The sequence below is a fragment of the Numenius arquata genome, chromosome 5 (assembly GCF_964106895.1).
Source record: "Numenius arquata chromosome 5, bNumArq3.hap1.1, whole genome shotgun sequence".
Taxonomy (NCBI): domain Eukaryota; kingdom Metazoa; phylum Chordata; class Aves; order Charadriiformes; family Scolopacidae; genus Numenius; species Numenius arquata.
This window is the reverse complement of record NC_133580.1, coordinates 14,366,066-14,438,154: the sequence shown is the minus strand read 5'-3', so window position 1 is coordinate 14,438,154 and position 72,089 is coordinate 14,366,066. Positions and strand designations below refer to the sequence as shown.

Here is a 72,089-nt window from a genome sequence, read left to right as displayed (position 1 = left end):
TCTTTCTTTCTGGATTAAAAAAAGGAACAGGTAGCACCAGAGCTGCCTTAACTCAAGGAGGGTATTTGGATTACTTAATGCTGCAGAAGATGGATGTTCCAGGTACAGCAGTCACCTGAAAAGGTTGTGAAAAGGACAGAAATTAAAAGGCAAGCTACTGGAAGGAGAGAAACATAACAAAAGTGGGGAAAACCCAGTCAATTTAGGACTACTACTGTGAAGTAAGGAAGGGATAGATACTCCCAGTGCAATGCAAGTTAGAATCAAGCATGCTTACCTGGAGCTAAGGATGGTCAGGCCAGATGCAGAAGACCTCAGAGACTCTATTTTTGTCCATAGCGTGAGCTGCTCAGCCAAATGGAAAGCTCTTTCCTTGTTCCTGAGAGGATTCAAAGAAAGAAATCATGGCCTTTCAATTGAAATAACTGTCCAGTTTAGAAAAGAAAAACCTGCCTTCATGTGGCTGGTCAGTTAAGTATTGAACATTTGGGAACAAAGAGTTAGATCTGCTTTCTAAGGAGGGTATGATCTCAAAGTCATTTCTGGCCTGCACAGGTTAGAACCAGGGATCTGGAAGCTAAAATGAGTAGTGCAGTAATTTGTAATGTAGAGCTCTCATTTCAGTAGACGCAAAGTCATTAACTCAGACTGGTAGCGTTGATTTAACTCCTGATTTAACAATAGACATGATTTAAATGTAGGTATTTAAAGGTTATCGTGTCTGTTACATGAGATCATTCTGTTGTGTTCTGCTAAGGCTTCTTATTCCCTAGGGAACCGGGTGAACAATATAGAAATGAAGACAGTAAAGCGGCAGGACACACAGTCCTGAATGCTGTACAGAGTAGGGTGGTTCAGGAGTGTGTAACTTGCTGTGATGTGCAAAGATGACTGCTGCAGGTGAAAGGGTGATAGAACCTTTCACATACCACCCACTGAAAAAGATTAAGTACTAAAGTACATTAAGTACTGAAGTGCTGCGGGTAGAACACGGTCCTGTTTCCCAGCTACATCATCTCCCCCGAATGGCAGCAGTTCGTCCAGTGCCTTAAGTTTTCTTACAAAGGCCTTTTACATATTCTTTTTAGGGAAGCGCCTTTTTTCAGTCTTGCCTTCACAGCAGCCTGGGTGTCTCTCAAGAAGTTCTTCTGTAAGGTAACTAGAGAAACAGGAATTACTAAAGTGTGTCAGACCATGACCCATGTAGCCTAGAGCTGTATCGGTGGTTGTAACTAGTACCAAGTGCTAAAGCAGGAAGAAACCCTGCACTTAGCTTGTATTACAGTACATTCCTAAAAAAACGTTTCTTCTCACCTCTTAAGACATGCACGTGACTTTAATTGTACATCAGCCATGCTTCCATACCTTCAGAAACAAAATGAAACTGATCTATATTGTTTAATACAATGTTGATGTTGTTAGCCGTGTGCTACAAGTCAGGTTTTAATGCCTCCCTTTTTTAGATGTTGTCTTGTTACTTGATTAAAAAGGTGAAACAGTTGTAGTCCACCATTGATCATTACTTTCCATACTTCTGTCTGGTATTTAAGGTGAACAGTTACAGTGTTTTCACATAAGCCTTTTTTTCTGGCCCCTAGCAATTCTCATATGATGTGGGGCTTGAAATCTGGTCACAGCTTTCCAGCTGCCGGTGTACAAGAGGTCTGTCATTTTCAGTATTATTATTTTTCTCTCATTTGTACGCACTATTGTTTTCTGCTGTCCTTCTCCCCTCAAAAAACAGGCATAACTGACTAAGGGTGTTCAGTGAACTGTGCATAAAAACATCTGTGTCTCTCTGCAAGGACAGAGTAGTTAATTTAAAGCCTAGTAATCTGTATTAATAATGCATAGTATTCACTCTAAGCGCGTATTGCTTTGCAGTCAAAACCACAGTCGTGACTTTGTTGGGTTTGTCTTACCACCCATTAAAGAAATATGGCTAAATTTTCTGAAAGGCCATAGTCTGGTCTGGAGGAACCTTGATGTGCCACCTACACAATTTGGTAATTCCCTTTCTAAAAAATCTGTATACACACCACAGATGGAAATAGTAATTCTTTCAAAAATCTTAACAAAATCAATTTATATTATTGTAGGGTCTTGGGGGTTATTTTTTGCAGTTTGGGGATTGGGGTTTTTTTTGAGCATTGCCTTTCTGCTTAATGTCAAAGTAGCAGAAAGTTATGGATATCCTGTTATTACCAGAAAGAAGGAAAAAACAAAACCAGTGTTTTTATTAATATGTTATTAACGCAAGGAAAGAAATTAGATTAGGCTGACACTCTTTGAAAATTCAGGCTTTTAACATGGCATACGTACACAGTATGTAGCAGGAGGAAGTGAGCTTGTTCTGCCTTCTGGATGGGCCAAAAGCCATACAGTCACATGAGCAAAGAGTTTCACCCAAGCTAATAAAATGGCAGAGAGGTGTTTCCATGGGAATACTCGTTAATCCCTGCTAATTTTAGTCTCAGATTCACTAATCTCGTCACACTATGAATGAATTCCAGATAAGATACAATATATATCCTGCTTATCAGGTGTGTGAACTCAGTCTCAGGGCTTGGGATCTGCATTGTCCTTGTTCCATGGTTTCTGATTGACCCAAGAACGTGCAAAGCAAAGTGCTCTTACTTAGAGCTGTAGGGAATGTACCAGGTTGGTGCGCATCTTAGCTTGTGAGGTGTTTTGGAGCTGAGCTGGAACAGTAGTACAATGGAAAACCTACAGAATATCATCCTTATGTTTTCATGCTTTAATTGCTACTGGTACAGTGCAGCAACGTTGCCAGTAGTAAGAGGCAAACCCCTGCCTTAGCTCACTGCATCTCAAATCTTTGCCACCAAGCAGAAAACCCATGAAGCAGAATCTCTGTGGGATAAATTTTGTATATGGTAGCGGAGGCTTTTCTCTGAACTGCCTTTAGAATATATTGTCCTTGAATTAATATTATATTTAAGCAGTGTTCCTAAAATTATTCCCCAATTTAAAATATAAATTATTACCTTTTTCAGGAAATCCAGTAGAGGAGACTTCGTATTTTCTGCTGATCGTTTGGTAGGTGAAGAATTTCTTCTTCTTGGTATTGTACTTTGCAACCCTTCCATAAAATGGGTCTTTCAGGCTAGGATAATGGTGGTGTGAGGGCAACTTTTCTACACAAAGGAAATTGCAGTTTGACAGCAACTTTCCATATAGGGACATCTGTGCTCTGTTACAGACTGCTTTCATCTCAAAGAGTTCCAGAAACCACGTTATTATCAAACACAGCTACTTCAGGACAGAGAGCAGCATTAATAAGGGAATACTGTTCAAAAACAGATGCACAGAGGCTAGAGATAATTCAGTTTTACATTGAAACAGTACTTTTGATCTTGTGAAGAGAGCTGTACTATTTTTTACAGCCTCGATGTTAACAATTGCTTGCATGCAGTGTCTCCTGGCACTTGTTGTATATTAGACTAGTAGCTCTGGGGGCGTCCAGACTGGGAATTTGTTGTTAGCCATACAGTAGTTACTAGCAGGGACAATGCAATTTGAAGTTTTCACACATTTTAGTAAGTCAGAACAAAGACTGTTGGGAATGCAACATTTATCTCATTTAAATTACATGCTTAAAGAAAACCAAGTACTCACGCCCACACATATACTTCCTTATATTCATGAGGGTGTTTGCTGTTTGCAAATCCACATTCATTAACAAGGAAAGTCTGTCTTTCCTTCTCTAGAAGCAATGAGTCCAGAGGCCATTCAGTTACCAGCACCATTTGCACAGCAGGCAGGTTTCCTGTGATAAAAACAATCTTAATCCCTGCCTGATCCAGGTTTGCTTAGGGCTTAGATGTGACCACAACCTAAGATTGTGACTGCAGTGCTTTTTATCTTTGCAGCTTTTCCACTTTCCCCCTTCTTTTCCCTTCTTGAGGATGTTTCTTGCATTCTGATTCACCAAGAACAGTCAAGGCTCAAGCCGACAAATTCCTTCACTTGTAACTCGTAGATCAAGCGACTGACTGGAGTGCCTTCTTTGCCAATAGTACTTCATAATGGACAGGCAGAAAGTTGCAGCCCCAACTTCATTCTGTGCCAGCAGTTCTCAGCAGATACCATTTAAATAGGCACATGTCCTTTAGAGTTCATTGGACGAGTACGAACAGCCCGGGAAACATCCACCATCTGTGAAAGACTAGCTCAACTACATCCTTCTTCCTAGGTTTTGTGGTTTCGCGTTCTTCACATGCTTAAATGTGCAAATGAGATTCAGGAAGCCAACAAAGGTCAACACCAGCAATCCCACACTTTTACAGGGTAGAGGTCTGCAGTCCAGGGGTCAGGCTGCTTCCCCACCAGCACTCCTTTCACAGGAAGGGTTTCTGGTTAACATTTTCATCTTACCTTCTATTAGGTTCCCATCATGTTGCACCCTTTAAGGAGCATTCATTTCTGCCAATTTATTTGAATTAAAAAGAAACACTACCTTCCTAATCTGTATTTTAAAAAAGAGATAAACAATGGCTATTCCAATACTGACAGGAAAACCCTTAACAGTCTTGACTGTACCTTGTGCGAAGGACCTCTCCCACCTACCTTCTCACTTTACTCGGACATCCTGCCATTCTGAGGAAAGCACTGATTTTTCCCTCTCCTTGCTAGAAACCGCATGTTCCAGGTGGTCAGTTAAGTTCAGGCCATTGCACCAGCATTAAAATAACTAAAAATATGTTCAAGGAGGGATTGTAAATTTAAGGGACCGTTTCTGATTCCTGGTGGAGGTTGTCTGTGTGCTGGAAACTAGGGCAGAATGGAAGAACAGAAAAAATTTTCCAGTCTGCTCTGTCCTGTTTCTGGAGTAAGAAATGTCTGAAGGGAGCAGTGTACTTGCTCAGTCCCAGGAGCAATCACCTCATTTCTGCCATTGTACAGTGACTTTTGCTTAATGGGTTTCATCTTTGGCTTGGCAGTAGCTTTCCTTGAGCAGTTGTGGCCCATGACTCTTTAACTCACTAGTAGAGAGAATTTTTACATCTTTAATACCCAGAGCATCTTTCATGGGCAATCATTCTGGGTCCAGATGAATACGTTTGGTAACTTTGCCTGGGGTACAGCTGCAGGGCCAGCACCCGGGGAGAGCTGGAGGTTTGCTGGCCACTGAAGGCTGGAGGGATGTGTGGCTTGCTACCCTGCACCACCAGTGGAGATGTCTCTGCTGGACTGGGCCATCTGTACTGTGTGAAAGCACAGGTGCTTGGCAGAGCATCCCATCATCACCACAGCTGGCAGGTGCCAGAAGGTGGTGATAAGAGATTTCTAGGTCTGCTGACTTGTCTTTGGGTACTCGGTGGTGCATTTACATTGCTGCAGCTCCTGTGGCTCTTTGGCAGCCCCACTGCAGTTTAGTCATAGAAATACGGATGTGAAAGTAGATCTCAGAGCTGAGCTGATGGGGAACTGAGAGAGGGTGAATTTGCCCTTTTTCTCACTAGTATTTTCTGTCAGCAAAATGAAGCTACATTGATGCTTTACTCATTTGTTGAGAAAAATTTGTCTGTGATGCTTATGCCTGCCAGATATAAAGTAAGTCAGTTTTATGATTGCCGATGAACCCTTCCCCTGTTTTTTTTTGGGTAATGCCTTCATTTGATTTGTGGACAAAACACAGGCATCATCCCCACAAGGTCTCTAAAGTGACCCTTTTAGACCCTTCAGGCTGTTAAGTGTTCATCTAGTACTTATAAAAAATACAAACATTTAGTATCTTACCTCTGTAGATAACAAATCTCTTTAAGCTGACCAATGTCTTTCGTTCTACAGATCAGACTCGTGGTTGAAGAGGGACTGAATCAACTGCCCTACACAGAATGTACCGTGACCACTCCAACAGGTATGTGGGAAATCACGCCTTCCCTAGATAGGACTGGAAGTGGAAGCTTAACTAATATAAAAAACCACAAGAATCGCAGAATATCTCGAGTTGCAAGGGACCCATAAGGATCATCAAGTCCAACTCCCTGCTCCTCGCAAGACTACATCAAACTGAGCCACGTGTGTATCTGACTAAGGGTATCCTCCAGCTGCTCCTTGAACTCTGCCAGGCTTGGTGCCCTGACCACTTCCCCAGGGAGCCTGAAGCTCAAACAGTTTAACATTCAGTGTAGAGTTAAGGTCCCTTCTGGTATTTAAAAAGCTAGAAGGTGTGTAACAACACAATTGAGCAAAACATACAGTCATACAGTTGCATTTTACTACGAGTGGAATTAGTCTTGCAAAACTGTTATGAAAATTCACCAGTGTGTGTTCTTCCCAGCAGTGGTGCTGTGCAAGCTCATTACTGGCTTCTGGGGTTAGATCCAAAGAACTATGACTGGGACAATCTTGCTTTGCTGTCTTTATCTTTGAATTAGCAAGAGACCTGAGCTCACGGTACCAGTGATAGTATCCCTGCCATACACATACCATTGCCTACCTTTTTCTTGCAGCGATCAAGAGCACAATGACAGTAGCATTGTAGCATCATTTTGCATTTCTAACTCTGTATTTACCTGGCTTCTTAGGGGACATGCTGTTTATTTTGCGTAGCGTCCTTCATTTAAAATAAGCAGAGAATACCTGCATTATAAAACATGTACTTGGAAAGGATCACTTCTGTGCCACTTATCTGACATGACCTGTGAAAAAAGCACCAGTTCTTTACCAGTTACGGTTCTGTCTCTGTTCCCATTGCTTGTTTGAGGGCTGCAGGGTCTGGTGTGCAGATTGGTTCATGCTACCTGTTGAGAGATGTGGAACTCGCTGTTGTCCCCTAGGTATTAAGGGCTCTTGGTTCCGTTCACACCAGTCACTTAAAACAGCATCCCCCAAAGGGGCCTGAAGGTGGGGCTGAAGGAGCAATCACTGCCACTGACATCTGGTTCCTTTCCTCCCACAGGACACAAGTATGAAGGAGTCAGATTTGAAAAGGGAAACTGCGGAGTCAGCATCATGAGAAGTGGTAGGCGGTTTCTGGTTGTTGAATGAGCACCAATTAAATGGTTTGGAAACCTGTAACCAACTTCCTTTCAAAAATATGCAACCACACTTCTCTACAGTTTTAAAATTTACCCAAACCTGCCAGTTGTTGTTCTTTCTGAGGTAGCATTGATCACAGAATGTCAAGTAATTGCTTTCGTTAACTTTTTAGGAGAGAAATAGCCGGAGCAGATTTCATCTGGCCTCTTCTCTAGCAACGGTTAACTGTGAGTGGCCAGGCCAACTGGTCTTGTTTGCTGCTGAGGACTTCTGCTCAGAGACCAGTCTTCAAACAAATGTTGCTCGGTGGTAGTGGGGTCTCTGTTATTTTGCCCAATGTTACAGAAACCTTTGTATCTGCGATGTAAAATCCAGTGGCTCCACAGCCTCCTGCACCGCAGTGTCTCTGGGCAGAGCTCAAAGATGGTGTTTGTTTTGACGTTTCCAGCTCTCACCTTTTAGAGCTGTGTGGGAACACTCATACCCAGGAACTAAGTGGCACTGAGTAGACTCATTTTTCTGTCTAAGCAGAGAAAAAAGGAAAATTTAGAACTCTTCACCAGTAGAGTATTAGGACTGTCTTTTTAATTGTAGCATCTTCCAGTTGTGCTGTTTCTTAGCGTGTAACAATTTGTTGTTTTTTGCTGCTCTTTTTGAGGAGAGGCAATGGAACAAGGTTTACGGGACTGCTGTAGATCAATCCGCATAGGAAAAATCTTGATACAGAGCGATGAGGAGACTCAAAGAGCGAAAGTGTACTATGCAAAGTTTCCACCAGACATTTACAGGAGAAAAGTTCTTCTCATGTACCCAATACTAAGTAAGTGTCTTTCATCCCTATGTACAGTTCCACTCAGCTGAACAGTGAGTGCACTGCATTTGGAGGAAAATTTCCAAATTTCAGGGGCTTTGATGAGGTTTTTTTGCTGATTTAGGTGACGGAGTAGGGAATTTACCGGGCTGTGCCAGAATACATATTAGTCAGCCCACACCAGCATGAATGCAGAGCAAATCATTTGGGCGTGCCCGCTTTTGTGATAAAGGTTGAAGCGTTAAGACTTGATAGAAATTTAGTTTTTTTTAATTTTTGCCATGAGAAAAGACTTAAACAGTAGTTTTTCTCATGCTATTAAAAGACATTTTGGGATTAATATTATAATCCTAGAAGTAAATTATTGTAAAATTAAATACAGTTCACACTACCCAAAAAAACCCAACTTTTCCAGTCTAAGATTTAATTCTGGTTCTACACATGGAGCTCCTAATTGCCATTTTACTATTTTAGATGAGCTTTCTTGCCTCAGGGCTTTAATAAAATCCACAGACTTCAGTGCTTAAAACCTGGCAGAGTTGGCTGTTTCAGAGTAGGGAGGAAGTTCCTTCATCAGGAGACCAAAGTTTTCTACAATTAATATGTGCAGAGGTGAGAGTTTTCCAGTGGGAAAGGACAGTCTCATCATTCAGCCCCACACCAATGTCAACACAGATATTCTCAGATGGCCTAGAAGTTCTTCTACCAGGGGAAGAAAAAAAAATATAAAAATCTCCCCTTTTCCCCTTTTAGGTACTGGTAATACTGTCATTGAGGCCGTCAAAGTTCTTGTGGAACATGGCGTACAACCAAGTGTCATTATCCTGCTGAGCCTCTTCTCCACACCTCATGGTAAGTTGAAGGGGTACAAGGGGGACAGAGGAGTGACCCCAGGAACGTTCAGTGGGGCAAAGTTACATCAGTCACATGCTTCGGACAGCGAAGAGCTGTTCCTTTGCAATAGCAGCATCGCTTTGCTCAGAAGAGAGGGTTGTTCTTGGGGTTTTTTTGGCTGAATTGTAAAAGTGAGAGTGAACAGCAATGTGTTTGGTGTGGGCAGTGGAGAGGGCTAGCAGGAAGGAAGAGGCCTGTTACACCTAATGGCAGAACTGCAAATGATGAAGTATTCCTAAAATCAGGAATTTGCAGCACTGGCAGGTGCCGAGAATGCTGCAGTGGCAAACCAGTCCAGCTGTCACTGTGGATGGCAGCAGCCCAGGGGTGGTGCTGGGTTCTGCCACCAAAGGAATGTCAGCTCTGTAAGGAGCATGAGGTGAATGAAGCTACTGAACTGTCCTGCCTGCAGGGTAAAGATCTTGTAAAGGGGGAGCCAAAAAAGGAACATCTCTTTGTGTGAAGTTGGAAAATGGATCTTATGCGTTGTTTGAAAAATTGGCTGTGGCAGAAATCACTATCAGAAAAGCCAACTGAACTGCAGAGAGTTATTCCTGGCAGCCTGTAACTGCATTGGTGATTAGACTGGGAGTATACGAGTATGGGACAGAAAAGAAAAATCCAAATAAGAAAACTCAAAATAAGCAGTCCACTAAATTCAGGAAGTTTTTCCTCATAGACAGTCAGCTCAGGCAGAAACATGAAGTGGAGATGGAAGAACAGAGCCTGACTTGCCTACGGAATTCTGCTAATGATGGTTTAACATGTGGTGCTGAAACACAGCTGCAGTGCTGTAGTCATTGTTGCCTTTGCCCTCTCTCTCAAAAGGTGCCAAATCCATCATCCAGGAATTCCCAGAGATCACAATTTTAACTACAGAAGTTCATCCTGTTGCACCAACACACTTTGGACAGAAGTATTTTGGAACTGACTGACACTCGGAACAAACGGAAATGACTATATGATATTACAAGAGGGTGTTTTTTGTTTTGGTTTTTTTTTTCTACATTTTATTATTGTTGAGTTGGTTGAGGGCATGTTTAAAAATCTTTTTGGCCAAAGGGGGAAATACTTGACTTAGATTAGTTGTGGGCAGTTACTGCCTGAACCCTGAATCAGGTACCGTAACAGCACACTCATTGTGGGTCAAGCATCTCAATGTTGGGTTGTACAAATTGCTGCATTCTCTGCTTTAACTTATTTATTCTTCTAGGGCCTGTCTTGTGGCTGCTTGCGAGAGCAAAATAAAACAACTGAATCAGAGGTGTGTACTTCATTTCTAGTGGTAATGGTCACATCGGCCCAGGTCAGCTGGGACAGCCACTCCTAATGCTTCCAAACGATGGGCGCGCAGGGAACTCTGTGTAATTCTTAGCAGCTACACTGAATTTTTGGCAGAATTTTCCGTCTTTGGATGGTGGCCAAGAATTAAAGAGACAACGCTCAATTTTGCTCTGTATTGATTATTTTTCAAATAGTAAAACACCCACAGTTGTCTTGCTCAGTGGTGCTGAATAAAGAAGCTTCCTATGGCAATGCCCATGCCCTGGGAAACAGGGTGGGAGCAGCACGGGATGCAGGAATTCTGCACATATCGCTAACCATTTTAAAGGAAGGAAAGCTGTAACAAAAAGCTGAACTCAATTTCTAGCTCTGCTCATAGAGCAACAGGCCTTAAAGTCAAAAGACAAATACGGCCCTCATGGCTCAGCACCCTTCCAAAACGCTCCCCAGTTACTGCATTGATTGGATTAAACCTAAATCTGTGGCCAAATTCTTCCTTGGGCTTTAAATCCCATGGCACCAAGTACACAGCATCCAATGCTTACACTAGCTACTATCTTATCTTACTATAACTTTGGGAAAACTTACATGTAAAGACAATATAGTTCGTTATCATTTCTTAAATATATCCATATTGCAAAAAGTGCAGGATTACAGACTGCCATCGCAAGCAGAGTGTTTCACACCTCTCTGCAGAGGAGCGGGATGCAAAGGCCTGGGCTGCCCCACGCAGTACCTCGTAAGACACGGGGCAGCATTTCCTGAATCCTTTTTTTGACACAGATAAAGAACATTCCCCACTCCGAGCAGTAATTTCAATTAATTAAAGTTGTGTAAAGCTTCCAAGAGAGAGAATCTTTAGCCTGAGTGGAGGTTAAGTCATAGGAAAAAACCATTCACAAATATAATAAATTAGCCAAAAACGGTTTTAATGCGAACCTTGCCTGCAGCACAGTATAAAGCGCGCAGGCTCTCTAGTATAAACCATAATAGAAAATGACAAAGCAGAATGTACAGGATATTCAGCTGTAGAAACCATACAAACACTTGAAAAATGCTAGTGAAACGTACACAAAGCATTCCTAATAAAGACAGAATGTTTGTCCAACGGTAAAAACAAGTATCCAAAACTTTTTTAAAAACCTATTTGATATCAAAAGTCTCAATGCCGGCAGCGGCATTAAACTGAACCCGACTAAACATCCCACATATTGTCAGCACACCCTTTGTGACATTCACTGGAAAATACTTACTTCCTATTAAATTAAGGGGTGAGAAATCAGTATTAAAACAACACAGCTCTGAGTGGCACGTCCTTACCTGAACCGGACACTGCTGATTGTACGCAAGGTACTTATAATAAATACCAATCTATCTAAAAAGCAGCTGAATGTAGTAACTAATCACTGCAATGAAATTTATGTTACTATTTCGGGTGATTTAGCAGTTATTGGCACAGAGCCCACAACGCCAGCCTTCCTTGATAGGAAAAGGGCGTTCCACTGCGGCAGGGCGTTCTGACCCAGTGGGAGAGGTAGCACGTTGGTTCCCAAACGGAGCCGTCCGAGCCCGGAAGGGCTCTTGCAGTTAGTGTTCTACTCGGTGCAAGTTTCCCTGCCTACTCCAAACACCAGGCAGCGAAACCCACTTCGAAGCAAGGAAAAAACCTCCTTCTAATGCTGAATTCTAACATACGGATAGGTCTGCCATGATCCGATCCTGAGATTTAATTGAGTTTTATCTTTAAAGGAACCCATTTTTACAACAAACATAAATGAGTCACTTTCAGATGAAAAACACCTGGACAGATACAGTAATTTATACAATAACATGATCTTTTCTATTTTGTATGTTGCTAGCAAAAGGGAAGCTGTTCGAAGTTCCCTGCTCCAGCAGCGCAGTTGGGAACGACTGGAATAGCTTAGCCTGTCGGTGAGCACAGCAGGAACCTACACACCCATGTAATGTCTGCAGAAGAAGAACACCCACACGTGGAGCTGATTCCAAACAGCACAAGAGGTCCCACCTACCTCCTCACACAAGCTCTTTATCATAAACCCCAGCCTTCTCCTCAGGGGAGGCCACCTCACACCAGCCCAGGCTGTTCATTACAGCAGGACAACAGGTGCTGTTATGGGGAATTTCGCTCTCCCACACATCCTAGAGGCTCCTGGATCCCCCAGAAAAAGGCAGGATTAAAAATATTACACCAACACTTCAAAGAATCCCTGGTGCTTCGTATCTCTCACAAAGGGAAGGTGCAGCGCACACCTTCCCCAGCTCAGCAAGGAGACAGGAGGAGAGGTTGGCTGGTTTGTTTCCAGGCTTCCCGTGGGATTTAGCCCAAGGTTTAGCTCAAGAAAAGTTCAAGTCTAGTAAGTACTGAAAGAGCAGGAATGCCTTTAGGTAAAGCACCCGCGTGTCGTATGAGCCGTTTGACACTAGCCTTTGATGCAAGCAGGCATTTCTTTTTAAGCACAACTGAAGCATGAAGCAAAGATGATACCCTTTGTCCTTTTTGTTGGCTTTTTTGGTTGGTTTTTTTTCCCCCTCCTTAACAAAACTTTTTTTTTTTTTTTTTAAACATTGGCTGTTACCCACTAAAGTTTTACAAATGCTACCGTAAATCTTAAAACCTCATATACACAAAAAATACTTTAAGCAGCATGAAAGCATTACCAATTTACAGGCTCATGCCTGAAATGTAAACTTATGTTTTATTTCACAAGGTTTACATTCCAAACTGAAGCCAGAAAATTAAGAAATAAGATTTTTAGGAAAGAGAAAATCAGTGCAGGAAGTTGGATCCCAGTGCTGTGAGCAAAGCAAGCTCAGCCCAAGCGATGAGAATCGCAAACTGATACCTGACAAACATTAAGATTAGTTACAAATAAAACACATGGCACAACTGCTTAAAATGACACCTACTCACCTTCTTAGGATCCAAGAACACGGCACAAACAGCTGAAAGCCAATAATATTTTAACTATATATTCAGGAGGAAGAAGAATGACTCTCTCAAAGGGAGACGGAAAAAGGACAAGAACAAAACCGTGTAACAGTGAGTCTGATCTCAATGTTGATTGCCAGAAAAGGAAATAAAGCATTAAGCAGGAGGAGTACATGGTGATGCCAGAGCCCTGCAATGCTCACAGCTGCCAACCTGTTTGACAGACCATTACTTTTCATGAAAAAAGCCACTCTACCATGCAAATGCTTCAGCTGGTGGTTTCAGAACGAGTTTATTTTTGCAAATGTTCTGTAGCAAAACAGAAGCTGATTAAAATTGGAAAAATATCAGCAAAATGAGGGTATTTTCAAGTCAGTTCCAAAAATTTGTACCACAGGAGTCACTGAAATGAAAATGTGACCCTTTGAGCTGGCTTAATAAACAAGGTCAACAGTACCTCCTCAGCCTGCTAGTTCAACGCTTTTGTGAATGAGCCAGCTACACAAACAGCAGATCTGCTCTGCTGGCCTAACGACTGCGCGGGTCCCTCTGAGCACGTCATTCTTTAGATCTGCCTTCAGGGAAGAAAAGGAAGTTCTTTTTTCTTCCCCTGACACTTTACATTCATATTATGTTACAGATTTTATTTGTCAGGTGTGGTAACAAATACTAAGTTGTGCTTTGAGTCCACACCAGCGTATAAACCTAAAAACTACAGCTGGTATGGATTTTGCTGAATCACATTTCTGGTTTCTTCCAGGAAGTAAACATTCATGGCTCTAGGGCTCCGAGGAAGCTTCCTGGTTCCCATCAATGACAGTACAGTACATGCATGAGGTACAGTCTACTAAAAACATACAGTACTGCTTCCTGTTTAAAGGAATACAATCTTATTCTACCCCAAAAAACATACTGTACCAATTCGGCATGAGACAACACAAAATTTCAGTGCAGTGAGGCTTACAGAAGTCCTAATTCCTTGGACAGGAATCGCTGGCCAAGGAGAGGATTTACCACAATGCTATCCATAGAAACATCAATGTGATGTTTTCTCTATTTTATTTTTTTTAAGTACAGTGTACCTGAACGTAGTGGGAGAGAGGGAGGAGAGATGGGGAGGTGGGTGTTGGTGGTCAGTTACTGTGGAGCATTAACCCAGGAGTGCAGGGATGAGACAGAGTAGTGGCAGGTACCACAGTAAGATCCAGCAAGAGCTTTCCTCTTTCACACAATGACATCCACTTGGAAAAGTTGCTTATAGCAGAGAAAGTCCTCACTCACATGAAGGACATGAAATGCATTTGTAAAATGCTGAAATACAAAAAACAAATGTGCCAAAGGCAAGGTAGAACATGCTGTGCCCTGATTCAAGCTAACAAAACCGTGGCTACGTTCAACACTTTCAGACACTCCTGGTGAGTCTCTGACACCTGCAATGCTGGCTGTCACTTAAGCTACATGTATTACTACCTGAGGACTGTTGGCAGAATTACAGTCAGCATCTGACGGTCCCATTCCAGCTTCCATGGTCTCATCAGAATACCCTAGTCTGCTCTACAGAGCAGCCTTGTGGCCATGTGAAGAGCACTCTCCTGCTGGCAGGCACATCCACCTCCCCTGGCTACTTTAAGCTCAGCCAACAAAGTTGTTCTCTAAATACAGGTGTTCCTACACCTCCAGCTCTGCTGGCAGCACGAGATCCACTAAGGACAAGAGCCGTTTCTGACCCTGAGCTGAAAACCACTTCTTTTTTGCTTTATTCTGTACCGTAGATCTGACTCAAAGCCAGAGAAAACGGCCCCCTGGATGGGGTTGAGAGAGTCCACACTGCCCCGGCCCGCAGTTACACAGCTTAATGAGCACCACAGTCACACAACTGAGTTCAGTCAGGGCAGGCAAGGTGTGTCATGCTACAGGTATGGGAGAGGTTTGATTGCACAGTCCTTACAGTTAGTGATGACGGGGAGAGCCCCTGGGTGAGGATTAGAGGGATGGAGCACACGGTAGATGCTGTAGTGGGTGTACTTCTTAAAGAGCTATTTGTGTTTTTAAAAACTCGACTGTGAACTCAGCCGAGTACTTTCTCTCTTTTGTTATCTGTGGCAGTGACTACAGACAGCCTGAGGAATTTCTATTTTCTGGTGCATTTACATGGCATATTTGACAGAACTTTATGCATCCTGCATTTATCACATTATTCCTATGCGACCTTCTTTCAGAAGCTAAGGAAAAAATAAAGTCAATTTAAAAACTAAAGAGCAGCCCAGCATTAAAACCACAGGTAGCAGGGGGTGCACTCAAAATTACTGCTTTTACACTGCCCAGATCTCTAGTTAACAGCCTTTTTAGAAAGGCCTAAAATGCTAATTAGAAAAACCATATTCTCCTTAGTAGGCCACCTGTGATCACGTTTGCAGCATCAGCTGCAATAATGCTCCGAGCAAAGAGATCTCACATCAGTATTTTGAGAAACGCCGAGTCTCCCCACAGGGATCCGACTGTTCATTTACGTGCTGCCTTGAAGAACACAGACACACAATGTCACCAGCAAACGCGAGCCTGGTGCTGTGTCCCCAGACACCTGCCTCTCAGGGCAGCTTCTGCACCCAGCCTGGACCACGGGATGCCAAGGAACCTGCCCGACTTGAGCCGTGGCAGAAACAGAACCAGTGCCAGGCGCAGCGCAGGGATATCGCCCTTAAGGAAGCGGAGCTTGTTCAGTCACTCAGACACGTTTTTTCCACATTTTGTTCTGCCTCATTTTTACACAATTTTTCTATTTGTTTCATGTTTCATTCTGAAGCTTTCAACAATCTGACATGGCAATATTGATATGAAGTGGTTCCAAAGCTACCAAACTATTTATGGTTTCTACTTGGGCAAGAGTTTGTTACAACCAAGTGAGACTGAGCTGCTTTGAAGGAATGGGAAAAATTGGCCATAATGAATTACAAGAAAGCTTACTGAATAAGAGTCAGTTACTTGGAAACCTTTAAAACTGTTTCCAAACCTGAGGTGGATAGCTGTGTTATCATAAAGACAGCTGTTTTAATAATAATTAGAAGACAAAAATTGCTTTTACGCAGTACCTAGTGACCAGTGCTGCAGCTGGACAGCCGGCAGGGCTACGGCCTGCAGAGCCTGCTGGTAGCTCAGCTGCTGCTGGGCAGCAGTGACAGTGAAAGAAGGACAGGGCTGTAAACAGAACCAAATCCAGACAGGATACAAGAACCTGCTCCAAAGACTCCTGTAAATCCACATGGCTCCAGACACAGCTCCGATACTCCCATCTTAAATACACTTCAGTTGACAGAATGGAACAGAAAGTCACCAACTCATCTTCCTGGTTTTCTATACAAGGAATTTAGAGTTTTAAAAGGCACAAACAGCACCTCTGTTGGTGCTAAATTCCCATACATTTCCTATGGTGTTTAGCTGCCAACTTCCTCTCAAGAGCCCCCTCCAGAACAGGTTTTGCTAGCAATGAGATGATTAATTCTACTGCCGTCTTTCACCAAACACAGCTTAAGATCCACCACGAGACTGATACCAGAAATACAGGTTTAGATTGACACGAAAAATAGTCTCAGCACTCAACGGCCATTAGGTGACAGAATCCCCCAACAGACGAAGCTAGGGTGGTTGAAGCAGGAACATTCAGGGTGTTCAGTCCCACTCTGAAGAGAAGAGCGAGTCACCCACACCAAGCCTGGGAGAGCCCACCCTGACTCCTAACAACTGACCTTCAGCAATAAGACATTTTACAGTGGTCACTGTCTGATGTATAAAATACCTGTCTGTAGGGCACCGTTTATACCAGGTAATTAAACGTTTACTCTTACAGACAGAAAATTGCTGCAAGACTCTCTTCTGTCTCACAAACACACTTCCACTGGTAGCAGCAGCAAAGCAAACAGAGGAAAAAAGGATTCAGTATGTAGGCAAAGCCTTTGTCACCAAACAGATACTACCCAGGTCATTTCTCATGACGTGGGCAACTGCTTCTGTAGTCACTGTCAACACAAATGGGGTGATAAACACAAAAATGAGATAGAAAATGGTAACAAATGATCTTAAAGGCAGTATGCTAATGCTTTAAGCGTGCACCCAATTCAGACGTAAGTGATGGAGTTGCCAGGTCTGAACCATGCAGATAAAAAAAACCTCAGGTCTAGAAAAATGCATATAAGCCTGCCAGAAAACTCTCAGTTCCGTTCCACAGGACAAACCCAGTGATACGTCCCTTTGACTGCAAATGGAGCAAAATGAAGAAAAAAATCTGATCGCCTCTTAGTGCTGAAAAAGCTTTAAACCATCAGTCTTTACATTTACTTAAGAAGGAGTCTGAAAAAATTCAACACATGACTCATCTCTTCAGCATTATGGGACTGAAACCACCTTTGTGGAGCATAAACTCCAAACGCTATTGTTGGAGCTAAACTTTCAGTGCACATTTCCAACTTGTGTTTCGGATTTACATCTTCTTTTCTGCCTCCATAAACACACAAATTTCCATCAAACCTGATCCAGGAACGAGTTGATATTGTAGCCCTAGGAATTAATGCAAAGTGTCTAAAGTTCCCTTTCACATTTTAGGTGCCTGCAAGGAGGATTGGCCCCAAAGTGCAGTATAACTCAAACTCTAAAGACGATCACACCCTCCTAAAAAAATTTTAAAAAATAATCTATGGCCCCAATATTCTTGAATCTTGATAGTGGCAATGTGAATATTTTATTCTCATATACAGCTGCACGTTAATGTACGCACGCTCAGCATTTCTTTCAACACACACCCAACTATCAACTTAGTGCCAAATTTAAGAGGGTCTGTCTCTCATCAAGTTGAACCGACTCAGACAGAACTTTAAACACATTAGAAAATCCTACTTGTCAGAGGGTTGGAGAATCAGTCTCAAAATAAACACCATCCCCAAGAATATTATGGCTTGGAAAAATTTCAAGAACTTGAGTCCCTGATGTTTGCAAAATTAAAAGGCCTTTGGAAATGCCCTTGTGTCCTGGTTCTGGTGGGGACAAGGTTAATTTCACATGGAGCTGGGACAGGACACAGCCAGCACCAGTCAAAGGGGTATTCCCTACCATGTGACATCATGCCCAGTATACAGCTGGGGGGGAGGAGGGGGCAGAGAGGGAAATCAGAGGGCTGGGCTTCGGGTTCCAGTGGGTGAGCAATGGTACATTAATTGTGTTTTGTACGTTCCTCTATCAGTGTTATTGTAGTTTTCCTCTTTCCTTTGCCGTTCTGTTAAACCGCCTTTATCTCAACCCACAATTTTTGCCTTTTTCTTACAATTCTCCCCCCATCCTGCCGCTAGGGGGGGGTGGATGGGGGGGGAAATGAACAAAAGACCCATGGTTCTTTGTTGCCAGCTGGGGCTAAACCATAACACCTTGCATCAGTACTTTTTACCTGTTTTCAATAAAAAATATATATTATTTATAAAATAAAGAGAGCAGGCCAAAGAAGATCGGCCAGAATCGCTCTGTAGAACTGTTCTGTTCACTCTGTAACTTAAACTTATAAAGCCCTGAAAAATCTGGATAGCGTGATTTCTGGAGAAGCACTCCAGAATGCAGATTCCAATCAGACGATACTTCATGATGTTTTCTCATCTTGAAGATCCACTTGTTTTCTGCCCCTCAAAAGTGAAGTCCATGCCAAGAGAAGGGATGTTGACTCCTGAGAGGAAAGCTGAAATTTAAATAAAGAAAAACATACAACTATAAGCACTGACCTGATGAGCAGTAGATGGCTGTCTAACTTGACTTTGAGCATCATTTTAAAGCCATGCAGAATGACAGGGCAAATGCTGTTCTCTCTCTCCCTCCATAGAACAGTAAATATGGGTCCTCACTGACTACTGACAGAAAAAATATTCTGAGGTTTTTCCTCTCAGTGGAAGCAAATGGAATCACAACTACAAGAAGCCCATTTATAAAAATCTCAAGCTGCCTTATTTGTGTGCAGAACCAGGCAGTGGATTACAGTGCTTTGCCATACCACAGTTATTCAACACCCACAGGAAATAGAAGGGCAAATTCTACTTGACTATTCCAGCTTCGGCAAGTGGGACAGCAGAGGATATGCCTTGAATCAGGGTCAATCGCACTCCACTGTGAAAATGTTTCACGGAGACTGCAGAGGACATGGCCCGCAGGTTACTGCAAATGTACCTGTGCGGGAGAGCTCCCCGCTGTTAGGAAAGGCAGAACAGATTATACAGCAGTGAACATTCTGGTAGCAGCATCTTCCCCAAACTGTATCATCTGTTGTTGTACCCAAGTTTCTCCAGGGTAGAAAAAAAAAACAGACGAGAGTAGCAGCTGATGTGGGCATTGCAAGTTACTGCCATTTATTCCTAACTGCAACTTGGCTGTTCTCAACTTCAGTTTCTTTTAAGACTGTTTCTGCACCTTCTCACCTTTCACGAATCACTGAACACACTTCCAGTCTCGTAACTACAAGTTCGTGGCGAGAGTCCTTCCTACCACGTTTACCAGAGGAGCTGCAGGGTTTGTATCCTCCCCTACAAACAGCGCTCGGCTCTTGTGTTAACTGCATCAACACCCAGCCCAGGGCTACTAGAGAGTTAGTGCTTTATTTTAGGTTCTCTTAAACAATGTATTTCTGGACAAGATGGAGAAACATTGGTGAAATACTACCGAGCGTTAACACAATTCTCTGGTGAGAGGGTCTCTGCCCTTCAGTGTGCTGTGAGGCCTAGATGGAATGCCCCCATCGCAGCTGCACCAGAGCCAGTGTGAAAGTCTGCACTCCACAGCGCTCAGCACGTTCCATGACGCTGCCCAAGCGCTGTGGAGTACGATGCCGCTGTTAAAGTCAAAACCTGCCCAACAGTACCTGCCAATTTCCCTGCAGAGCAGCTGTTTTGAAGGTAATGAAGAAAGAATACTGACCTTTCTGAACAAGCTTCATACTGCTGCATTTTTCAAACTGCTATGTCTCCCTTTCTATGGCAAAGGATGAAGCTTCACCAGAATCTATACGATGAAAAACAAAGTAGTTAGAGGTAAGTAAATCTGGTTTTCTCACTGCGAATATATTTTTAACTAAGTATAACAGTGTGCTTTTAAGAATAATTCCGAATAAAAATAGGCAACCGCTTGGCAGAGCAAACTGTGTTATATGGTTGGACTCGATCTTAAACATCTTTTCCGATCTAAATGATTCTATGATTACTGAATCAATTGTGATCTGACCTGGTGGTTGTGCAGAGCCACAGAACTTGCAGAATGCAAGATTCAGGCAACCCTGCCTGTTGTGGAGCTTTTTGATGAAAGCTCTGTGCATTGCTCTGTGGATCACTCTGCTCACAAAACCAGACCAGGGGCAGGGCTGAGAGCTGCATCACAAGTGCCAGCCGCTCTCAGTCCTGCAACACTGGCCACAGAAGCATCCAGGGAAGGTGGCAGCTCCTTCCCCTCCCAACCACACACGCTGCCCCCTGTCTCCACGTGGGATTTCATCTTGCAAAATTCAGATGTTCAGACTGACGGCTGAGAGGAGAATTTGCCTGTTTGTAAGAAAAATAAAGGCAATTGGATTTCCCCCAACATTTGCTGTAGCAGCTGATTTCCAGTTCCACATCACTGATTTGCAGATGTACAAAGGACACAATCTCCCTATTCAGGGCGTTCTTCTATTTGTAGGTCCCACCTTTACCTCACAGCCACTGCAAAAACATTAAAACTTCTCCAGTCACAGACCAAGACCCACATACTATCAGCCAGCCATCTACTCACTCTCACTTCTGTCTGTAACTTTGTATAGGCTCCACTTGGCTTTTACATTACAGTAACAGGTTCTAATTTTACCAATATTACAGTTCTACAACTTCTTGGAGTAAGATTCCAAACTATTTTTTCACTGAGAAAGACTAGTAGAATAGAATATTTCAGTTGGAAAGGACCTAGAATGATCATCTAGTCCAACTGCCTGTAAATGTCATTTATTTTATTAGCACTGTAAATTGTGGGATTTCATACAAACTCCAGATTCAGATTCTGGGGTCTGCTCTGGCCAAAAACCATCTCACTGTCAAATGTCTTCATACTTAAGAATTAATTTTTTATTCACAGAATTTATACTTTGTAGAAGTTGGAGGAAGTTCTGACATTCCGAAAGAAGTTATTTTAAGCACCATAAACAATATAGAGAGATGCCTTATTTTGTTATTTTTAAAGCTAATTTGTGTTACCTTGTAACTGCAAAAATGTATAGAACAAAACAGAAAGAACAGGTAGTTTTCTAACACACAAATACGAACTAATTAAAGTAGTTAATCTGAAGAAAAGTCAAAATGAGCCTCTTCAATTCTATTAACAAAATCCTGGACAGTCTACTTCCCCAGCAGTACATGAAATGAGCCTTGGAAAAAAACCAGACTGTTTCTTTTGCAGTGGAATAACTTGAACAAAGAGCTGCAGGAAAGAGCTAACCAGAGATTGAGCAGCAAATACTCCGCTGTCAGGATTAACGAGCTCATTGTGCAGAACATAGCACACATATAAACATGTTCACATGAAAAGTTGTTACCCATTTAACCAAGACTATAGTCTTCCTCACGGGTTCCCAAACACACATTGTGCACGTATGACTAAAACGTATACCCTGAAAGGGAACATGATCAGAAAAGCTTCTGAAAGGTATTCTGAGGCAATAAAGAGCGTGACTGTGGAAATTACAGCTCTGAACAATAAGGCAGTAATATTTGGTTCTCCAAGTATACTTGCTTGATCCCCGAATTATAGTAACCCGAGAATAAATTAACACTTGCACCATTCCTTAAAGGGAAAAGAAGAGTGAGATTATCATATTTCTTTTAAAGGGAATCTGTGAAGGCAATCCTTGCTCCACAGGAAAAAATATGAGCCCTTGTTTAACTTACAGGATTTCTGAACCCTCAGACATGATAAGTGGGGTCTCTGACATGAACCCTGATATTCTGATACATACTGTATTCTCCAAAGACCAAAGCTTGGAGGTAAATACGCAAGGAAAAAAAAAAAAATCAAGTTCAAACAGAGAAATGTAACAGTAAAGAATCATTCAACTAATTCTGGATGCATCCAACAAAAATCAAAGAATGGATATACGTAAAAAGTCTTTTTTCTAATAGAACATCCATAGCATAAAAGGTATGTTCAGATTTCAGAAACTGATCAAATCTATTATACAAACACGCCAGTTCACCCAGAATTGCTTTCAGCACATCTCTTTCTTCTATGGAGATTAGCACATCGCCAGGCAAGCATCAAAACCAAATGAACTTCTGTACTCTTGTAAGAAAGCTGAACAAAGTATAAAGTAGCTTCCTAAACGCATCACTGCTTTCAAGTGTTTGCATGTTTTTTCAAAAATCTTACAGCATAAATGCACTTAAAAAAAAAAAAAATCTTCATCTTTTCATTTTTACAGACACAATCTCTCCAATAACTGTGCTGCATGCAGCATTTACATATAAATGCACTCAGTTTGTGGAAATTTCAATTTCTCTTTGCAACTTGTAACAACCTCTCAGTTCATTTACTTGCAAGTAGAAAGCTACTGGAAAAAAAAAAAAAAAAAAAAGAGTTGACTCCAAAGAAGGGCTTGTTTTTAGCCTGTCTTCATTAGCCAAGTCAGAGCTGCCCCAGTGACTTATGAAACGCTTTTTTATTTGATTAGCTCTTATAATTTATCCATTAGTCACTGTAGGTCAAGACACAGCTAATTTCCTTTAGCGTTACCTTACCATGAGGCTCTTCATCTATTCCATCATCTTCCCACTGCTCTTCGTTTGCCAGGAGAGGGTTCTGAGCTTCACACAGAGCTCTCATCGGGAAAAAATGTCCATCGCCCTGGCTGAAGGGAAAAAAGCACAGAAAGACACTGTAAAAAGCAGCAAGTGACTCTGAAGGATGCCAATTTCTACACATTTTATCTGCAAAGTTTCCTGTTGCCTGTATTTCCAATGTTTACTTAAAATTATTTTTAAGTTTTGAAAAATGCTGGGCTTATTTTTTGTGGCAGCTCAGATAGCAAGTTTTACTAGCAAGTAGTTTTAGCCCTCAGTTCCTTCAAGCTCTTTGGAGAATAAAAGTTCAAACCTGTAAACTGGAATTAAGTAATTTTTAGCAGAACTTAAAGGTGCATAAGTTGATCGAGTAATTTGGATACAGAAAAAAAATGGAAAACAAATTAACTTATGGACAGCTAGAAGTGAGGGGGAGACTAAGGAAGACATTTATGTAGAAGGAACAATTTATACCGTAGGTATACATTTTATCAATTTATACCATAGACTCTTTAGGGCAGAAGTTACACTTCGGTGTTTGAATGACACCCAATAGGAAATGGCCCCAATCCTAGTTAGATGTTACTGAAAGACAAATAAGAGACCCACTTTCCTGTGAGCTAAACCTGTACACAAAATGGAATAAATAAATAAAATAAATACACTCTACAAAGATTTAAAATTGCAAAAGCTTTTTTTGCTTTACTACTGCCCAACTAGAAACGTGTGTCTGAATATCAAACAAGAGCTTGAGAGTACATTCAAATTAATGCAATGTAAACTAACAAAGTTAAAATGAGGTGTTCTAGCTTGGCCTGCACCGTACTGCACCCCCGGACACACGGCAGCACAGACAGAGGAACTGTAAACTAGCTGACGTGCTTTTCCTCTGATGATTTCTCTATGCAAGGAAAATAACCCAAGTGCTTTCCCTGCCATGAGTTTACACACCGGTAACGCGCCTCTGACTGGCTCTTCAGTGCTGCCTTCACTAACAGAAAGACTTTCTGTGCTGATCTTTTCCCTTCGACTATACTTACAAGTGGAAAATAGATGGCAGTGGGAACGCAACTGGGGCTTACACATTGCTATTGAAAAAGTTGTGAATTGCTCTCCCAGGAAGTTATTTTAAATTGTGCCCAGTTACTAAAGGAATTAATTTCCCGTGCACTTTACTACTGGTCTACTAAGTGCCAAAGCATCATTTTGCCCTACACTGAGAAACAGGAACTCGGGCAGAAGAGTCTGATGGATGAAGAAAACAGCATCTTTGAAGTGAACATCCACCCGCACACGTGCCACAGGAGTCCAGGAAGAGTTCAAACACCCTGTGCTGTGCATTTAGCCCTCAAAAATCTTTCCCTTCCAGACTTCTGGTGAAGAGGATTAACACAGATGATGCTTGTTGCTGCATTTGTAACAATGCACACCGGCAGTCTGCCAAACCACACAACAACAGGCGTAACACATGAGGCTGCTGCAGCCATTTAGAAGTCCGTCCCTTCAATTAATTGTATCAGCTTTTGGCACTGAATTGACTATTACTTACCTAGAGGCAATAGGTAGTAACCAGAGCTTTTTTTCTTCTCCAAACACTTGCTGAAGATTCTTTACAAAGCCAAGATTGAATCCATTTTTATCTGGGCCATTTTGAAACACTGGAGCCGAGAAAGCCTCTACATACAGATGCAATTTCAGTGAAAAAAATGAAAAATCAATGCAAATACTCTGAAACAGGGTTGTGCGTGTTGTAGCCATCTAAAGACAACATGTTTTAACAAATTATGAACTAGCATGACGAAGTTTGAAAAGAATAGATTTTCATTTGCAAGCCTGTAAAGACTGTCAAACTGAAGGTAGGAATTTGGTCTTGCAACTGAACCATGTGGAACAGTCAAACCGAGCTACAAATGGTTTGTTTAATCTAGAGAATAGAGTTAAAAGATCTCTGCCTGACACTTCTTGAAATTCAGTGGGCAGACATTTCTAAGTAAAAAATCTGCAGAATTAAGTAGGTTGTTCTTCAATGTGGATTTCAGAAGTGGCACTGGAGATTTAAATTGCTATTTGTTAATGATATAATGAACAAGCATTAAGAACAAACACATGCAAATACACCCTGTGTTATGGAAAGCCATAAAATTAACAAAAGAAAGAGAGGGGAGGAGAACCTCGAGTGCACTGGAAACAATTTTATCTACCTTCTAAACTGCTGCAGAGGTCTGACGTTTTGGGACAGATGAACTTCAGTGCCCCTTGACATGAGTTAACAACTACACAAAATCTGAATATTTGCTCAAACTCTTGACGGTGTGTGCTTTGGTATAAAACTTTATCCAAAAAAGCTTTAAAATTTGAACATTTATCTGAGGAAAGACAAACAAATCACTCGACAAAATCATACTGTTTCAGATTTGCATTTCATTGGTTTTACAGTCATAACTTCCTTGCCTTTGTCAATGAAGATGGACACTGTTTTTCCCAACCCTACTGAGCTGTTTTAGGATGCACTGCAGTATATGCGTGTTAAGAACCATTATTCCTGAAAAGCTGCACTCATTTCACAGCAAATGTAGATATACATATACATAACATTTTTATAATTGGATTTTTACATTTTAAGGCTCTCATTTCCCTAAGAAAGTTTTTGTCACAACAGCTAATAAATGCAGCTCATTTGAAGTGACAGATTTCTGCAGCATTGTGCCAGATCTTAAATCTTCCTCCCCTCATAAGCCAGCAGGAATGTACAGAATGCAAATGCCTTTTCTTTTTTTCTCTTTTTCTTCTTACAGCACTTTTGGTATGTTTTACTTAAAGAAGCAAGACACAAGAGCCTTACCTAAAGTAGATCTGTTTCTACTAACGAGCCAACAATGGTAACCAAACAGAAACATAAGGCTTACGAAGAACATGATCGCCACAAAGAGAAGGAAAAGGACATGAAATTTGGACCGTCCATTCGTCAATTCACCCTGGAAAGAAAAGCAACACAGATAAGAGATATATATAAGAACAAATAAAAGCTGGAAATTCTTTGTTCCTATTGAGAAGAAAGATATCCTCTAAATCTCCTATTTGGAGTTCTCACACCTTACTATAAAAAGCAAGAAGAGAAAAAAATTACCTGGTTCATTTCCCCTCCTGTAACCAAAGCAGAAAGAGTAGGGCTTTGCTACTAGCTTTTTGTATGTAACAGAGCCAGTACAACCATAGCTTCCCACCTGCGCATGAGGAGCACGCCTGTGCCCACAGGGAAATCAGCAGACACAAGCTCCTGAAGCCCTGTGTGCATTCTGCTGTTTCCTGTGCATCTATTAAAATTCTGCACCTCTTGCAATTTAAGGCATGCCAAGAAAACCTGGCCTCTGTAGCTACAGCAACCAGGTAGCGTTAGAACTGAGCAGAGATGGTCTGGAAGAGTTTAAAAGCCAAGCAAGATCTTAAAAGCAGAAGAAACACTTCTTTCCTCCTACAGTAGAAGAGTTAAGGTGTCAGAGATCCTCACAAGCACAGATCTACAGAAAGCTGCAGGGACCTCCAAGGGAAAAAATTCCTTCTCAGCCTTTGCACATCCCATACATGCAGCCACAGAGCTCAGCCTCTGTGCCCTTCTTAGCCTAAGAAACAATTCCTGCTTGTGTCCCATGAGCATCTCAGGAGGCTTTTTATGTAAGTCGTTAGCCATTAAAACAGAAATTTAGTAAATTAATGCACAGCAAAGGTAAGTTACTTAAACATAGTCACATAGAGTTAGCAGCAGAGGGGACATAAACTGGAGATAAAAGGCCAGTCTCTTACTGGAACTGTCAGTTGGCATTGCTTGCATATAAATGATAATCACTAACTGAATAAGAAGCACCCTTTATTTCAGTCAACTTTTAAATTGAGAAAGGAGTCATATGGGGATTAGAAAATGAACAATGTTTTTTATATTGCTCAGTAAATATGTACAGATCAGTGCAGGATGCTACACTTTGGATTCTGAGATACATACACGCAAACACAAGAACAGGAAGGAGATATAACTTCTTTGCCAGAAGCTAACTCTACAATTAGAAATTCCTGAAGTCTATTTGCTTCTCACTGTGCATTTCAGACATATAACGGGAGTTATAATCAAAAAAGGGCTCAGGAAAATACGTTACGGAAGAAATGCAGACCCTCCATTGACTGAAAGCAAAAAAGTAACAGGAGTGACTAAACCCCACCAGACTCACAGGGTATGAAAAAGTAACCAGATTTCACAACTTACTGTCCAATACTTAATGAAATACTTGAAGACTGTTGCAGCAATATACAAGCAATACAACAAAGAATAGGCTAAGAACAGTAGAAAGAATTTGTAGTTAGAAAATCCAATGCAGTTATTCACCCTAGAGAACAAAAGCAAAGTTGAAATCAGGATATGTACAGCACATGGTTCTAACACAACAAGTACTACACTTTTTTTTGTTGTTTTATTAAGCCTTTTGATTAGACAACAGTTGTGTCATTTAATAGCTCCCCTTAGTGGTTAAAGTGAAATATAACTAAAGTCTTTTTGCTTTTCACTTGACTTTTTGCCATGCCAAGTGAAAGGACAGTTCTTATTTTTGGAATCTGTTTTAAATTGGTACTACTGATAAATCCGTCCCAGAGGCAGGCTCTAATTGCTATGTCTGTTTCTTGGCTGCAAAGGTAATCAGATCTGGGATTTCTGTGTTACTTTAATCATCTGCAAAACTCACGAGCCAGATTCACCACTGCTTGTTTGTTTACATACAAGACAAATAAAACCAAATTTACTTATAATTCTCCATGCACAGGACAACTCTAAAAAGGAACAATGGAACGCAGAAGAAATAGTAGGTATTTGTCTCAAAACTCCGGTTTGAAAAATCCTCTACAATTTAGGATTACCAGGGAGGTTCAGGTGGGGAAATGTTTGTGTTGCTGCTGATTTCTGAAATCTTCCTTTTTTTTAAAAAAAGGAGGAGTTTAAGAAATTTAGTGGCAGCAATTCTCAAAAAGTATAAAGCTTAATTCATCCATGCACTATTTATACAAACTGTCTCTGACCATGCACAGGTGGCAGGCAGCCCTTCAGAAACAATCTGCGTGCAAATATTAATATTGAAAGCAACCACCAACTGCAACTGCATGCTGAAACAATTAGATACCCAAAATTAAAGGCTAAGCTGAAGTCCCTTTAAAATTTAATAATAGTCAAAGACTGAATTAGCAGTTGGGTTTTAAATTGTATCTATAAACCAGCTTTTTTTACACATAGTTTCTGGAACACACATGAATGATCTGTCTTTCAAAATATCAAACATTTCAGGCAATTTCAAAGTGCAATTATTTTATAAATTTCCCAACATAACGAGACGCATGGTCTAAACCAAAGGAGGCACACAGACACTGTTCCGTGGAAGAAATATATTTAAACAGCCTCTCCTTTCAGAAAACTACACACCAATATCTAAGACATACCACGGACAGTGATGATCCATTTTTAGCACACATCTGCAAAAGGACAAAAAAGAAAAATTGAAGATTTTTATTTGGTATGTAATGGCCAACTGCAGATTAATAGTAAAACCCTCTGGTTTTTGTTAGATTTCTACATGACACAAACTCAAGATTATATTGTCTCTTTGAATTTTTTAAGTTAAGATATAATTTTAAGATGGAATATTTATTACTTTTTCAAGATCAACCAATGCCCTTGATATTCTGCAACAGAAAAAGAAATGGAAATGATTTCTGCACTAGAGGGCTCAATACTTTTGCAGAACACCACAGGTAAAGGCCTGGAATATTTAAAAAAAAAAAATTTAAAAAGTCAAAAATCATACTTTATTTTAACCTGCCTAGGTCAATCAGTTAATTTTCACTAGATGGCATGCTCCCTTGCAACTTAACGCTGATACACTTGCAAGTGTGGGAACTGCAAACACTCCAGGGCCACAAATAGCAGCAACGCAAATCCTAACATTGTCCCCCAGGGACACATACTGTTGGCTGCAGCTGGCACAGAGGGACTCGGGTGCCCGTATGTGTAAAGGGACACGTGAAGGACCAGCCCATCCCCATAACTCAGTGGTGACTGGATTCACGTCAGTGAAAAACGATCCAGGAACTTACACAGCACAAACGGAACAATGGTGACAACGATCAGGTTTTATTAGTTGGCATCTATCACAGAATCGAATACCTGAAATTAAAGACATATTAATACCAAATAATAGAAAAGTATTCTTTTTTCATGTTAGTTAATATTCTGCTCATTTCCTAACTATTTGTATTGTTTCCCCTGTCACTTCAAAAGATGAGGGCATTTGCAGCTGATTTGTGCTGCCAGGTCATAATCAGATAAGCGAGGCTCATCGTTCCTCTGGAGATGTACAGAAGCTGCGAACAATCCTCACTGCAAAGCGCACAGCCAGCTTCAAAGGGATAAAACAACATTGTACACTTCCCTCTGGCTTCCACATTTACTCAGCCTGTACATACATTCTGTTTTGATCCCTGCCTGTACAGCAGTTCTTGACTTCAGAATTCTTTGGCTTCATTTGTTGTTCATTCTTTGTTCATTTTGACAGAAATGAACAGGTCAGAGCCTCCAAAAGGCGCACGGGATTTCTTTTAAGCTTTGAAAGGAGGGCAGGAAGCATTTAAGGACAGAACAAGGTCCAGAAATCTGTTCACAGAATTAAGTCCTGCACCTCTAAGCAGGACTCCATTTTAAGTAAAAATGAGGATCAATTTTATCATTCTATTACTAAACGCAGACACCACAAGGAAGCTTTTGAACTGAAAATACAAAGGATAACACGTTGCTTCTCAGAGGCAGCGCCTGGTACTTCGCTAACAGGAATTGAAGCATTCAAGGCCTTTTTGTTTTCCCAAGCATAAAACCTGAGCGAGCGGGCATCAGCATCACTCGCGCAGGAGTTACTCGGTGCATGCAGTGGCAGTGGGAACGCCGGTGGGAGGGCAGCACCAGCCGGGCTGCCAGCACACGCCACCGCAGCGAGCTTATTAGATTTGGAGAAGCACAGCGCTCTGCTCAGCTGACCTCCATTCCCCGTTCGCGTGTACACCGGCAACTTCCTGGCCATTTCGGCGAGAATTTGCCTCTGCACCTCCGGCCTTTCTTCATTCTCGTAGCGCTCTTTGTCAGCATAGGACATATGGTACTGGAAGCAGAAGTCATGAGAGAAGCAGTTACCCACGGGGAGCAGAGATAATACTTCAAATACAGGCAAGTTTGGAAATGTTTTACTTCCCGCTCCTTCTAATGAGATTCATCTAATGTGGAAACGTGTTTGTTAAGAAGACACAGAGAGATAGTAAGTGCTGGCCAGCCAGAATACTATGCAATAAATCAGTAAGAAATGCATAACTGAAATTAAGATCACAAAACAACATACTAAAATTGTTATTCCAGCTGCCGTAGATTACTATTTTTCATGAATAACACTACTAACCACAATAAGGACACTTTAAGCACTTCCCTTCTGAGCAGAAATCTGTCCCAAGCCAGTTTTGTACTTCTAAAGCTGGGATTAGTTGTTATTTATAAATTCACATTCTTGTCATTAGGATCAGAATATGGCCATGTACATTTGCAAGTGCAAATTGCTGGGTCATGTTAAGCTTCTCGTCAAACAGCACCCCCAAGTCCTTCTCCTAAGGGCTGCTCTCAAAGAAGTACAAGGACTGGAGCTATTGGAGCTACATGTATACCTAGCACCAGATTAAAAGCCACATGCTATGCACATCGCCACAGTCCTCGCTGCCACAGACATGCGACATCACAATCTCAGCATGTTTAAAATGAAAATGACTCTTTTATCCCTCACTATCACAAAAAAAGAGTCTGATAAACGAAGCAAACTTAACCACTACAAAGAGGCCTGCTCCAGCTGGCAAAGGGCTCCCAGGAGAGCAAGCAACGATGGGCTGTGGTGGGACACTGAACGTTCACACACACACCACAACAATCTGGCCCAAGAGATCAAGAAATCCCACTGCCACTACAAACACACCCATTTCCACCTGCATCATAACATCTTCCACGAAGAGTGAAAACCAAAACTGAAGGTCCTTACTCAGGAGACTCCAGCAAGTCTCGGTTAAGGAAGGTCCTCAAGATGTGGCTTGCAACTGGTTAAATGCTTAGAGATCAATGACACTATAAATATGAAAGGTAATAATCATCAATCTTATTATTCTCAACATGAAAAATCCTATCAGCTCCTGGAATACCTGGAAAGGCAGCTTTAAAAATTAACACCACGTCTGACTTAAATCTCACTCTTTGGGGAGTCAAAGTGTTCTTGGAACAGTAAATTACTCAGTTTTTATGAACAACTCCAGGTCACTTTCCATCTCTTTAGGAAATCCGATCAGTTTTCCAGAACAACTAGACTGAAGGATTTTTGAGTTCTCTTTAGCATCCCTGCTTTCATTCTGCAATGAGTGAGAAGTGCTTGGACTCTTACCTTTTTGCCTGGCTGCACCGGGAGTGTAAAAATAGACTTCCAGTATGTCCACACAAAGAGTACAAAGAGAATATGGAATATTATAAGATAGGCCACTAAAAAAGAACAAAAAACAAAACAGAACAAAAAAAAAAAAAAAAAAACAAAAGCAGAACAATGACTTCTTAAGCAAGAGTTTCATTCATGATGGGCATAATTCCAATCTTTCACAACAACAACAAAAAATAAAGGAAAAGAGAAAGATTTCCAGTGCCAACCAGTATTACAATACAGCTAAGCCTTACAGTCAAAGGGTCAGCAGAATTTCAGAGACCTCTGGCTGCAGTTAGGCGTTACCTATCTCACAAGCCTCCTCTTCCCCACCCCATCTGACTCCATGGGTGAGGAAGACACAGCTGTAAGAGTTAGCCACGGGGCAGGTGACAACCCTGTATCACTGGGAATGACAGGATTCCTGTCTCCTCCCCATACCCCAGGCACAGGCAACGCAGAACTGGCTGGTACTCAGCAGCGTGTTACTACTGTGATGCTCCAGCATCTCCAAATTTTGGGTTCAGTTGCTACTAAATGCACTTATACTGACAGTACCATATTATCCCTGTACTGTCCACCCGGGCAATGTAGTCACCGCTTACAGGAGTTGAAGAGAAATAACATCCTCTAGCGGAGCTTTACATCACCAGAAAAACAATCTAATCTCCTATTAAACATCTTTTAGATTTGCCATGGTTGATCCAATAAAAGAAGTCAGGATAACATTCCTCAAATTAAGAAAAACGGGTCTTGTGAAAGAACTGAGAAAGAACTGTAATCCACTAGACACAACATTATCACATGAAATCCAGCATGCATCAAAGTAATCTTATTTCAATATGCAAACTTTATGTGAAAGACGTTGGGCATAAGCAGCCATACTGCGGGTCAGAATCAAAGGACAATTATCTTTCAGCTACACAAGCCATTTGATTGTTATTTCTTTAATACTCGACTCACTAAGACATTAACAAACAGTTACAAGACAGTTTTATTTAAACACACCACTTAATCATAATAATGACCTCATTTTTCCCATTTTATTTAAGCCTCAAATTCTAGCAAACTAAGACTAAAGTAACTACTACTAGTGGAAAGAAAAGTCTAAAATCCAAACACTTCCTAACTTCTTAGGCAAGACTGATTGTGTGAAAATGCAATTGCTAAAAAGGTCAAGCACAGCTTTGAGACTTTCTAATGAGATGCAAATGATCTGATACACCTCACAAGAATGTGATAAATTGTGTGATCTGTAAATTGATGACACTTCATTATTATGCTCTTAACTTTGAGATGTTATCCTTATACTACATGCAGGTGGAGCTCAGTCATTTTTAAATTATTATGTAAGGAGATAAATCTTGCAACAGGTTTAATTTTGTTGATAAAGCAATACAGTAGCATGTTAGAGGAAGCTGACCTGGAGATGCACTAATAGATTAGGCAACTAATAACTTTCTTCTGCTGAATAATTATCAACAGCATGCTTTCTATAGCTTATCTGTAACAGTTTCAAATATTATGACAGCTCTCTAGTGGAAAAAGAATTTACTTGGCGCAGCAATCTGGAGGATCTTTAAAGTATCAGCTGGCATTGTTCTTCACGGAACAATTTGCCAGCTGAAAGCCACTACACCTACTTCTATCCTTCATAACCTTGGAAGAAGAAATGAATGTAAGAAACCATCTGTATTAGCCACATGCCGCCAAAGCACCTCCAGGAAAGAGGAGGAGGAGGAGGAATACTAAAATGGCCACTAACCCCTTATTCTTAGAACATGACGGTGGCCTCCAACAATGCACCAGTGGAAACAGTTTCCTCAAGTGAACCCGCTGCTCTGTCCGACTCATTCAGCGACCTCACGATACTGCGTCTGGGTCCTCAGAAACATATCTGCCAACCCGGACTAGCAAATGAACCTGAGAAGTGCTCAAGCCAAAAAATACCAAGACAGAAACCTGTGCTCTAGCTCATCTGTGGTAGTAACTGGTAGCCATACATGGCTAGTGGTCAACAGAACCAAGCAAAACATCTTCTGTAAAAGCCTCCCTACGAAAAAACATTAAAAAAAGCTTTCACTTTTGGCAGGCCACAGAACAGAACTAGTCTTTTCTGCTTATCTTGTAAAATCAGCTCGGAAAACGTAAAACGCATAGGGAGAAAAGGTGGGTGGGTGTATACACATAGACATACATAGTTTTTCCTGAAAGAGTAGAAGGGATCAAAGCCTTTTCATGTTCTTCCGCTTATACTGCAACTAAACAGAGGCATTTCCCAATGCATCAAAAATTTACAGCATGTCTAATAATGTATGCTGTATAATTAATGAATGCATAATTACAGGAAGGCAACACTGAAAGAGTACGTAAATTCAAGAAAATTGACAGGAAGTATTTTTTGATATTTTAACCAGAACATTTGTGAATCTTTTTACACAAGGACTGAATGTCAAATACTAAGTTGAATGCACATACCTTTTTCCACAGGGTTGCTCAGAGTCACTGAAAAAGAAAAAAACCATGTGTCTACAGAGCAAACAGGATTCCCAGAAAAGTGTGTGACAAATAATGTTTCTATTTGACATAGAGCTCTTTCACGAAAAAAGTTCAAATTCAACAGCCAAAAAGAGAGCCCGGTTTAGCATCAAATAAAAAGCGTAACAATTCATAACAAACCATAACAATTCCCTGTTTACTCACGCAAATGACACCCACAACAAGATGTTCAAGAACTGCTACTTATGCTGTATTTTCCCTTGTTATAAAATATATTTTGTTTATTTGTACATTAGAAATATATACAAAAAAATAATCCACTGGTGACAGTGATCTGACAAGATTACCAGGGCTCCCCTGCAACTGTCCAAGCAACATCTCTACGCATGTACTTACAAGCACGTACTTGTAGCCTGCCTTGTACTAGTCTCTAGGTGGTCTTGATCCCCCACAGTAAGCCGTGCCCAAATGCATTTCTGCATCAGCGTAAATGAAAAATTACAAATTGTCTTGGCTTTGGTCTAGTCAGCAACAAAGGATACACTGTAACAACTCAATTATTTTTGCACTTCCTACCAGCAGAGTTTTTACAGCCCCTCCTCACTTTACCATAATCATAGGAACAGTCCCTACTAATGGAACCACTTAGAGCAAAGAGCAAAGGGTACATTGCTCAATATCTACTTCTACTGATTATTTTAAAATCCATCCATTATCTTAAAAGCCATCGTCCAAGTTTGACAGAAAAGATAAAGACATCTTTCTTTAACTGAAAGAACAGAGCAGTTCTGTGATACCTTGACAGAATACTGCTTGGAAGATGAAGAACATTCATGGGATGGGAGTCCCTTACATCAAGTCTACAGCCTTGAACCTAGTGATTGCCACTGAAACGTGTTGTTCATTGGAGGATGAGAGGAAAGTAGTGGCCACAGATCATCTCCCACAGGTGCAGTAATCTTACAAAATAAGATAGTGCTCTTGCAAGAGTCAAAGATTTGAGAGATTACACACACCAGCAGTGACCCCTTCAGTAACTCTGTCAGACTGCACAGAAAAAGAAGCAACTGAGGGATTGGAGCCTTTTACTTCCAGCCTACAGCCAGCGCCTGGAAAGAGACTCTGCTCTTCAAGACTCACTCTATCATCTTACTTGAATAACAAACTTGGAATTCCATGTACATCAGAGTAGGAACCAAGCAGTCCTGCTTTAACTGATGAAAGTAGCTTTTCTTAAAACCATGCTGACAAACAATTTTGATCTACATAAGAACACAGGTGAGAAAAAAAGACCAAATATTTGCTGTGTCTCTGCACGCTCAATTTCAGATGAACAAGACAGTTGGGAAATCTTTAGTTTTCCCTTTGGTTTGCTGCAAATTAAACTATGAAGAACACACCAGCTTTTCACAAATACTGCTTGGTTCCCCCTGAAGTACATGTCACATTTGCAGCATGGCCCTTCTAAGGATTTTACTTGAAGAAAGAGCACACTCGTAATTAAAGAGTATATAAAAGGTTTTATCACAGGACGCTGGGTCATTGTTCTCACTGTGGCAGCAACCACCAGACAGGAAACCAAGGCCTCCCCTGGAGTATTGACTTGTGTCCATACCAGTCACTGAAAGTTTAAAATCCAGTATCATGACATACCTCTAGGACATCACCCCCACGCTACTTTCAGTGCTTAGCAGCCAGCACAACTAAAGATGAAAATCAAGAATCCAAACAGAGCATCTACTATTTACAATGCTTGCAACAGCTAAAATGGCAATACACAATGGAAACCTGAAAAAACAGAAGTCAAGACTATATCCTTGCTATGTTAGAAATCTGGAAGAGAGACAACGTCCCGAGAGCTGGTTTTCAAGTAACGGCACGTGCCAACAGTTAACGTTCAAATCCTAAAATAATTAATTTATTTATTTCAACTTCTGTATAGATAACCTCCTCCACACGCAAATAAAATGCACGAGAGAGAAAGATGGGGCAAAAAAAGGAAAAGTGTGGGCAAAGAAATGATTTTAAGCTGTGATTCTAGGCAGCGAGATGAGCTCCTGCCAGCTTAACCAGCATTTGCAGAATAACGCAGGCCCAATCCAAACCCCACTTAAATCAGCACAGTCTTTCCTAATAGCTGCACTGAGACTTGGAATTAGGCAGTGTTAAGTATTACTGGATTTGCACAGCACCACAAACAAAGCATATTTCAAAAGACTGACATTTCAGAAAAACACTCTAAATTTTTTGTCACTAGGTCTAATCAACAGTTACATGCACCTTGGAGATATTGTTTCATGTGAATTCTAGAAGGAAACACGCACAAGCTCAGAGATAGAATAAAATGCCATAAAGTATTTGGGGGTTTTGCCTAGCTGTCAATTAAAACAGATCAAAGAAGCTGCATTTCAGTCTAGTCCCCATTGAGAAAAAATGATGGATCTTACTACATTGGCAACCCTAACAAAAGTCTGATTTAAATTTGCTGTCCAGTTGCAGAAGGCAGCTCTTTTCACAGAAACGTCTCAAACTACCATTCTGAGAACTCTGGCTTCCTTCATTTGGTTTACCCTGTCCTGAAACGAAAGAGCCACACGCTCCACCTCACAATTTCAGAAGCCCAAGCTACCAGCTTTCCCCTCCACCTCCACCAGACCTAGCAATCATTTCTTCTAGTAATGGGGTTTTACACACTCACTAAACCAGAACATAATAAACACAAGAAAGTTTGCAACTTACATAGTTAAATTGCTACATTAAACTACACAATTACCAGCCACTGCCAAACATTTTCTTTCTAAAGTTTACTGTTTTCCATGCTACTGGAACAAGTTAACTCATGAGTGTGACTTAATCATAGAATCATCTAGGTTGCAAGGGACCTTTAAGAGCATCCAGTCCAACCATTAACCTCACACTGCCAACTCCACCACTAAACCACGTCACCAAGCATCACATATACATGTCATTTACACCTCCAGAGATGGTGACCCCACCACTTCCCCGAGCAGCCTGTTCCAATGCTTCACAACCCTTTCAGTGAAGAAATTTTTCCTAATATCCAATCTAAACCTTCCCTGGCACAACTTGAGGCCGTTTCCTCTTGTCCTATCACCTGTTACTGGGGAGAAGAGACTGACCCCCACCCGGCTACACCCTCCTTTCAGGTGGTTGTGGAGAGTAATTAGGTCTCCCCTCAGCCTCCTCTTCTCCAGGCTGAACACCCCCAGCTCCCTCTGCCGCTCCTCGTTAGGGTCCTGCTCCAGACCCCTCACCAGCTCCGTTGCTTTGTAATGGAACCTATTTTTTTCCCCTTCAGAATACGAAGCAAAGACTCTGCAACGCAGGCCATCTTTCGTTACCGCTTAGACCAGAAATCACACCTGAACTTTATCATGGCGACAACATGGACTCCCACCGTGGGCACACATCTCCCTCTCCTCACAAACGTCGCTTCCCCTGGCTGGCGTGAGGACACACAACGCACGGACTCGCGACTAAGGACAAGAGCCCGCAGCCCCCCATCAGACCCCCATCAGCCCCACCGCGGCCCACCACCGCCTCAGCCACCCTCCCGGCCAGCCGCCCCCGGGGCGCTCACCCAGGCACAGCTCGCAGACGTAGGCGTAGTAGGACCAGAGGACGACGAGGGTGATGATGAGGACGGGCAGCCAGGCGAAGGCCCGCTGGCAGCACCGCAGCCCCCGCGACAGAGCCATCTTTCACCTCAGCCCCGGCCCGCATCGGGCATCGGCTGCGCGGGGCTGAGCGGCGGGCGGGGTCGGGCTCGGCGCTCGGCTGAGCGGCCTGGCAGGGCTGGGCGCGGCGCTGCGGCGCCCCCTGGCGGGGAGGGCGGGGGCAGCCACGGCACCGCGTTAATTGCGCTAATTTAAATTCATCCGCGGTGCTCGGGCCGCGGTACTCGTCCCTGGCACACCCGTACTCAGCCGTGTGTGCTAGAAGTGCCGAACGGAGGGCCTTTTCTCCCGCGGTAGTTTAATGTCTTTCCCCTGTGCTCTGACTGATGAATCTTTATACTGAAAGCCCTTTTTATTATTAATCATACAATTCCGTGCTTTGTTCTCTTGAGTTCGTCGTGTTTTTCGTGTAGGCCCGTCCTGTCCTCTGCACCGACACCACCAGCTTTGTACTGCTCCCAGATTTCCTGTGCACAAACGGCGGGCAGGAGTGAAGGTGGTGGGAATCCAGGAGGGAGCGCGCGCGGGAAGATCAGACTCGGGACGACCCGTGGCACAAAACGAGTATCCCCTCCATCAACCTCACAGCATGGCGTGTAACGGAAAAAAAAAAAGAAGGAGAAGAAGAAAAGAGCACCCAGCTCCCCCAGTCTGCGCCACAACCCCCTTTGAATTCCCGTGGGAATCCCCCTCATTTCCACATGCAGTAATGTGTTTTGCATTAAGGCCTCAATTAATTAAATTCACTATATTGCCCCTGTTAAGGAAACTAGTTTTTTCATCAAGAGGGTGATTTATCTAACAGAATGTGCTTCTGAGAAAACCCTGGTGTAATTTACCATACTTCCCAGTCACCTCTTTGCTCTTCATTTTTTTCCCTCAGAAATTGTTCTGGAACTTTCCCTGTTGTTGGTATCGGACTCTCAGGTCTGCACTGCTTCTATCAGCTTTTCTCTCTTTTTGAGTATAGGCACCGCATTTGCCATTCTGCTGCCCAAATCCCTGAAAATTTAGACATCAGCTACAAACCCTTAGACCACACGTATAATTTCATATTTCGTTTTCAGTATTTTAAGATGGAGCTGATGACCTACAACCTCTGATTTTTCTCAAAGAATTTGATCAGTAATGAGGTGATGGTTGTCTTAACCCCTCCTCTACCCACTCGCAGTCTATACAATCATTGTTCTCTTCTTCTTCAGGCTATTAAACTATTTTAGTACAAAACCTGAACTTTTTTGCACTTGTTTTAATTTTCTATGTGTGATCCAGCTTAACCAAGCGTTTGGATAGTCTCTGCTGTAGCAAAAGTGCTTTGCAGGTACTGTAACATATGTTGGCCCAAGCTGCACGTAACCCTAAATTCGAAATCTCAGACTCCTGACTTAGACTGTGAAATCCACAGTCTGTGTTTTGTACGTATATACAGTCTATGGAAAGAGAAATGCCCCCTTCCGTGGCATTCCGGGAGGGGTTTCGGGACACGTACACTCCATGTTTTGAGGATCTGGAAGAGGAAGATGTGAACGCCTGCTTGCTTGCTCCTTCCTCACACTGCGTAGAGCTGAGAAGCCAACGTTATTGCCAGCAATACGTTTTATAAACAGTAAGATTTAAAAACCATTCTTGTGAGCTAAATTGCTACCTGAAGCAACTCACAGAATCTCCTCTCCTAAAATCTCCAAACTCCCATCATATAGGTGGGAGGCACAGCACATCCATGATACAATTTTCCTGCGTGTGGGTACACAAAGCAGGAAGGCACCCTCTCCCACAGACAGCAATGGAACACTGTAAAAGTGAGCAGAGATTTTCAGATAATGCCTCTGTAAATAAAGTTAAGAATATTTTTTTTTGTTCGACAGCCAGTTTTTCTGAGTTCTAAGATCCACATGGAGTATCTTCAAAATTCTTTTGTTTCATGGGCTTCCAGGGGAGACTTAGTCATATAAACATGAGCTCAACTGAGGTAAGAGATTCCCAAATACAGCTCTTTAAAACCAAAATAATCATGCGACCTCTTGTGATTCTTATAATGTATTTTTCACACTTGTGGTTCAAATGGTAGCTCCCCATTTGAAAGTGCCAGCTGGAGTTAGGCAGAACTGGTGTCGGGTACCTTGTGCCCTTTTCAGAAATCAACACTACAGATGTTACTTGAAACAAATGTTGAATCTAAAGTTGAGCTTCAGCCAGTTCTACAAAGTAAAGCAAACCCTCTCTGGATGTGCAGCCTTGCTGGGCTCCACAGCAACTACAACAGTTGCAAGCAGCCTGACTTAAGAGAGTGCTTTAGGAAGCCGTGGCATTATCCCCAGTAATACCTCTATCTTTAAGTTTCATTCTGACCATGAGCAGTTTCCTGCTAATGCACATCACACGCAGTTCTGTAAACAGAGAAGCAAACTTCTGCAGAGTTCAGAAAGCTATTGCAGAAAAACGCAACGGACCACATGTACCAATTTCACCAAAATGCTGTCTTTCATAGGACAAAAAGCTCTTAAAAAGTTACACATGGTAGAAAATGCTTAATTGTAAAAAAACACAACTGGAAAACGGAGTTCGTATTTCCAGTGTTGAACGTGAAACTGTGCACAGACTACAGTAAGCATTTCGAAATTATATTCTAATCCAGAAAATCAAAGTTGTGCAAGTTACTTTCCCCACTGTTGATTTCAAAATCTTGCTAAAGCTTGTAATATATGCAAGCCCTGAAGCTATGTGGGAAGATAGCTACAAAGCAGCCGTAAACAGTAACGAGCCAAACATCGTGAAGATCTAACTTTTCAAACTACTTTTAACCTAGTGTGTGCAAAATAAAGGTGTATCTTTTTTTATTATTATTATTGTCAGACATATTTATATCTGGGTAGGTTGCTTATCAGTGACAGAGATATCAAAGAAGATGTGATAAACCGTGACTTAAAAAGGGAACCAAGACCAACCCCTACAGGCAGCTGAGAGCCCTGGCTTCTGACCTCCCTGCTGATCTGAAAAAGGCTTGTGGGCCTAAAGGCTGGCCCGTTTTGTCATTTATTGTAGGAAAACACAGCAACCCTCCCTCCTGTGATCCTATCTTGGACTGTCACATACCATACTTGTACGTAAGCAGATAAATCTTACAACACATGCTAAATGTAATCATATCAGATTTGGGCTCTGTATCAAAAATGCTGCACCCCAGCACATGCAGAGGAGTTAGACCAAGCTTTTTGAGAAAAATGAAAATTAAACAGCTGATTGCAGAGGGAAAAAAGAGCTGCTCCACAGATTGGCAATGCAGAGCTCTGTAACTACTGATTAATATCCTGGCTGTCATCCAGATTGTTGTGTGTAGTTATCACAGCATGAACTGCAGCCTACACAGTTTTCAATGGCAGTGGCAATTTTTGCTGTACCTGGAGGTTTTTGGTAGCCTTCACGGTTAGTTTCAAACAGGCCAGAATCCAGCCATCTTCTTTGCTGTCATATCAGAAAGTTCAAAGGACTAATGGGCCAAAGAATCAGGATGTCCCTGCCCAGGGCAGGGGTTTGGAACTAGATAATCTTTAAGGTGCCTTCCAACCCACACCATTCCATGATTCTGTGATTCTACGCAACTGACCATCTTTAGACTTCACATGAAATCCTATTATTTTTACTGAGGACTTCTCAGAGAGAGTCACATTTTATAAAAGCTTTCCCTTCTCCTCACCATCTTTCCAGCCAAGTACTGGGAGACGGTGAAAGTGTAATGCGGATTGACTGGTACTAACCTATGGGCAAGCTGTACTTTTGTTATATTCTGTAAGAACTCTCCACTGTGTGACACATTTACACATTAACACCTTCCCAGAAACCCCAGGAAAACCTATTTTTGTTACTTTCAGCAGGACTTTGCAGGTCTGTACTGAGACTCCTGCATTTTACATGAGTTTGTGCACACATACAAAGGTCCTTTTACACTTTTATCCACATAATTTGTATACAACATCATGATACTATCTCGCAACGGATAAAGTGAATTAAGGAAACCACTAGAACACACTCGATGTAAATCAGCAGAGCTCTAACGAAGTGAGTAGAGTTCTGTTTGCACGTACTACTATTAAGATCTCTCTCTACAGCTCTGGGACAAAAGTTAGATTTAGACAATTATGCTACCACTAATATTGAAACCAAAGTGGATTGACTTTCCCCCCCAGCTCTCTCTGTCCTATACGGTAGTACCCACCTTGCCTTTGACTAAGCTGCATCCACAGTGTCGTTGCTCTCAGTCATCACCTGCTTCCTGCTTGCACAGATTTCTCAGTTGTCCCATCCCCCGCTGTAAAATTTTATCATAATTTAATGTGGAAATATGGGCAGGGTATACGGAGGTCTGTCAGAACAGATTGCAAGTAAAGCTGTTTAAAATATTACAAAACTTTTAATTGCCACCAAGTGAAAAAGTGGCGATTTTCAGCAAAAATTGTCTCATTATTACAAATGCAGTCATTTGTTTATAAGTGTACAGGAACATATGGTGAGAGAGTGGTTGCACCATTAGAGGGTGCTGGAGTCCACACAATACTAACCTGCAGTCAAGTCCATCCGGCTCAAGAGCTGCTCATTCTCCACGGGGACAGGACTCTGACCTAGACGAGTCTCAGTGCTGGTGACTGCAGAAACAAATCACTGGGGATGAAAAATCATCATCTTAGTTTGTTACATTTATAGCCTTGCCCAAATATTTTTCTAAATACTTCCCCACAATTATTGTCTTCGTGTACTCCAGAGAGACTGGAACTCAGATCAAATGCACTTATAGTACAGATTTTGGTAAAAAGCCACATGAAATACCATAAATGTGATATTTTCTATTTTCTGTGTTCTTCATTTTGCACCCTAAACCCTGTATTTTTTATTAGACAGTTGATCTATATCTTTCCATTCCTTTTTTAAAGGCAAAACATTAAAACAAATTTCATTCTATATACTCACAGCAAACCTGTCTTCCACATCCCTCTTCCTCTCCTGCAATTATCAAGTGAACCCTGAACTTTTGTCTCAGACATTTGCTATTTGGCACTGGACTAACTACATTAGTTGGCAGTAACTATGTCTACTAATCTAATGGACAGGCCTTTTTCTCTTGCCCACGCCAAGCAGAGGAGGGCCTTCCTCATGTAGCACCCTTAGAGAAGAAAAGATAGGGAGCGACACATGCTACATCCAGCGAGACACTTTTGTATGCCTTAAATCTCTGTGTCTTTTCAGCAAATGGCGCCCTTTTCCCACGTGGCACCCTCAAAAGAGGGGAAGGGATTCTGGGGACAAACCCTGGGTACCTGTTGCCACAGTGATTAAAGCAATCCCACGTGCAGCGTGTGCCGCTGCTTCTTCGGTGCTACACAAACCTCTGCCTTCGAAATGTGCATGCACTAATAGTTGCAGCACAGAAAATGTCACCAGGGAATACAAAGAAGAGAAAACGCTGCTTTTCAGTCGTTTAAATCAGCTGCCAGTGCAGTTCTCTAAAACAAAACAGACGCAATTCCCAAGCCAAAAGGCTTCATCCACCCAGAGCCCTGCTGCAAATGGTGAACAAGCTCAGAAGGATTCACAAGAGCATCCCATGGCCTCTTCTGGTCTCCGTGGTCCTGGCTAGCAGCCCCGCACTTCCAAGCCCAGTTCTGTCCTCTGGCACCCAGGCAGAAGTGGGAACAATGTCTGACAGAACAGATCTCTGATGGAAGTATGGTCTTTCTGATCCCTGGTTCTTATGTGGATCCAGTTCTTACACTTATGTGAGTACTGTAGCAGGATACAGAGTTTCTGGTTTCTAAAATAGCTGTACTCTGTGATTTCCTTTTTAAAAAAAAATACCTATGTCTTTTTCAATCAATCTCCAGTATCTTTTTTCCCTCACATTACTGAACTTCGAAACCAGATAAACACACTTCTAGCCAATTCATTATTTCCTTATCTTTTAAAACAACATATTGTGGAGCTTTAAGTCCTCTGGCCATGGTGAAGCTTCAGCAAAATTCAGGTTTTTTTAATTTAAGACTAAGCCATCTTTCAAGAATGAGATGTGCACAATTATGTGATTCTTTAAAATTTTGTTTTAAACCATAAAAATAAGCATGTAGTCTAAGAGATGCACAGAAGAGAATGAAATTTTTGTGGTCTCACCAGATTTTGCAAATTGATTTTTTTAAATGAATTTACTTGATTTTCTTTGTACCTGGTGGACAAGATTTCAGAGCTGAGTGTAGGCAGGCAGCATATGCCATGTTTAATTTTTTAATTTCCTGGTAGCAGCAATTCTTACAGGCACAACAGCAGGTTTGTTTATTTTTTGTTCTTCATCAGACATTTTATTAACATTCTGGTAGATCTCTTGACTGCACCTGGTCTGTTAGTGACTGAGTATAATGGCATCTTTGCCCTGGGCGCTTGGAGACGGTGCATATGGATGGGGAAGGCAACAGATAATATGGATGCAAATTTCAAATTACTGGTTTCATCCCCGAGGCACTTAAAGAGGACAAATCTCAAGAAATAGGGAGAACAGCATGACTGTGCTTTTAGTTCCTACTGAAGGTATAGACTTGAAAACACTGATCATGGTCCTTGCAGTATTTTCTGTTGCAAAATAACAGAACATAAACTTATTTCAGTCAGGATTACCTGTACTCTCCTGATGAAAGCTTTGTCCAGTGGCAGATGATCAAGAGCACTATATCTACCAGCCAGTGCTTGAAAAAGAGCCTGTCCCTTGCACAAGATCAAGATACCAGAAATCCAACATGATGGTCTTTCTGATGAGCACCCATTAACGATCACTGGCACAGAATGCACACTGGCTTGGACTAATCACTGCAAGGAGTGTTCTTTAATGAACTGAGAGGGAGGCATTTTCAACACTCAAGTCAATGTTCTTTTGCCTACAGAACCACTCATATGGAAAAAGCAACTGCCTTTTTCTATTTATGTAATTTTGTCTATCTTACACACAAACTGAACCTTCTGAGCTGGAAAGACTTACCAGGTTTTGCACTTCCTAAGACAGGGAGTCCTCTTGAGCAGCAGTGTACAGACTTCTTTAGCTAACTCCCTCAAATCTCCCACTGCACTCAACTACATGATAAATACCAGTGCTGTAGAAATCTCTCAAACATACTGCTACCTCCTCCACAAACTGCCAAGAAAGGCTTTGTAAGAAAAATGAGCTTCATTTTTAGGTATTTTTTAAAATCAGTGCCATAATTACTGATTTGATGTATTTTCTTACTCTTTCCTCCACTGATACATACCCATGTCCTGGAGGAAGCTCTGGCCTTAGTTACATTTGATGTTTCTACCAAACTTCAGAACCTGTGTCAGTCTGGTAATTAGTTTGAAGACAGAAATAATTAAATTGGGCTACTAGAATGAATTCCATAATACCCTGGGAAGTCTGATATTTGTAATCAGCTATGTAACTGTTGCTAGGATACTGGAATTGTTTCTTTTTTGGAAAAAAGATCTATTAAAATATTTGCCTTTCTAAAGCTACAAATCCAAGATATACAGAAGTTTAGTTGGTCCTATGAACAATTTTTTGGTGCATTCATATGTAAGTAATATATTAACTCTTCACTCAGAAAATGGGGAAAATCCCACAAGAATCTTCTAATTTATCTATCAGGTATATTCCTAAAAAGAAGCATGTTATAGCTGATGAACGCTTACTTCTGTGATCTTTTTCCTCTGTTAGCCTGTCTGAGCTGCATATACACAGAACGCATTTCACATACAGAAGACAATAAATATCTATTAAGCATCTTAGACGTAGTTTGTACGTCTGACAGTAACAGATCATCCTCTACAGCGTAAAAATATATATAACATTGAAATATAAAGGAGTCAGTGATGAGGCGTGTACCACCTGAACTAGAACGACTGGACCAGATTTCAGTTTTTACCCTCAGGTTCTTTTTCTCAGTTTCCTACCTGTGGCCCCATAAAAAGTACTGAATAGTTCTACTCCCTCTCCAGAGCTCAGCTTCAATTACTTTTAGAAGGTTTTCTCATTCTTAATTGTCATTTATCCAAGTTATAATTTTTTAATCCTTTAATCTCTTTTCAAAAGTCAATCATGAGCTTTTCCCTACTGTTTTTCTTTTCATAATGTTCAACCACCTCAGCAGTGACAGACAGGCTCCAGCATAATTGTGATCCATGTCAGGAATCATTTTCTAGTGCTAATCATCTAGAGATGTGTCTTCTCAGCTGTCCTTAACGGACTCCTTCAGTTCACTTGCATCGCTTTCTGCGCAGTATTCTAATGGATAAAATTGTTAATTTTACTATGTTTTAGAGATAATGTCCATTTTCTTCATTATTATTTTGCCTTCAATTCCAGTGTACATTTCCTTCCCTTTCATTATCTGATAGAGACTTCGGGGCACAGAAGCTGGGGGTATAGAGAAGTCTATAGCCGATGAGATGTAATTAAAGCAATCAGAAGAAAAGACCATGTTATCTGCACGGCTTTATTCCTAAACTTATTTTCAACTGCCAAAATGTTGGTGAAGGTCTGGTTGCACTGAAATTTAGTCCCAAAATCATGATTTAATTCTTCACCTCTGTTTCTCTATTTTTTTTTCCTGTTGATATTCCGTTAATCAGATAATAAAGAAGATTTGGTGGGTACTGTGTAAATCAAACTGCTTTCTGTTCCTAGCAGGGCCTCTTCCCCTCTTCTGATCTGGCACGTAATCTCTTTTAGCTTCAGCCCTGAGTAACAGCAAATTCTGTTCACTGGGATACAACCGAGTCTATCAGTGACGAATGTTCTGTTCACATTGTTACGAATCTCCAACAAATCCATTTCATATAAAACTTGCACACTTTAAAATACCTGCAATTGTCGCTTTTAGTCTTCAGTGTACAAAAAAAAAATGTAGTGACTGATGCTGGTCGAACCCGCTTTTGACCGTCCGCGTCCGTTTTCTCTTGCCTTATACAAGCTTCAGCTAGTCTAGATTCTGACTGCTAAGGATGTAATGGGTGTTGTGAATTATAGCTGATGGCCCTGAAAAAAATGCAATTTATTGTCAATTGTCCATTATAATCTGTGGGAAAAACAAAGTACTTTTCTTGAAATGCTGTGTGAAAAACAAGTTTTGGCCCCAAATTTCCAGAACATAATATAACCACTAGATTCACTCTTCTCTTGTAATGCCGATGAGCCCCAAGAGTACTCATAAATATTGGCAGACTGAAGTAGGTAGTATTTTGCCAGTTTTTTTCCTGCTAAATTGTAGTTAGTGTTTTTAACATAGTGATACATAACAACGCCCTTAATGCTATTCCTTGGAACTTTGTCCTGAAATTCTGTTTCAACTCACTTAGGTCCTAGGACATGTAGATCAGCTAGCAATATTGCTGCCAAAAAATAGTAAATGAATTTGCTGATAGACCCCAAGAAGGGGGGGGGGGGCAAACAGCTTTCAAACAGCTGCATCTCAACTGTGGTAGGAGGAAGAAAACTAATGTTTTTACTTCCAAGTTTTATTCACTTTTGTTCCACCTGTATCAGTGAGACTTCCATTTAAATGTAGTCTTCAAGGTACCCTATTTGTAAAATTCTTATAAAACCAGGATTTTTTTCTGTACCAAACTCTATTCATACTGAAATGTATGTGGAGGAAGACAGTTGAAACTCACTGTAGACATTTCCTCCTAGTACTTCACATGAGGATAGGTGCCTGTTGCTTTTCTTTCAATAATTACTTCATAGCCAGCTCATTATTAAGTTGAGATCTAAAATGTCATTTCAGCTCCATTTCTATTTGCCTCTCTATCTGGGCACTCTCTAGATTAACACTGTCACATTATTTCAACAGAAGGCTTGTGAATGAGGAAACAAAATGAAGGTGAGGATATATAACCCATTTGTCACCGTGGCTATGTTACTTACAACTTCTGGTCTGCTGTTTTCCCATTAATGCAGTTTTATTTATCAAGTCTGTTCCTGACGTTTGTATCAGTGGACAGTTTGCTTCTTTACAGCTTCTGCTCGGACACCAACATATTTTGGAATACTTTTAGGGAACTGTATACAGAGTTGGTGGCTACACTGCATCAGGGGCAATAGATACATTACTAGTGCATTGAGCGTAATTAAGTTTGAGAGATGCTGGCTACTGTGGAAATGGCCCAACATCACAGCTAAGACTTGGGCACCAAACACAGACCTGCCTGGATCCTTAGTACGTTGAATCACAAGTTGAATGTTTAAAGTAATGGACTTCTCATGGTTGCTGTTTTGTTCAGGAGAACAGCCCACACATGGAACATTATCCTGTTTTTCGACGTTCTAGTTTGGTTGAAGTCCTCTCTCCTAACAAAATCTTTTCATCCCAAATTGAAACCATGGCTAGTGCAGCCTTCTGAACCGCTAATGAGATGTGGCTGTGGGAATCCTCAAGACCAGTAAGTTTGAATCTTAAAAGATATTTGTGTTTATGTAGTGGAAATATGAGAAAGCATATTTTGACTAATGGTATCGCCCTAGAGAGAAACATACTTGTTATAAATATGTTCCATTGCAATTGCTGGAAATCTAACAAAATTGCCATAAACAGGACTTACATCAGTGTTTCTGCTTGACCTTTCTGGGAGAATAAAAGTACCTTCTGGGAATGCAAAACAAATGAATTTTTTGGAAACAAAATGAGTAACACAGCCCTTCCTCTTTATAAAATGGAGCCCTGATATAGCTGCTGCTGCTTGGTAACAGTTCCTCAAAACGATTCATAAAAGCACCAGATGTAAAGGTGCACACGTGTGTTTCTTAACTCCAGGCTCTGATGCAAAACTCAGAAACACTCATGCTGTGGGTATAAGAATTTGAGATTTTAGATGAATAGCATTTTCAAAATGAAAACCATATCCTTCTAGACATGGATAAGCTATGCACTCAGCTCCCCTGACATTCTTGTTGCTGCCAGTTGATGTGTTGTTGGAACTGTGAGAGCTGTTGCACACCATTTCCTGGTGCTTCCCACCAACAGCTAGCTCTCTTCTACGTTTTTGCCTTAGGAGAAAGATATCCTGTCTAGCACAGAAAACCTGCTAGAAATAGTATGATTAAAACCACAGTTTTTGAGAACTTGGTTAACCTACAAAAATACTATCAGCACCACTAAAGTTGAATATATTTAATAGGACCAGAAGGGTACCAAGACACTTAACGCAGATAATACTGTTCTGCCTATTATTAAATATTCTAGATAAATGTAAATGCAGAACTGAACTAGCACTAAGAAAATTGGTTTTTTTTTTCCCTTCAGACATTATTCCAAATGACCCGTTAATTTGGATTAGTTGTCACAATCCAAATTAAAGTTTTTTATAATACCTTATACAAATAGCTAAAAAGACTAGTACTGCTACTAAACCCCATTTTTTCTTACAGTCCTAGTAGCAGATGCAGTATATTGACACAAGGAGTACTATTAGCCTAAAGTAAAGTGTAACAAAGCTCCTAGAAATATCCTCATCACTTGCAGCCAGTGACTGCTGAAGCAGTTTGATCCCTTACCCAGCTCCTCAAGTCGGTGAAGTAAGAAACATGAATCCCTCATTGCAACATACAGTTCCCTCATACCGTTTCTTGTAAAGAGAGGAAATAATTTAAATCCAATTAGAATTTCTGATGCATTTATTACCCAACAATCACCAAAAAATTAATAAAATCACCAGTTTGTCTTGCAGAGCCTGATAAAGCAAAGCGAGCGACTCCCACCCCACTCCCAAACCACCCGGAGCAGAACTCTGCTTTGGCAAGGCAGGTCTAAAGCCAGCCAGGAGCCTTGCCAGCAAAAGCACAGAACCAGTGCATTTCTAGATTGGCTCTTCTTCTGTGGCCTCTGCCAACTGGCTCCCACCAGTGCGGCAGAGCAGAGACCGAGCTCCTCTGCTTAACCCTCTGCTACAACCAGGCAGAGTCGAAAGGCTGACTCTCGCCGTCTTACTAGGAAAATCTCATCTTTCATAGAAAGTCATGGGCTGGAGAGTGTGGGTTGCACAGCAGCGTTCGTGCAATCATTAGCAAATACACGCTGTGCAGACTTTCAAAAGACATCAGCAGATAGAGTTATTCCTGCTCACCCCATCCTACAACTCTCCTCTCCTTCCTCTCTCTCCACACATCCACATGTTAAAATTAAATGGGTCTTAACAGATCCGTAAGTGGGATATACCCAAGTGTTTCCAATTTACCCTCAGTGAACTTGAATGAAAAACATTTGAAAATGAACAGCATATGGAGCTAATTTCAAATAGTACTTTGATAATGTCATGATCTGTTAGAAAGTGTTCACCTTATACCAGTGATATTATAAACTCAGTTGCCTCACTCAGTATACGTTCATCTTACCATCCATAAGAAAGCTATTTAGTGGATTGTGAAATACGAACTTTGGCCAGAGCTAATTTAGAAAGATCGTTATACTATGGATGGTGCAGCTTGTTTCTTTGGTGAGTTTCATATTATTCAACTGTTCACAGCCAGTAAATTCACATCTAATAAGCTGCAAAAGTTATCAGATGAAACACAGCCCATTGTAATCCCCACATGAAGTAAATAACTGATGAAAAATTAGTTCCAGCATGTGTAACAAATATTTTTGCAAACAGAATCTGATAAAGGAATTGGCTTTATTAACAACTAACTTATTCACACAATGGAGAAAATGCAAAATTCTGTTCTATCTCTACAGGCCCCAGCATTTCTCACATGCTTACCAGGAAAGAAAAAGACTTAACTGGAAACAAAAGCACATATAGACCACATCTCCTGGCAGGCACATAACTTGGCACTGGGAATGCAGTGGTAGAAATATGTTGAAGTAGAAGGGATTTGCTGGATGTGAAACACAGGCAAAAAGGCACTTGTGCTAACGAAAGCCTTGTTGTAGGGCTGCTTAAGATGCATTGACAGCACCGAGGAGGCCATATTCATAAATTCAGACAAACTATTCATTGCTCTGCATTTAAGGTCGAAGAAAGTAGTAAATTTACACCCCACTTCTTGAGACAAAGCCAGTCACTCCTACCATGAGTCCAACTAACCTCTGGTTCTTCTAAACCCAAACAGGCAGTAGTACCACTCAAAGGGCTGGTCCAGCGACCAGGGCAAATGAATTTCTGCTGGTGCTGGGCCTTCCCCTCTGCCACTGGCAAGAGGGCAGGTGGTGTGAAGCTCGCTATGACAGATTCACGCTCTTCAGAAGATGTCCAATTGGTACGCAGTTCTTAAGAGCTTCTTGACCTCATATGCAATACATATGAAAGAGACTAAAATTCCTCGGGTTCTCCATAGAACAGTAAGTTTTCAGGCACTATAAATTCTGTTTTCAGAAGCACTGTTTCAAATCTGGAGCACTCTCAGAAATCAACTTCTTTGCAAGGCACCAAAATGAAGACCATTGCAGAATTTATTTTAGAAGTCTGTTTGCTGTGTAATACTTGAGACATCGCCCAAGGTCCCCGATGTAACAGCAGTCCTACTGCGGTTTCCTTCAGCAAGTTTCCAATAAACAATACATGAGCAAACAGTAACAACCAGCAGCTTACCCAATGGTTCTCAAATGATGCACCAGAAAGGATGCTCAAGAGCAGATTTGACAGAAATCAAACTATTCAGAAGAGCAGGAAGCTCAAGCAGTTGTTTGGTGCTAAAGGTGTTATAGAAACGTCCACTACACGTAGCGATTGCTCCAAGCACTGAGGAGGCCACTGAGTGGTTTAAGTGAAAAGCACCAGGTACGTGTAGAACCAGGTAAATGTGCTGACGTGAGAACAAGCACTGAACTAAACAGAAATCTCATTTCACTAAGAGCTGAGTCCTGGCAACTTCACTCCATTTTTTGCTTGCTTTCACAAACTTCCACTATCATTAGAGACAGCTGGAATAAGAATTAAGAAAGATCTTTCAAGATATAGCTGTCAGAAAATCAGTGCTAAGCGTTGTAGTAAGGACAACCTCATACACCAGAAAGGGTAGAAATTTTGTTCAGTTGTGACAGATTTTCTTCTTTCCCTTTCTTTAAGTCAGTCCCTTAGCCTGCAGCGATACTTCTCCCCAACAGGGCAGAGGTTTCTCAAGTACTAGCAGGAACAGCCCCTTTCCTCTGCCTCATTTCTCCTTTACTCCAGCAACAATTCCTCTGCCTGTGAAGTCTGTCATCTTTTCTTGCCAAAGAGAAAGGAATGACAAAAGCATTCAAAGAAAAAGAGAAACAGAGAAATCCCAAGCCTCATGTGTGACATAAAGAAAACAATTCACATGATCTTTATTTTTGTAACCCTCGTCCTCCTCTCACCCCCATGCCTGTTGTTATCACTCAGCATGTTATTGTTATTACTTGAAATTTGTTTTTAAAAGTGCCTATCCAGCGCTGGAGGTGCTTGAATACACATTGAAAATATACAAAACATATGTCTAACTTAGACCCTATGTTCCCTGAGGAAGGGCTGGTATCCTCTGTAGTGCACTCAGCACACTTATGGCATGAACAAATTATAAACAATAATAATAAAGAATAACTTGTGCCTATTTATCTGTTTGGTCTATGAAACTGATCTGTCAGTGACCCTGAAAACTCTTGGTGACACACACTGCGGTTGAGTTAAAACCAAGCTGCTCTTTCCATTATTTTTTTTCCGAATAGCTTGAGTCAAAATCCCAGGGTAGGTGACACAGAGCGACCCTCCTGCTTTTGATGTGAATGGGAAAGGATTTGTCTTTTTATATCAAAGCTAGCTGGGAAGAGGAGGTGGGTGGCCATGAAAGGGAAAAGCCATGAAATTATCTCCATTGGTTTATAAGAAACAGCCATTCGATGGGATTTTGGGAGGGGGAAACCTTCTGAAAAATGTGCGTGTGTGATTCCTCTAGAGGCCAGCACATCTGAGCCAAGCGCTTGTATCAAGCGAAGGGGGGCAGGAGAAGTTCTTCACTTAATTGAGAACACACTTGTTTGCAGAGTTCAGTGTCGGGAACTCCAACATTGTTTTTAAAAGACAGAGTATTGTGTAGGTGTCGGAATTCAGAAGAGGCAAAACAAAAACGGATGGAAAAAGGCAGCTGTGATGATTTAAGTCTCCAAACACCTTTAGCTGTTTCCCTTCCTGCGCCCCACCAACTGGATCTCGCTCTTCTCTTTTGGCTGCTGCTAAGAGAAGCAAGCGCGTCTCCTCTAGCCCTCTCCCTGCTCACCTCTCTAGCATGTTCTTCCTCTAGCTGCCTCCTCCTGCCTACACCCTGCTTACTGCATCCAGCCCTTTTTCCCTCCCACCGCCACATCCCTGGCTGCAGCTGCCACCCCGAAGCGGAGCTGCCTGCGTGACACAGCCATTCCTCCTTGGTACCGGTCCTGGCTGGAGAGAGGAGGCAGGGATTGGCCGCACCGAAAGGGCTTGTGCAGAACTGATGGTCAGAAACGGAGACGAGTTTCTGGTGGGTGACGTCCAGGTCAGCAGTGGCACACTACCCAAGCGGGCAGGAGCCAGCCTTCCCCAGAAAGCAATCTTTGGCACCTCCAGATACTAAAAATTTATATAGTTCTCATGAGTTAACTTAGGAATTAGCTACCCTTCACACAGTCAAACCCAAATGGTATCTTCTTGCTGCACAGAGCCTATAGCCTACCTCTCTGATGTTCTACCTTAAGGGGTCTTCCGAACACAGAACTAAAAGGACACACTTCCATCTGTCAGTTCTAATAGAATACAAAACTGAAAGAGACATCACTAAAAACCAAGAAATCCTTTACAAATCCGCATCATTTTTCATTACTAGGGCAAAGTTTCTGTATATTAGTGGGAGTCCTGTCAAAGTACAGACAAACTATAGAAAGAGGCTGAAGCTAATTAGCACCCTCACGTGTCAGAATTCTATTGCTGCTGGTCTGATGCAATGACAGTTTTGTATTCCTGCTTTTGAGGTTGACAGATGAAGACAAGTTCTGCATAACTCAGATCAGGTTAACTGCATAACTCAGATCAGGTTAAGTTTACTGAACTATCTCCTAGATGACCCATTGGTCCTTTCAAATGCATTGCAAAACTGGAACAGAGTAAAAACAATGTAAGGGATAAGTCTTTTTCTCAAAGGTTATAATATTCCTATTCCTAATCAATAAACTAATGGACCTACGTCAAGGTGATGAACTAGGGTCCGTTTTAGTTGGAAAGAAGCAATTATTACCGAAAGTCTCTTATAATGCCTAGGTATGGTTGAAGCAACTGAACTAGTGTAGCAATCACCATATAATTCTGATCAAAATAATCTAGATAATATTTCTTTTTCTAAAATATGTCATTTTGCCTGTTCAACAGTTACTTTCTCTTTACACAAAGAAAGCTTTTTTCCATCACAGCTGACCTGGCAGCAGAACAATGATATAGTACTTCTGACTTAAAAAAGATAAGGAGAGACAAGCAGGTACCAATGTGGTAAGGGAGTGAGAATAAAAGACACAAGGCAGAAAGCCAGATTCAGGTTGATGTCATGTGGTGTTCTGTGTGAGTCTTTTTATCTCACCCTTTATATCTTGGATGCCTTTACAGTAACAAATGTGGCTCCTCCTTCCCATCATCATATAGTTTAAATGGATGTACTACTTCTATTTTATCAGAGGAATTTTGCCAGGAGAGAGAAAACAGGAAGGAGAGCATTCTGAATTTGAAGATAATTAGCAGTTTTACATAATAAATTAAATGACTAAAGCTTTTGAAAATCCCAGTTAAAAGGAGACCCCGCTCAGTTGCAGACACTTTCACTTGCAATGATACTGAAGGACAAGAATGTGTAAATCTCTCTCTGTTTTAATCACACTACTTAAATCACAACAGGTAACTACAGTTGTATCATGAATGAATACCTCTGGCATAACCACATTTTCTTATATAGTGCATATACTTCTTGCCAACTCAAGACAGGCAGGATATACTGCCACCAACAATACTAATGTGAATCTTACAATTCATGGGAAGAATTTTTTTGTTTTATCCTAAATGCTGATATGTAGGAAGGGGAAATACTGCGGTACCCCAAAGAGATATGTTACAACCTGCTCTCATCTAATGTCATCATGATATTTAGAAATAAAAAGCAGTATTACAAGTTTCTGACATAGATATTAATTGTTATGGAAATCCAAATAGTAGGGGAGAAAAGGTTGGATTATTTAGTTAAATGCAGCTTCTGGTTTTATCTTGTGGTTGGCTTGGTATGGAATCAAATTAGTTTTTCAAACTAAAAACCTCTAAATTTCAGTCCAAAAGTTGACATGTTTGCCCATCTCTTGCAGCCAATAATTTATTTTTTATCAGTTTAAGGGCCAGAGATGCAGCGAGTTCTATGATTTTCTTAGATTTCATTTAAAAGCAGGAAACATCTCACAATGTTTTTGTAGGCAGCTCAGTAATATTTAGCACAACTGCCAGTTTCAAACAATGCATTAAAATAATGGAAAAAAAATAGGAAGAAATGCATTTATATGTCGTAGTCTGATTGCAAATGCTATCGTTATGCTCAGGTATTGCTCATATTAACAATCATTAAGAGATTATCAGTATAACCAGACTATGGAGAGATGGGCTGAAATAAAAAACTTAATCCAAACTTGTGGTATTTCAGTTCTGAATTTTTCATCCCCTTAGGGGTGGGGCTGAAGGATATGGAATCTGGATCTAGTTCTTAATTTTGTGGCTTGGTCTCTTTTCCAGTTCCCACAGAAACACATTCATCAAGATCTCCTGACATTTCTCTGCATTTTTTTATTTCTCTCAATGATAATTTGAAGCAAGTCCTGCCCTTTTCCCCATAACATTATGCTTTTTACATGACGGCAGCATGTAAACACTGAAAAATGCAGGCATAGCAACTCTGTGAAATACCTAGAAACAAACGTTAATAGAACAGCCTTTCCCACATTATTGTAGGAGTTCCACAGACCTGGGATTGCACATGCAAACCAAAGAAGAGTTACATATAAACCAGAGTGTTCCTGTCCTAGGTGAACAAACAGACCGTGACTCTATAGACTGAGATTAACGAACATGAGATTTCAGTCCTGGCCTGCCAATGAATCATTTTGTAACAGTAGGTCTGTGTGTAATACTAAGTTTTATGATTATAAAAGCCAATGTCTTGGGAACGTAGGTAAAAGCTTCACAGAAATGGGTAGTTTGACTCTCTTAAAAGATTACCAGTGCTTCAAAAATTGCTCCAATAAATGGAAAATATGGACTAAAAAATAGGCTCACTTCCAAAAGATGAAATCAAAGCCCTGATACCTTTTATCGTTGTTTCATCATAGCTAATAAAATTTCCGTAATTATCTGAGGACACTGAAGCCTTTTATCTGTGATGAGTGACAGAGCATTGCGTGTCTTGAGTTAGAAAGGTAAATACAATACATGCCTGTGACAGCATCTCAAGAAACAAAAATAAACAGAGATCCAATTACAGATGAATACTAGTATAATCCTGAAATTACTATTTCTCCTTCCACGCTATGCATCTTCCCAACTGCCAAAATAACTATGGGCCTGCTTGCTTTTGCGTGTGTGCTTTAATAGCTGTATACATTAGCCCAAGCTGCTGCAGAAAGTGGCCCCCAAAATACCTTTTTGTGTGTAATCACTAAAAGTAGCCTCATCATTTAATCAAAAGCCTCTGCTTTAATCAGTGATCTCCTTCCACTCCAGGCTTACAAGGAACAGAGAGCATTCTTCTGTAACAAGCCTCTTTGCTCCTGAAAAATGAGGGATTGTGTAGACATTGAAGGCTGAAACTCTCCCAATTTGCCCCAAGGGATGCCAAGTGTAGCTCCAAGAAGTACAAAGGGAACCTGTTCTTGCTGCTTTTCAACTGTGGCCCTACTTAAATTGCCACGGAGGTTTCACATTTCATTCTCCTAAGGTTACTGTCTCAGGCTTTTCTGTAGAAAACATTAAGGACATAGGCCTTGCTTTAAACTGACTTCCCTGGGAATAAGATTGAGCTCACAATCTTATAGTACCTAACGACTCACATGTTTGGTATTGTCTGTTTTTCATGCGTGAATCAACCAGCCAGATATTTAGAAAGAGCTCCTAATTTAATCTGTTGCTATATATACACATGTAAACACACATGCACACATACACATGGAATGGAAAGAAGGTAAAATCAAATAAAACCAGCACTTTATACTTCACAAAGGCTTATTACCTGAAAGTTTCACATTCTTTTTAGACATTGGATTAAAATTCTCCTACAATCTTGAAGGCACAAGCCAGTAACATATTATGCAGGAGGATCACTTGCTCTACTGTTGAAATGCTGCCACTTCGGAGTGGAACAGAGCATCTGTTTTACAGATTATAATAGTTTGGGACATGAAGTGAAGGTTCTTATAACCACCTGAAGCTGTAAAGGAAAATGTAGGTAAAAGGAATTTTAATTAGCTGAATCACTACAGCAAGAGCCCTGGGAATGCCGATGAATAAAACAGGTAAGATTCTGTTGCTAATGTTTTGACTCTTCTGACAAGCCCTAAAATCATTTTATATTGCCTTTAAAAGATATTCTCACTTGCCTCAGCTTAAATTAAGACCAACTCTACTACAGCTGCAGAATCGTGCCAGATTTAAACAGGGGCAAATGGCAGCCACGCTGTATTGGGCAACGGTGGCATTTACCGTAGCTGTCAGCTGCATCCCAGCCACAGCTGGGGGACGCCACGGCTGCACCGCACTCTCTGGCAGCCAGCACAGTCCAGAGCCAAATCAAAAAGATGACTCTTGCCCAGGGGAGCAGCAGTGATTTTAGAGTACGCCTACACAGTTGGGTGCAGACAGAGGAGAGCACCCCATCTGCTCTGCGGGCTGGCGGCAGGGAACCCCACCTCAGCCTCAGAGCCCCAGCAGCCATGCTGGCTCGTGGCCCCGTTATCAGGCTCGTCTCTCGCCAGGTCAAAGCACGGAGAGAAGAACTGGTGTCTGCACCTACCAGCACAGACCTGTCTTCAGCACTGGTGCCCTGGTTGTTGACAGCGGTTAAGAACTGAAAAGGAAGGGTACTATTTACTGAATTACATTAATTGTGGCACTGAAGGAAGAGTGACTGAAGGAAGTAGGAGGCCTTTTCTATTCTGTCTCTTTAAAAAAAAAAAAAAAAAAAGGCATCTGTGAAAGAGAAAAAAAAAGAGAAAACTGATTTTCAAGGACAGGTAAAGTGCAGATACCCTTGTCTTCCCTTTCCTCCCTCCTCCGCTTTTGACAGACCTCTTCTTTCTCCCCCTGAATATAATGATCCCATAGCAGATCCCGTAACTCCAATTGGAAAAGGCTGTTGCTTCCAGCATGTGAGAAGATGAAGAAAAAATTACACCACAGCCTGCTCTGTCACCGTGCAAAGACAATAAATCATGGATGGGGCGATCTGAGACATTTAATACGAGTTCCAACAAATTCAACTAGATCCCTGGGTTCTCACTGGCACTAGCAACGTGCAATGGCCAAATAAACAGAATATTGCCAACACGTCCTCTCACCCAACAGATGTGCACTTCTTGTTCTTATTGCTAGTGAAGATACAATATAATACATGTGCAGAAGATGACTACAATTTAATTTACACCAGTTGTAGTATAGAAATATAAGCCACCACACAGAGCTGAAATCATGGAGACGGTGCCATCTGTATGTAATTGTTAGGGTTACGTTTTCCATTACATTTTCTTCTGGAGGAAGGGGAGGATATACAACTGGGTAACAATCATAACAATCAGGCCTTACAAAATATCAGTCAGAAATCACACTTTCGTTTGCTAAAGGGGTGATTTGCATTTCATTCTGACACATAAGAATGGTCTATTTCTAAACAATGTCACAGAAAATTATATGAAATTAAAATTTATTCCAAATATTGTAAAGCAATAGGCCAAACAGATGGACAGGTATGGCATTACTTCATCTGTGGCATGCTAGGCTTGGCTAAGGGCCTATGGAGTACAAATGTTTCAGCAGTCCTTAGGGGTTAACAGGCATTACATTCAGCGAGGCCCAGAAATTAAAAGATCTGGCAAATGTTGCTTTTTGTTTTAACCCTGGAAGAGGCTGCTAGACTGGGAAAATAGCTAGCTAGACTGATCAGCTTGTCATTTTTAAAGGAAAACTTAAGAAAATTTAATTGCAACAAATGAAAACCAGCCCAAAAGTACGTTAAGCTTTTAAGAATTTACTTGTTCTGTTGCATATATTTTCCTAGAAAGCAAATACTTAAAAAGACCCTGAATATTCCTTACAGATCTATGAATGTTATATAAAGACTCTGCCAAGTCTTTAATCTGTTTGCATCTTCCTAAAGAATTCACTGGTAGCTTACAGCAAGAAACTGGGGGTGCAATTCCATGAATATTTTCTGTAGCAGCAAGGCTACTTAAAATAGCCCCTGATACCGTCCACAGCATCCTCCCCGTGACAGCCTGCGCTTGCCCGTGTCCGGCAGGTCACCTCTGTCTCGGCAGCGCAGTCCACAGGACTGGTCTGTGAGCTCAAGCAGTGACCAGAGGGGATGGAGGAGCCTGGCACTAAACGGGCAGTTTGAGTGGAGATTACGTTTGTGGAATGATACTCTGAAACACCAACTTCCCTTAGTGTCTGCTAAAGACTAGCCTGGAACAGAGTATTTTCCTTTCAGAATCCCTGACAGCATCAGCAAAGGAGTCCTACACAGGGTTCTGCAGCAGGAGAGAGAAATAATTTTTATTTTAAATATACTTTTGCTGTGTGTATTTATCTAACAGTTCTGAGTTATGCCAATGGAGCCAATAATTTTCTAGCCCCCTCTAAAATGTGCCCAGGTTTTGTGAGGACAATTTTTCTTCCTGTGAGCGCTTCTCTGTAAAACCTCAGATTTGCATGTGCTATTTGTATTCATAGCCAGAAAAGGCGAAAAAGGGATAACTACCCAACTGCACAAACCGTGCACTACAAAATGTCTGTGCCGTTTCACATAAAGGCTCTTGGATAGACCAAAACAGGGATTAATTTCTTTGAAACTCTGACCCCTGGCAATCCCCTATGGGTCTGGAAATACAAACACTCCAGGAGAGAAAAGTTCTGCAAAGCATTCACACCTCCAAAACGACAATATACCTGTCCGTGTATGGCCATTCTCCAACATCTTTCAAGATGAGCATTGCAGCCAACGTGCTCTTTTACCAAGAAATAGTTAGAAAAATCTACACTAAACAGTTTTACCAACGTTTGCCCATCCATCATTCTTCGGAACAAAATCTCTGGCAAAACCGTTGCAGACCAAGACTTTGACGGATAGGGACTGGATGCCCTTCCAGTGAAATCCAAGAACTTCGGCTTAATTGTTTTAACTGTTAAAAGTGGCTTTTTTAGAAAGTGATGCTTGTGAGATAGTATAGTAAAATAATTTTTGTTATGTTTAGGTTAACAAATTCTTAAAAACCCTTCTAGACCTGTATATACCTGGTAAAGAAAAATTTATGCCTGCAGAATTAAGGGTTAAGCTTCTGTCCCCTTATGTTAAAGTGTTAAATGTTTCCAGAGAGCCTGGAACTACAACTGGGCAGTGCACACTTTAAGTTAACTGGCAAAGAAGTGTTGCTTTAGGCTTAGAAACACTGTCTTTTCACTTCTGGGGCCTGGGTTTATTCCAGCTTAATCCAACTACAAATTGTTGTCTTTAAAAGCCTGCAGCTTCTTTTAAATGCTTCCCCTCCCCTTGTAGTGTATAATTACCCAGCAATTAACATTCTTGTTTACCAGGGGTGATTTCTGAGTTGTGCAAGTACGTGTGTGTTTATGTAAGAGATGGAGTCTTTAATAAAAGCTACATGAACTGACCCAATGCTCTTGGGAAGGATAAGACAAATTGGTGTGGAAAACTGAAAGATCTTAATGATCCAAAGGGGAGTTGAGTATTAAGTCAAAACACAAAAATAAAACATCTAATTTGGTTTTGCTTCATTTCTTTGAAAGACCTACCGCAGAGTTGTTTCCCCTACCTGATGTAAATAATTGCTTCTGCAACATTCAGTCATTCAGAGACTGTTGTGCTAGAATAGTTGCAGGATGATAAAGTACTTTGGAGATAAGTTTACATAAAGAGAAATTAGACCTATCCTGCCAGAATAGTGACTCAGCCTAATGTGCTAGTTTATAGGCTGCCCTGGCCTTGAAAATCATGGTTCAAGTCTTGGCAACATGGACCAGGTGAACATTGTGTTCTTCACATGGAGCATCAAGTTTCTGGGGCTTTGGCTGTCTGGCACATGTGCTCGCAGAGAGGTGCTACTGCACGGTCAATTAAACAGTCTCACTGCCTTAAGCAGTAAACCCCCTCTGCTGAGTTTCTGTGCAATTAGGTGCATTCAGCAGCAGCAAAGATCCTTCAGAAATAACCACAGACTTTAACGAGATGCAATATTTTCTAGGAGTATTATGCTTTAGTCTGTAAGAGGACCTGAGAGCATATAGGACCATTGCTGGATGAGACGCAGTGCAGGATGAAGTTGTCTCTAGCGCATACCAAGGAAGATTAAAAGAAGTGGGCTGGCTGGATGAGTCACAGCTCCAGAGAGCGCGAAGGAGAACGTGATGAGGGCATCGGTGTGAATCTGAGAGGAACTGACTGGCAGCTGATTCGCATCACGAGCACGCTGGGGAAGCCTGGTCATAACCTCTTGCTGTGAACTAGTGAAAGGTTAGCACAGGGCGGCGCAAGAGCAGGTGCTGCAGTGTGCAAAGCAGTTCTGCTGATGCTTGTGACACACTCTCAAACCTGTTTGCTTAGTGTGAGTGCTGGTTCATAAATTTACTGTTGTCTAAGATATTAAAATGTGCCCTCTGCTCATACCTCAGCATCTACTGCATGCTCATAGGGTGACTTTCATGTCAAGAAGAAAAACAGGCAGTGACAGAAGGGAATTCTTGAACGAATGAGTAGAAGAAGGTGAAGAAGGAACATATACATTCTTTTCTGCTTTGTGACTTTATATCTGCCACGTATTTAAACTCCTGATAATACACTGTATGTCTTTCAATTAACAAACCAAAGGCTGATGAAACCATTTTAGGAGCATGGCAATTAATCACTTTCTATAACATTCTACATTGAATTTTTTCCTTTCTGTAGAATCTCAGTACCTGAGACTCCAGAACTCTGCCGTGACCGAGAAAAGAGGGAATAAATCCAGTAAAATTTAACTGAAGACAGTATACATAGTACGTGAAATTAAGACACAAACAGCTCCCCACTGTCCACTAACAGTCCAGGTATCTGGGAAAACATTCTGCAACTCTCCCATGGAGTGGTATTACCCTTGTTGCATTTTCAATACGTAGTGTAAAAGTGAGCGTGTGGCAGTCTAAAAGAAATGTTGAGGTTTGACAACAGCCCGCTCTTGCAACAAAAAGGTATCCCTGGTAAGAGTAAAGTAGAAAGAGCAATGATAGAACTACTGCAGCCTGCTCAAAGGATTTGTTTAACTCTGATGACTGCTAGCAGGCTTCAGCCAAATAAGAGCAACCCGATATCAACCTGTGTTCTTCTCACTCACAGTTCCTCTCTTTTGTGCAGTTGACCTCACCAGTGTTGATGCAAATGAAATGTATGAGAGTATTTATCGGAAGAATATTTTCTTTGCTTAACTCCTGCTAGATGCATTGGCTCACTGACATTCACTTGTATCTTCCTATGCTTGGCATCTAGTAGCTGTTCTGACTGTTTCTTCTAAAAACATATGCAGTGGGCTTATAAAACGCAGTCAGTGTAATCTCACTTGTGCATCACAACCAGCTATTGACAACTGCAGAACACCACAATTATGTTGCAATGCTAGAAGGACATGAAAGTTGTTTTAGCTGTTTTATTTAAAAATAAATACAGGTGGCAAACTATGGGAAGCCACATTTAACAACTGTCTGTTCCTAGGGGTGTGTGGAGACTGCTCCAGACAGAGGTAACGTAAGAACTCCGTTTCATCCATCTATCCATCCTCTCCCGGCCACTGCCACTCCCTGCCTGGCTTTGTGCCCCCAGCTGTGTAGGTGGCAGCACTGTGATGCTCAGACCCACCTGCAGCAATTGGTATCGCTCTGGTCTCAATCTATTCTAGTTTTGGGGTTTTTTTCCCTTTAATTCCCTTCTTCCTAAAGGCCTAGGAAGCCCTCTCCAGTACTGCTCTGCCCCTACTTCTCCTGGAACAAAAAATAATAAATTGGACTTCAGTGAATTGAAGAAATACTTTCCTTAGAAACTCAATGAGAAACCTGTAATTTCTCTAACATATTCATTCATGCTGTTTTTCCTATTTTCCTTCCCTTTCTCCTCGCCTATCAGCTACGCGTAGGCCTGCCAGTACCAGTTATTTAAACTCATCTGAACAAACTTTCATAAGCTGTAGAAAGGCAGCAGAAGTAGAGTGACTGCTCCAGCTAGTCTCCTTCAGCTGGAAGAGCAGAAGTCAAATCAGCAGGTGCTAAACCTCCACTCTGGTGATGGTTAATGCCCACACAGAGAACTGGTGAGCTATTTTACAATCTTAGTGCATATTATCAATAATAAAATTTATTTTAAATTTACAGTACTGCAGAAAAAAAACACCCTTACATCACTTTAATGTGCATGACAAAATAGAACCACACAGAATGAGAGAAAAGTAGTATTTTAGAGCCCTGCTTCAACACCCTTTGCTCACATTAGATAAGGCTTATTTGCAAGAATAGTTTACATGTGTAAGCTGTCAGGTTGTAAAACCTTTTGAAAAGTCTGAATCTTTGCAAAAGCTTTTTTTTTGGGGTTGCTACGAATTTTGAATTAAGCTGTGCATTATGCCCACACCAGAAACTTACCATGGTTTTACAAGTCCATGAGAATTCCTTTGCCCCTTGTGATTTCTCCTTGCATTAAAGCACTATCAAAGCTGAGTTCTAGACGATGATAAAATGTTTATCTAAAGCTTGGTTTGCGATTTAAGCCATAAAAGTATCCGTTTTGAGGCATGAAGGCATAAAGAAGATTCTAAAGAAAATACTTTGCTCAAGTCATAAATTGAGATAATGCAATGGGCTTACAACTTTTGAGTTGCAATTCAAAGCTTAGAAGAATTTAGTTGCGAGGCATTCACTGAAATAATAACAACAATAACAATAATAATAATAATAATAACAAAGACCTGCATTTCTACAAATTAAAATGCAAGTTTGTATGTAGGAAAACATTACCAAGCCAGGGAGTAGCAAACAAAAAATTTGAAACAGAAGAAGAAAAAAGCTCTAGATCTGCAGCAATATTTGGCAAGCAGAATTTGGCACTTCAGAATCAACATGCTTTTCTAGTTAAGAGTGCAAACTATACTACCAGAGAAGGATGAATCTTCTGGATGCAGCTGGAGGGAGTAAGAATCTCTTGAGAAGCCATATGGGTTTTCAAGTCTGCCTTGAAAAAAAGCTTTTTCCTGTAGTTTAAATCATCTCATTGCCCCTCTCTCCTGCCCCTGCCCCTATTTAATCAATCTTCCCTACTCTTGTTACACTCTTGACTAAAGGAAAAACACTGGCGTATATTAGTGATAAGAGCTTAATTGCAGTTGTTGTCACTAAGGACACTTAGCCATTCGTAGGGCAGCAGTGCCTTTCAGACACTCCTGTTTCAAAAACACAGGCTGTTATTACCTCAGCTAATGGAGAAATGTTATCAGTAGCACAGCACCTTTCTCACCCAGACCATCAGCTCCTCTCCATCTTCCGGAGGGCAGCATTGGATACATCCATGAAAACATCCCACATTCCAATTCTTGAGTACCCCAGAACTGTGGGTTTTGGTTTTGAGCATAATTACGTTAAAGGTTGTAAAGAGCTTTTTCAGCTGTGGGTGGAAGATGCAATAGAAGGTGAAATTATTATATTTTTCAAGTGCAAGTGAATCCAGTTACAAAGCAGAAAATTCAGCTGTAACTTAGTCATTATGAAACTCTATTGCAAATGCAGATGAGGGTACTCATCAGCATTGTGGTGAAAGCACGAAACACCCCAAGAAAGAAAACAGGGAATCGCTCCAATCATACAAAGGAAAAACCTAACAAGAATTTAATAAAATAACATAATCTCAGCAGCAAAATGACTGAGGTGTTTCATAGGCGAATGTAATGCTAAAACCACCCTTCCACAGCCTCAAGAAAAACTGTGCACTGCAGCAATGATGAGAACTTGATGCAGTGTATTTTCCAAAGTGCAAAGAGCCAAGAATAATATAACATCACCAAGCAGACTTCAAAGCCCAGTTCCTCCACTCACTCTTTGCTCCTGTGCATCCCTCCGATGCCAAAGCATACACGGATCGCAGGCCTCTGCTCAGCAGCTGCTCAGGATGTTTGACAGATTTCCCAAACTCTTACAGCACTTGTAAAAGAAGTTTCCAATAGAGGCAGCGCTTTGACTGTAGCATTTGCGAGAACCAAAGATAAAAACAAAAAAGAGTCTTGTTTATTGACTGACAGAATTTGCATTGATTTCCTGGAAAAATGCATCACTGTAATTGTGCAGAATATTTTCCTGGGGGACTACAGATGTTTACAGAAGTACATGGAAAGACTTACTGCTCCAGAAAGGAGTAAAACCATTTGGGGAACCATCTATAGATAATGACAACAAGGACTTGTTGATTCAGTGCATTAATTACCTTACCCTATGAACTATCATAAGCTGGCAAAACTGAAAGCATCCAATTTTAAGAGCTACTGTTTTCAATGTCAATAAATTCATACTCCATCTACAAAGACTTTTTAAGAAGTGATAACACTTGATATCAGACTGTATAAGAAGCACATTGGTGGAATAAAGATTTACAAAACAAAACTGAAAAACAAACATTCAGAAGTATCAGCTGAAATCCTCACAACTACTGTGCTAGTCATGCAAGTAACAAATTTTCCTGAGATTTAACGGTGCACTTCTGCTCTTGCACAGTGTGGGATGTGGAGGGCTGGAGAAAGGGTGGAAGTGACCCTGCAGAACACGCTGCAAAGCTCCGGGCTGCTGCCCCGGTGGTGGCAGCCAGGATTTCAGAGTGAGATCACCAGCGGGAGCTCTGCAGACACGCAAGTACGCAGGTTTTAATTTGCAGAGTTTTAATGAAGCCTGAAACCTAAAGCAGATATGAGTCAGGACCATAAATTTCCATCTGGGTTGTTATTATTATTATTTATAATTTATTGAGTTTTAAAAGTGTGTCTGAAGCTGTACGGAAAAGAAAAGTGATAGGACTCCTGACCTAAAAAACGTTCTGCAAGCACTACTAGAGCCAACTGGTTGTTTTGCTAGCTCCTGTGGCTGCCTTGTGAATTAGAGCTGAATTCACAATTGGTAGCAAATCTCAAAAACAGGTGACTGCCATACAGTTTGGATGAACAAAACATTCACCCTCATTATCCCCAACACCCACCCCAAATATCCCATTTCACTGCCCACTCAGATAATAGTGGTTTCCATGCATTACTGTCAAGCTTCTTTATTTTTATTTTTTTTTCCAGTTTAATAGAAGGTAGCATCAAAAACTCATTCTCACCCTCAAATGCCACACATAGCCAGCAGCATGATCTGGCAAGGATACTGGAGATTAGTTGTGCTCCCTACAAGGCAGCATTTCCAAATATTCCAGTAAGGCCATTAAGGTCAGGTCAGTCCCCGTGTTCCCTGACAACAAAACTGGGACAAGGTCTGATAGCCAAGACTGAACTTGGCTATCGTTTTGCTTGGGTTTGGTTGCTTTGCCCATTTTCATAGGGGTTTATAGCTTGGCCATAATCTTGCGGGCTCTGGGTTACATGTAAAAGATAGAAGGCAGAAAGAACATTTGCTAAACAGAAGTTCACCCCCAAAAACTTTCTTTTAATATTAAAGCCAGTGATAAAAAAGTGAAATGCTAGAAATAATAGAAGCCATATGAGCTGAGGGAAAGAACAGGGTACTTGAAGGTACTCTGATGTTCTACAGTCCAGAGTTTTCCTAACAGCTCTGCCACTGGCAAAGTTTATTCATCAGTTTTCCTCAGCTGTAAAACAGAGAAAGTGATACTCATACTATGAATCTCTTCTGTATTTAATAGGTTACTGTTTTTAAAATGCTTTAAACATGTAATCCATATACACACACTACTGAGATGGCTTCAGTTTTAAATAGACAATAACTGACATTAGTTTAATGTGTGACAATTCATATTGGCGTTTTAGAAAAACCAAACCACTGAAGGCATCAAGCCTTGGAAAACAACCAAAAGATTTTAACATGAACCAGTGTTATTAGGAATAAGCATCTGGCCTCTGCCACACTGTTAAAATACAATTTTGAGAGCAAATGGTTTTATCAAGCACAAGACAACCTAGTTGTGTGGCTAAAATGCATATAGATCCTTCAGCTTGCTCAGAGAAATGACCATCCATGTCCTGTTCCCAGCTACTGCTTCTGAAAGACCTTTGAAGGACCTGCTCAAGTGCTAAAATATTTGCAATTCACATCAAGAGGGCAATAGAAGATCAGCTCCAGACAAGATGATTTTGAACTTTAGAACACGCCTTCAAAAAACACTGTACCTATGATCATCCTTTCCTATGACTAGGACCACAAGACTGGAACACTATGGTGTCCCCACACAGTGACCCTGTTCTTTCCACGCTATTTGTAATCTCCTCCTCTCAACCCTCAAATCTCTGAACTGCCGTAACCATGCTCTCAGTCTAACAAATAACTCCAAGTGATCCCAGGACTATTCTGACTCTTGTCCTTTATGATGCCCCATTTTCTTTAGGCATGTTGGAGTTGATAACTTGTAGCTTTCTGTTACTTAAATCCAGGGGTTGTTCAAATTTTCTATTTTTTTAAAACTAACCTTTTCTGCAACATGCTTTTGATCAGATTCCTTCAGCAACTACACATTAGTGCTTTGTGTTTAGATAAATAATGATTTTACTTCAAACAGAAAATTCAATCAGATTCAAACCCTGGTATACTTGAGATACAACTTGCCCTAAAATTAACTATCTACACATGTCCAGCTGGAATTTTACTTTTTTTTTTTTGACAGAGTATATTTAAGCATAATAGACACTAAAAATTATTTATACCACGACTGGAATGGCTTGGGTAGAACAATGAGAATCTTTTAAAAAACATGTTTTTAAAGATAAAGCCAACTAGCTTTTCAGCTTCAAATTTAGGTTTTGCAATAAAAGACATTCTACAAAACATTATACCATTGGAAATGCTTAAAAGAAATAAATTGAATTTAGAAAGTTCATAGTTATTTTTGTGAAGGGAAATGTGGTGGGGAGTTTGGATTCGAGATCGCACGACATCATAAGTCTTGGAATACTTGGAATTCTTGAAAGACAGTGGAATTTCCAGAGGACTAAAAGAAAGCGGATGGTGTGCCAGTTTTCTAAAAAGGGTAAGTTGGACAGCCTGGTCAGATACAGCCTGGTCAGCCTCACTTTCTAGACAAGAAAGTATAGTGATAATAGCAAGCACAGTGATTCAACCCATGGATCTCAATTAAAGAGCATTTATACTTCATCCACATCAATATATGTTGACAGAAAACTATTCTGGCTGAACTTCAGCAAAAGCTGTTCATTGAGAAGCCAGAAAGACACAAAATCAACATGGTAGATATCAAGAAGATTTAAAATTAATTAAATGACAGTTCTCTGCATTTAAATGGGGAATCAGAAATATACTTGCCTACTGATAACCACAAACTGATTTTGAGACTACATTAAAGTATTTTATGGCTGACTAGGAAGAAACGTAAAATCTATATTGACCAAGGATGACAGTAAAAAACAGTGTGGGAGCAGAGCTTGATCACTGATAAAGAGAGGTCTGCATCACATGGTAAGCTGGCCAACAATGTCAACTTCAGTATAGCCAAATCTAATGTCATATGTTTAACCTACAGCCTTACTGCAGGGGCTTTCATCTGCTCAAGAGCGACTCCAAATCCTTTTCAGGGATCACAGTGGATAAGCAGTTAAACAAGAACTCCCAGATGCAACAGCACGACCAAATGCGGAATATCCAATATTGTAAATGTGATTACATCATGTCTGGGTATGGTACCGGTGCAGCTATTACCCCAACACTGTTACAGATTTGGCATTGACAAATTCTGACTTGATCTTAGTCAGTTTGGTTCAGGATTAATAACTAAGTATGTTCTGGGTAAAGGTGTCTAGGAGCTACATTGGTTCAACTTACTAAGCAGCGGATTCTGTACTAACTTTGTAAGTACCTAAAAGAAGAAGAGAAATCTAAGAAGAGAAACATTTCAGTCTAGAGACAAGAATGCTTTCAAGTCTAGTGGGTAAAACGTACACAAATACAGACTAGGAGTTAAGGAGCACATTTAAACACTCTGGTTACCAACTGCTGCAATAAGTGAAGACAGACTGTGATGAATCAGTGGAAACTGTAAGATCAGGATTCTTCTAGTTCAACAGGGATTAATCCTGTTGAAGAGATCCGTAACAGTTCTACATGACCACAGTAGCCTGCTTTTGGCTATAATCTTTATGATCCATAAAGATGGAACATATCACCTTCCCAAAATTAACAAATGGGAGAAATGCACAATCTAGCCACATCAGAGAAGCAGGGTAAACAGTGCATAGGCTTCAAGGTTGGCATGGTTATATTGTATTTATTAATAGGTAGTCTGGTCTATGCCTCACTGTGTCTACACGGCACTGCTCTGTGCCACTCAGCCATCTCCTATAGGATCAAAGCAAACCCTGTCAGATCAGTTTTTGTTGTTAACGTTTGACCAAAATATAATTCAGTATTACCTTCAAGCGAAAATAACATTACACAATTTAAATATTCAGATTTTAATAATACAGAATGTTTTTATTACTAACATATGCAAAGAAAATATTGCAATATGAAATTTTTGTGAATACCACATGCTTTTATAAACAGTGAAAGAAGTTCATATTTGTATTCATTCTTGTCTGTAGAACAAATCTTCTATGACCTTTCTGGGATGCAGACTATTTTAGATTAATTTTTAAAAAATTCATAGTTACCTAACAGCTTTGAGCTGGTATGAAGGCACGTGATGCAGAACATGGACTTTATAAATTTTTATTAAAGATCAAAAGAAAAGAAGAAAGCAGCCAGCATCAAACAGGCACACACATAATAACAAATAACAAGGATAAAACTTTTGTGACCAATACTAAGCCAAGGACTTGGATGTTGTACTCTCAGTCTGAGTGCCCAGAAAGGATGGAGTGAGGACCCTAACTTGGAATTTCCTGGCTGTCATCAATTCTGTCACAACCATAACGTGTTTCAACATGTTTTCAGCTTTTAAATTTTTTCCCTCCTCTTTAATATAGTCTAAACTAGACATAAAATGGAAAAAATGTACTATTTCCACTGAGCACTGATGCCTTTGACATCTGCTTCCAAGTGTTATTCATCACCACACAGTGTAACAATCTGAGAGCAAGTACAATGTACCTTTTGGAAAAAGTGAGTCTCTGTGATTGCTTCTCATAACAAAGCCTGCCCTTTCCCCTAGTAATTAAAGCTCTATGTACATTCATAAAAGAAAAGTGCCACAGCCCACCTACACGTCCTAGCAAGGAGTAGCATCTGCGTTGTTTCTTTTTAGAGTCAAACACCCTGCCTCACTGACAGCAAAAGGGATGTTCCATACTTCCTTTTTTATGCAGTTTCCAATCCTTTTTTTTTTTTTTTAAATCTACTCCCATCCCACAGTGGCATAATTTTATGCTCACAACAAATTTTAAGGACAGAGCAAGGAAAGCACCAAACAGAATTTCTGAAAGTACAGAGGTCCTGATGAGCTTCTTTGTCATGGAGTGGGCTAAACCTGATGGCCTTGGGAACCCAACTTTGTGTTTCTGCGACAGGCAGCACCAGGGTTGCAAACACCAAAGAAGACAGAATGCAAATTCAACATCAAAATGTTGGAAAAACGATCCAAAAATCAATGCATGAAATTCAACAAAGGTAAGTTCACAGCAATGCCTGCAGGAGGGAATAAATTCATGTATATACCTGCGAAGTGTGCTGGGATGCTAGTGATCATAAAGTTACCATGATTCAAAGCCATGATTGCAAACAATGCACCCTAGAGAGGGATTGACTTTGGCAGTGTCCTATGTATGACATGGAAGGTCATTATTCTGCTCTATTTTGCACTGGTGAATCTTCAGCTGGGAGACAGAGTCCAGTTTTAGTCACTGTACTCAAAGATAGATAAATCTCAGAGAAGAGAACCCAGATCACAGCCAAAAGGTGATCCAAGAAAAAAAATAAACAGGCTGGATCTCTTTAGACTAAAAGAAGAGAGGGCATAGATGAAAACAGTTTGTAGTATACAAAAGACTGTCCACTATCTGTACAATAAGAGACTACCAGTTTAACTTGCACTGAAAATAATTTAGATTTGTCAGAAAAATCTTTGTGATATGGATAGTGAAAAACTGGAACCAAATACCAAGCAAATAACCTAAAATTTCCTTTACTGGAGGTTTTAATGACCTAGCTAGATGAGCCTGTCAGGCTTCAGAAATCTCCCTTTTGGTTCTAGACTTCTATGATTATGAATTTGGTTTCCATTTCTGTGGAACAGGGTTACCAGTACACCTTTCTACAGCATCAGACTCTTTACATAGAAAGTACTGATGAAAATGCAAAAAAGTAAAAAATTGTGGGCCAAATCCCACCAATAAGTTCCCATCCAAATTAATGGCCTAACCCTCACCTCTCCTCTTTTTTTGTGTGACCCTCCTTCTTTCTTCTTTACTTTCCAGCTTTTGTTATCTTACTGATTTCCTATTTGCTTTTATTTTCCCCTTCTCTTTCTGGCTTTGCTTCTTTCTTCAGCTGTGCAAATCATGAGAAGAATTGCTGTGTCAATGGGCAGAGAGAGGAGAGCATGAGACGGATATTATGTGTTCTAGTCCACAAGAACTGGAGAATGATGATGAAGACATTAACGGAAATGGTCAATAACAGGTACAAATTTTAAAGAATATTCACCAAATCACATAACCATGCAGGTGTTCTTAACAGTCCTATTGGTACTACTGGTTACCAGCACTGATCAAGAACTTGGTAATGTTGTTTATTAGAGATTTAACTATCACAAATAATCTTTGTGGAAACACCTCAACTGCAAAATGCTATGGCAACCGAAGGATTTCTGTCACAAGTTTGCTGTTAATGTCTCTGAAGAAATGAAAGAGCATGTCTGTGCAGTTTCATTTGCTATTGTTTTGTGATATCTTCTTATGGGTAAAAAACCCCACAAAACAATCAACAAAAAAACCCCAAAACAACCAGTGAACCAAACAAAAAACTCCAACACACCAAAAGATTGGGCACAATGAAACAGATCTAAAATGCTAGAAAAGTTTAAAGTTTTTTGACTAGTTGCTCACTTTTTAGTTGAGCAATGTTCAGCTGTGCCTTTACTATGCAGCCTATATACAAGTGGTGACAGCATTGACTGCAATAACTGATTCT

General features: G+C 40.9%; 2 protein-coding genes across 2 annotated transcripts in view; one reads left to right on the top strand and one right to left on the bottom strand.

Moving 5' to 3' along the window:
- The window catches only part of UPRT (uracil phosphoribosyltransferase homolog), a 14,944-nt gene extending 3,570 nt beyond the window's left edge, over positions 1–11,374 (top strand). The window contains exons 2-7 of the mRNA XM_074147583.1: positions 3,018–3,060; positions 5,815–5,884; positions 6,929–6,991; positions 7,667–7,828; positions 8,573–8,671; positions 9,542–11,374. Of these exons, the coding sequence (XP_074003684.1) occupies positions 3,018–3,060; positions 5,815–5,884; positions 6,929–6,991; positions 7,667–7,828; positions 8,573–8,671; positions 9,542–9,648 (544 nt within the window). The 3' untranslated portion in view covers positions 9,649–11,374. The remainder of the gene's footprint in view (positions 1–3,017; positions 3,061–5,814; positions 5,885–6,928; positions 6,992–7,666; positions 7,829–8,572; positions 8,672–9,541) is intronic.
- An 8,512-nt stretch (positions 11,375–19,886) lies between these two features.
- On the bottom strand, positions 19,887–37,535 carry ZDHHC15 (zDHHC palmitoyltransferase 15). Its single transcript, XM_074147329.1, has 11 exons — positions 37,388–37,535; positions 33,766–33,792; positions 31,258–31,352; positions 29,829–29,949; positions 28,895–28,964; positions 28,241–28,273; positions 27,021–27,141; positions 25,608–25,740; positions 24,315–24,441; positions 22,724–22,833; positions 19,887–19,970 (listed from the first exon to the last, which is right to left on the bottom strand). The coding sequence occupies exons 1-11, from the start codon at positions 37,503–37,505 to the stop codon at positions 19,927–19,929; spliced, it is 999 nt and encodes a 332-aa protein (XP_074003430.1). The 5' UTR covers positions 37,506–37,535; the 3' UTR covers positions 19,887–19,926.
- Positions 37,536–72,089: the final 34,554 nt, after the last annotated feature.

What these genes read in the sequence shown, in the direction of transcription:
- ZDHHC15 (XM_074147329.1), bottom strand. Translation starts at nt 37,505, where the DNA reads ATGGCTCTGTCGCGGGGGCTGCGGTGCTGCCAGCGGGCCTTCGCCTGG. An exon ending in CGTCTGCGAGCTGTGCCTGG is followed by an intron (nt 33,793 to 37,387) that starts GTGAGCGCCCCG and finishes TTTCTTTTTCAG; the next exon opens with TGACTCTGAGCAACCCTGTG. An exon ending in TAGAAACAGATCTACTTTAG is followed by an intron (nt 24,442 to 25,607) that starts GTAAGGCTCTTG and finishes ATCTGTATGTAG; the next exon opens with AGGCTTTCTCGGCTCCAGTG.